The sequence below is a fragment of the Solanum dulcamara genome, chromosome 9 (genome assembly GCF_947179165.1).
Source record: "Solanum dulcamara chromosome 9, daSolDulc1.2, whole genome shotgun sequence".
NCBI lineage: Eukaryota > Viridiplantae > Streptophyta > Magnoliopsida > Solanales > Solanaceae > Solanum > Solanum dulcamara.
The window spans coordinates 6,923,915-6,996,003 of record NC_077245.1 but is presented as its reverse complement, the minus strand read 5'-3'; the positions used below and the strand labels follow the sequence as shown (position 1 = coordinate 6,996,003).

At 33.9% G+C, this 72,089-nt stretch overlaps 1 protein-coding gene across 4 annotated transcripts; it reads left to right on the top strand.

The window, feature by feature from the left end:
• Nucleotides 1–31,038: 31,038 nt before the first annotated feature.
• LOC129904413 (MADS-box transcription factor 23-like) lies at nucleotides 31,039–58,097 on the top strand. Of its 4 annotated transcripts, none has more exons than XM_055979975.1 (9): nucleotides 31,039–31,204; nucleotides 31,300–31,502; nucleotides 44,964–45,036; nucleotides 51,792–51,853; nucleotides 57,087–57,186; nucleotides 57,263–57,304; nucleotides 57,388–57,471; nucleotides 57,610–57,761; nucleotides 57,853–58,097. In XM_055979975.1, the coding sequence occupies exons 2-9, from the start codon at nucleotides 31,321–31,323 to the stop codon at nucleotides 57,866–57,868; spliced, it is 711 nt and encodes a 236-aa protein (XP_055835950.1). In that variant the 5' UTR covers nucleotides 31,039–31,204; nucleotides 31,300–31,320; the 3' UTR covers nucleotides 57,869–58,097. The 4 variants fall into 4 exon arrangements, with proteins under 4 accessions (XP_055835950.1, XP_055835951.1, XP_055835948.1 ...); XM_055979976.1 differs by having other exon boundaries at nucleotides 44,964–45,042; nucleotides 57,388–57,429; XM_055979973.1 differs by having other exon boundaries at nucleotides 44,964–45,042.
• The last annotated feature ends 13,992 nt before the right edge of the window (nucleotides 58,098–72,089 follow it).

Genomic DNA, 72,089 nt, shown 5'->3' with positions numbered 1-72,089 from the left:
ATGCACTTATTACCCTGGATTTCAGGAACACCATAAGCTTAGAGGGGAGACAAGAAAAGTAATCAACTGCTTGAATAAATGAAAATAAAATTACCTTTCCTTGGTGCAACAGGTGGTGCATTTCCAGCAAGCAACATAATAGCTTGAGCCTAATCCAAAAGAAGAGAAACAATTGCTAAGATAGTCAACATAAGATAAATGAATACAAATTTCCAGCAAGCAACATAATAACTGGAAGCACATTCTTCTCCAGTTCTCCTGCATTCAACAAATGAATACAAATCATATTAAATCAAACAATTCTCAAATGTCTACTCCTGCTTCAAATTAGATAACACAATGCTGAAGAATTTCAACAATGTATGTTAACAAAGAGAGTACTCACTATTACAAAGGAGTAGCAAGTAGCAACTAGCAAGTGTATTAGTTCTCACCAATATATATTTATATGTCAACTACAGTAGGGGTAAGGAATTTCCCAGCGCTTGCTAAATCTGAAGAGAAAATTATCATAATGAGTCATGCAATAAGTATAAACCATTTACAACAATAATATACAACAAATATAATAAAAAGTATCATTACCTTGTTCAAGTTGTTCGAGATTATCAAGATCTTCCTCAACGCTAACAGATTGTTTTAATTTTTTACTTCGAAGCCAATCGACACACTAGAGCTTGCACTAAATTAGGAGTCAATGAACTCCTAAATGAATCAACAAGACGTCCTCCCGTACTAAATGCAGATTCAGATGCTACACTTGAAACTGGTACAGCTAATGCATCACGAGTCATTTCAGCAAGAATAGGAAATCTAGCTGAGTTCATTTTCCACCAGTTTAGGATGTTAAATTCTTTACTATCATCCTCAGTTTCTTCACCAAAATATTTATCTAACTCCGTTCTAGCATCCACACCTCCATTCGCTGTTTTATAGTTCTTTAGATCTTTCATGAATGATTGTAAAAGTCTTGTACTTTGGGTACTTACTTGACTGCTAGAAATCCCGGAAGTAGAAGTGTCCAGTGAAGAGCAAGGTGAAGATTGAGCAAGCACACTGCCTTTTGAGTTGGATTTTACATACTCGCTAAATAATGAAGTCATGTACTTCTTTATTTCTGCTTGTATAGATGGCCCTTTTTCCCCAAACATCTTTACAAGTGTATAGCTAACTGATTCAAGCTTGTAACGAGGATCCAAAATACACGAAATGAAAATTATCTTGTTCATTTTTGCTGGATCTCCCCAATACTTATTAAATTTTTCTTTCATCTTTTTTGCCATATCGCTTAAATCAGTGTCTTCGCTTGCCATCAATTGATTCAAATAAACAGCAACCGCACAAATTTCAAGAAAATGAATATTTGACGTAACATAACGTGATCCAGATATTTTCAAAGTAAGAAGATAAAATATCTCAAGAAATCTCGTAATTTTTTTCACATGGACCCAATCACTACTCAAAAGTTCACCGGCAGTGATTCCAATTCCAACATAAGAATTTTCAAGATAATGTCTCAGACCAATTTCACGAGAAGCATAATTTGAAAATGCATTCTCAAATTCAACAACCCTACTCAACATCAGATAGGTGGAATTCCACCTAGTTGGAACGTCTAAGCATAAAGATTTTTTTGCAACTGAGTTGTTCATCATCACAACTTTCTTGAAATTTTTTCAACCTCGCAGGAGACTGCCTAACATATCTAACTGCATGTCTAACACGTTCTATAGACAAAGAACATTCTTTTAAACCATCCTGGACAACAAGATTCATGATATGGGCCATACACCTCACGTGAAGGTGATTACCGTTCATCAAATTAGTTCCCATTTTTGTTAATTGCTTAGATAATTCTTTCACTGTCACATCATTTGAGCTTGCATTATCAACTGTGACAGTAAAGATCTTATTTATCCCCCACTCACGTAAGCACCTACTAATACCATTTGCCATATCTTCACCTTTATGGCTAATAATAGGACAAAAATTAAGTATTTTTTGCGCATGTTCCAATCGGTATCGATCCAATGGGCAGTGATACACATGTAATTGATCCTTTGTATAGAAATCCATGTGTCAGTGGTAATACAAATTCTCTGTTTTGTTTCTATAAAATACCTCCTCAACTTTTGTTTTTCTTCATTAAACAGATTAAAACAGTCCCTAATTACAGTACTACGGGAAGGGATCCAAAAATGAGGTTGAGCCATTTTCATAAATTCTTTAAAACCTTCTTTTTCGACGAAGCTAAAAGGAAGCTCATCAACTATTACCATACGACATAAAGCCTTCCTACACTCTTCTTGGTCAAATTTCCAAGAGACAACAACTACATCACCTTGACTACCCCCCATAATAGATTTAAAACCTATGGTTGATTGTTTTTTATCAACAAGAGGAGTAGGAAGTTTAGGACATGTCGACAAATGACCAAGAAGAGTCGATGTACCATCTCTTGACTTAAAATAGTACAACTTATAGCAATGGCTACATTTTTCTTTCGTACCTTCGGAAGTTTCAACTTCTGTAAAATGATCCCAAGCAGCAGACTTTTTTCTCCTTTTTTTAGCACTAGCTGACAGAGTTATCTCAGCATGACTTGCTGCATTTGAAGCCTCACTTTCATATATCACCTTATCACTTTGTTCAGCCATGCTAGAAGATTAAGAGTTTAACACTTTGCGTCCCTGTAATTCAATCAACAACCCAAAAATAAGCTACAATATGGATAATCAATTTTATACCGTAGAACACAGTTATCTTTTTTTCACAGGATTTCTGCAGACAGTTATGTACAGAGGAACTATGTAAAGGCAAACAACTGATTTTTCAGGGTACATTAAGCTTCCAGTTGAGAGGAGATTGACGTACATGAACTTTTCCTAAATTTTTTCTAATTAAATTTTTTATTTACCTATTAATAACTTCTACTGTAGCACTAACTAATCTTCTTTGACTGTTTTGCTATTCATTAGTTATGACTTATATTAGTAGAAAAATAAATAAATCTTGAATTCAAAAGTAGCTCAACTCTTGTTATTGACTTAGATGACTTTTTATTTTATTTAGTGCAGGAATTTCATACCTTCCAAAGTTTTATCGTCCTGTCATTTGTTGTAAGAAGAAATAATGATCTGCTGAGTTTCGTACACCATCTGATTTTATTAATCTTCTCTTCAATTTCCACACTCTTCAAATAATCAAACTGAAGAACTCGCAGTGGAGGAGAAGACAAGGTGACACAAGTCGCAACTGCGCAAGAGAGAATGAGAGATGAGGGTTTGAGAGAGAGACTGAGACAGAGGCGGAACCGTGGAAGATGAAAGTAGTTTAGCTAAACCTAAAGAGCAAAGAGTAAAGACAGAGGCGGAACAGTGAACACAATAGTTCTATAGAAGAGTAGAACTGTAGAAGTAGGGTTTCTAGTTTCTACTTTAAATGGGCTTCCTTATTTAATTAAATTGGTTTGGCCTCTTTAATTAAATGGGCTTGACCTTTATTTTAGATTTATAAATTATAATTATCAGTATTATATATAGTTTATATGTTTAGGAATAAAATATATTAAAATATAATAAATTCTTAACGGATTAACGGTTTACCCAATAACAAAATTGAGTAATCCGTCCCCCACACCGATAAGCCGTTAATTATAAAATTCAAATCCATTCCCCACCCGTTAATCCGATAACCCAATACCAATAAACCAATAAGCCAATTTTGCGGTTGGGTTATCGGTAGCGGACGGTTTTGAACAGCCTAGTGGAAAAGGGAGAAAAATAAAGGAAAAAAATAGAGAAAAATAAATGAATAAAGAAATAAATAAATGAGAAAAATGTAAATTAAAAAGAATAAAAGGAGTGTATAAAATATATTTTTTATTAATTTTGACTTTAACAAATTAGTTAGTGATTTTAGTATTTTTTTTAATTACTTCTTGTTGTAGTCTAATTATTTACTTTTTCTGCATGTTTATTAGTCTAAAAAAGGTTAGCTACTATATTTATTTTTGAATTTTATTGTATTTTTTATAAAAAAAAAATAAAATAAAAGGCAAAAAGGAAGAAAACACCTTTCACATGAAAAGAAAGACAGAATCTTTCTCAAAATAAAACCAAAAAAAGTAAAATTAAAAAAAGGTGTTGACGTCAGCCAAGGAGAGTGAAAAATGATATTTGGATAATTATCAAAGGACATCAAAGTAAAGGGATAGCCATTTATAAATAGTTTTCATTTTCTGGTATAACTTTTCTTTTCCCTTTTTGAAATATTTGTGGTCCAAGTATAGGGGAGTGAGCTCTTATTAGGGAATTACACCTTAGAAATGGGTGGTTCTAAATTTTGACCCCCCGTTTGCTGGCATAACCTTTAAGGTTAAAAGTTTAAATTTGTTAAACTTAAAGTTTTACCTATGAAATAAGCAAAATTAATAGAAGGTTAAGATCATCTACCTACAAAATCGTTCTAATAAATCACTCAGATCTTGTTCCTAGGGTTTGCATGTCGAGGCATAAGAAGGTGCTTTTAATTGCGCGAATTTGTTTTGTTTTTTGGAAGTCATGTTTTTGTATGATTTCCTCAGCTTGAAGAAAAAAAATTGTAGTTGAGTGCATTTGGTTTTCCAATTTCAATATTGATTACATTAAAAATGAGAAAATAACCTCGTTAATGAAAAATAGAAAAAATAAATTCCTTAAATGACTTGTCACTCCTCACTATTCTTAACACACATCACTTTAACCCTATCCAGCTACCTCAAAATATTTATTTAAATTATATATATAAATATTTTGAAGATAACATTTCTTATTTACTTACCAACACTAAAAAATAAGTTTAGAAAACTACTTAGAGCCCGTTTGGATTGGCTTTAAGTTGGTCAAAACCAACTTAAAGCACCTTTTTAGCTTTTGGACGTGTTTGTCTAATGCTGACTTTAAGCCATAAAGTTCTTAAAGTCAGTCAAAAATAAAAAGTTAGAATTCCTAACTTTTTTTCCCAAAGTGCTTAAAGTCATTTTCTTTGATCATGTAAATTACTTTTATATCCCTTATATTATAACTAAATTCCCAAACTACCTTTTTTTATTCTTTTAACCCTAAAATTCACATCATAAACACTTTTATCCAAACACTCAACTGCTTATTTATAAAAATAACTTTCAGCACTTCAAAGTTCTAAAAGCACTTCATACATAAAAGTTACTTTTTTTAAGTCCATCCAAACGGGCTCTTATTTTCTAGGTAAAAGTAAAAACATTATATGTGGAAAGCATTTTCCTTCCTACTAAACATAAGTAAGTTTTGTCTACATACGATATATTAACAAGACATCCAGCAAGACTTCTCCAAATTACTTTTCTCGTTCAGCACCAATTTCATTGTTCCATTGACATGACACAATTCAAAAATAGATGAAATAGAACGACCAACATAATAGAATACATATTGGTAAATCCAAACCTAAACTAATAATCATGGCTCTTAATTCTTGTCAATTCTCCTAGAAACTATCATGGCTCCTAGCTCTATATTCTACAAGTACTAAATTATTATTTTTCAATTTTCTGTTTGGTGTACGATAACCATTTTGGAGGCCTATCAAGAAATTTTATTTTGAAGGTAATTAAAATGCTCTCAACCAAAGACGATTCCATACTCACTTATACTAAATTCGTTAATCGTGCAACTTGCATTATAAATTTACAGTACTGGCCTACTCCAACTTGCTGGTCATATTTTTCTTTTAAAAAGTTTCGGATTTCTGGTCAATTAATATAGGGGGAGAAAATCAAAAGGGAGAACATAACATGCGTTAGCTATTAAGAAATTGAGTACGTATTTTATTTTGCATTAAGATAAACAAATACGACAAAAGAGTAATTTATATATATAGGGCACGCCATGATTATATTTCTTTCTATTTTCAATTAAAATACAGCACATATATATATTGATGATTAATTAGTGGAAATGGGTTTAATCGTAACAATAATAGTAACCTTAAATTGGATATAATAAGACTTTGTTGGGTTTAGTTGATAGTTTGAATGGGAAATTGAGGGAAAAAGAAATGGAGAGAAAAAATGATTTGTTCTCTCTTGCTTTATTAAATAAGCTTTGGTCCCACTAGGTGGTGGAAATGAAAAGTCTCCTTCTTAAAAGAAGAAGCACTCATTCATGTTGCTAAAGGGTCAAGAAGAGGGTCTCCCCTCGCGCCGTCGTCGTCGTCGCTCGCTCGGCTCGGCTTCGGCTTCGGCTTCGGCTTCGGACTACACGTTTAGAAATCACCTAAGTCTGACGGAAAATGACTAGATAGTGTGTCTATAGGACTACACATTTAGAAATCACCTATGTGAATGTGAAGTATAAGCCGATTCAATGGGGAATGACGGTAAAGGCCCATTCTCTATGCATTCACGAAATCAGGCGGTGTTCATGGCTGAAACGAACACAACCGTGAGAACCATAGATGGTTGATGATTAATTGTGTGACTTATGTTGTCTAGTTATACAAAAAAAGTTCGACGGTTCAAAGATATCACATCTACCGATTGATCGAGTATTTCCTATATAAGTTCACTATGGAAAGTTCAAAGGGAAACCTACTTATCCAGATGCAATTAATCTTCGCTTGTATATCACACACTTATTCGTGCATTCCTTTATCTTGTAGACATTCTCCATTCATGTGGGGGATTGTTGGGTTTAATTGATATTTTAAATGGGAAATTGAGGGAAAAAGAAATGGAGAGAAAAAAATGATTTGTTCTCTCTTGCTTTATTAAATAAGCTTTGGTCCCACATAGGTGGTGGAAATGAAAAGTCTCCTTCTTAAAAGAAGAAGCACTCATTCATGTTGCTAAAGGGTCAAGAAGAGGGTCTTCCCTCGCGCCGTCGTCATCGTCGCTCGGCTCGGCTCGGCTTCGGCTTCGGCATCGGCATGATTGATTGATAATCTTTTTGGACCAAATTTTCTTTAAATTTTAATTAATTAATATTATTTATTTATTTAATTAATTAAGTGAAAAAATCCTGACCCGCGACCCGTTTCTTTCCCGGATTAATTTAAAATATTTCCCTCCGTTTTCCAACAGATTTTTGAAAGGTTGCAACCTTGTCCGAAAAGTTGCAAACCTTTTCTCAACAGACAAATCTTTTCCCAACAGATGCCTTTTCTTAAAAGGTGCAAACAGTCTATATATGTCTCTTAATCCTCAGAATGTAAGAAACGAATTTTTCCTGAAACAACATCTTCTTATTCTTCTTTCTGCACTTCCTAAAACTCGTATGATATACAACCATCAAGTAGTTCGCAGTCACCATAATTTGTTGTACCGCTATTCTGGTGAGTAAATCGTTCTATCCTGGGAGGAAAGATTTCAAAAAAAAAACCTTTGGTACATTGAGGGGAATAATTTCCTTAAGGACACACTGTGCATTCAGTGGGCTCGGTTTCTTGTTCATATATAATTTTACCAAACACTGTTCTTATTGTCTGTTTTGATTCTATCTTTTATTTCAGATTCTTTCTTTATTACTTTCAGAAGTTTTTTGTTACTGTTTAATATTTGAAATACTGTTTTCTAACAGATTTCACGTATTGATAATTGATCAATTGCTTAATGTATATCAATAGGGCATGCCATGTTGTTCAGCCTCCATACTGTTCTTTTTTGCCTATGCCTTCTTTTTGTCCTGCTTTAAACTCAATTAATCTGAAGTTAAGCAAAATAGCCACATTTTGAGGGACGTTTCATATTTAAAGCAATTAATTCTTATGATTCGAATTCAATTTTTTTTAATTAAGAATGAATAAATTACTAACTATTCTATATTTTTTAATGGTCTATTTTGTGGTAATTGATATTGAATGAATATGTTGTGACATCATATTAATACGCTAGCACTTTATAACCACAGTAGATTTCGATGGAACAGTGACTTCATAAGCAAAACAAAATATGAGCAGCTCCAATTAATCTTGAATTTAAGGTATTGAAGGTACTTATATCAAAGGAAGAGGAAAATCACTTTCTTAGTCTTAATATCAGTGCCCGTATAATTTGGCTGATGATTGACACTTGTCTATCCTTTTTAGTTGGAAGTGAAAGAAAGCTCCCATAATTTTTGCTAAAGACCTTCATTGGATGATTCAAATGTAAGAAGTATCTTTGATTGGTCCAAGAAATCTTGTTCACGTGGGAGTCAACCAACTAGACATTACTAATTCCTAAAACAAGTGAATCATAATTAACCCACCCCCCACCCGCCCCCTCCTTGCTCCTACTAATACAGTTCATAATTCTAACTCATCTAATAAGAAAAAGGTAAAGCAAAAAAATAATGAAACAATGCTTGATATTTGACAAATTGTGAATATTATATTATGATGATTTGACTATGAAAATGATAGCATTTCACGTGAAGTCAGATGTCTAAACCTTATTAATCAAGTCTATTATTATAACTTTATAGTTATCGTGTCATACTGATATACTTAGATAAATTTTCAAATAAAATAACGTTCATGATATTGTTATGTCATACACTTAAATTTTTAAATAATTTGCAAGGTCCTTATCGCTGACGAATATCTTTTTTTATCATTTAGGACATTGTTGGACGGATTCTTTAATTTTAAGAGACTTATTAACATAACACGTTTTGTGCGAGTATTTTATCTGTTCACCACTTTTTTGGAGTGATATTTTCTGTTCTTGCCTCTTTAGTTCTCTCTTAATTTTTCTTCTTTATTCCCACTATGTGTTGGAGATAGATAAATTAGATAAACATGAGGAGACAAACAAAAGACATTTGCAATGGAAATTAGGAGTTTTATTTCCATATTTGGTAACCTTTCTTAATCCAAATACAGACCACAAGTTGGACAATTGACAAGTGGGATCTCACTTAAATAATCTTCTTAAATCCCTGGATTGTTATTCCCTAAAATATCATGTTTGCTTAGATATTCCGTTTAATTAATGAATAAGCACATATAGATATACAAAAAAGGAAAGCAGAAGAAAACGGTTATAATGATATATAAAATCCTAACTTTAAGCCATAAAGTTCTTAAAGTCAGTAAAAATGAAAAGTTAGAATTTCTAACTTTTTTTTTCTAAGTGCTTAAAGTCATTTTGTTTGACCATGAAAATTATTTTTATATCCCTTATATTTTAACTAAATTCTCAATCTACCATTTTTATTCTTTTAACGCGAAAATTCAAACACTTATTTTCAACATAAGCACTTTTATCCAAACACTCAACTGCTTATTTATAAAAATAACTTTCAGCACTTCAAAGTTCTAAAAGCACTTCATACATAAAAATTACTTTTTTTAAGCTCATCCAAACGAGCTGTTATTATCCTTTGTTCAAAGCAACAAATCAGAAAGTAGAAAAAACATAAATTTATTTTGAGTTCACAATTTGTTTGTGTATTCTAAGAAGTTTAAGCCCCTTATTGTTGTCCAAGATATATGTATTAATTATTCGTCCTAGGATGTATAGAACAGAAAATTATTCTATAAAAGCGGCACTTCGATTTACAAAACTCCATAAGAGCTCAAATGACGGAGCAAATCATACACTGGACACTAATATTTTTTTTTTTTGAAAATGATGCAAAATGCATAAGAGAGGGGAGAGTTTTCGATAATTAGTTTCTATGATGAAAAACTAAGACAAAGCCTCAAAATTTATAGCCATGAGTTTGGGAATCAACAGTTGCAGAAATACATATTCAAGAAATACCGTGTCTGTGCAGGGACATACTCAAACGGTCAAATTTACCATTTGGAAATTACCGGGAAATTTTAAATATAACCGAGTGCGATTAAAAATTGGAAAAAGAAATAACGAAAATGAAAAACAAGAAAACTGAATAATTATGAATAAAGACGAATTCATTATTTAAAGTTTTGCTAGTAAGATGATCACAACTTATTATGTATATATATTTAATGGATTTCTCTATTTATACAAAATCTCAACTAAAATTATTAAGTTCTATCACACCCGATTCGATGATGAATTGAACACGTAAGATTAAATTTCACCTTGTTAATTAATCAAATTTGACGCGTGAAACATTTGTTGACGTGACAAATGCGCGTTTTAAGGTTTGATCACCCTACGTTTTTTTTTTAAAAAAATTGGAGAATAGAGAAAAAGGGATATGGAAAAGGACTTAGTGAAAAATCGAACTCTCATCAATTAAGTGAAAGTTTAGATAACTAACCAACTGAGCTACCCTCACCCTTCGTTATTAGCCGCTCCAAAGGAATAAAAATTAGAAAGTCACCCAAATCTAGAAAGGGCAAACCCGTCATTAAGCTTGCTCGACTCAGAAAGGAGAAATTCCTAAAACGGGAAAAATTCTTTTCAAATTCCACGATAACTACAAAAACCGCTGCCCAATTAAAGCGGTTTTGACAATTTATTTAAATTTATGGACATACTTTCCACTTATAGGCTATTGATTAATCATAAGACTGACTGAAAAAATAATAATCAGAAAACTGACCCAATATGACGATGACCAAGCCTCATTGTATTTAAATTATATATATATATTGATCATAATTTAAGATTTTTATAATATTAATATAATTGAATACTCATCTCACAATTTATGCGACCCTTTTTGTTTCCTAACTTGACTAATATTTGAAGCTCAATTGAACACAATCAACTTAATATTTTAAAATTAAATTTTAGATATTAAAAACTATATAAAAATAATATAAATTACAATTTTGCTCATGTTAATATATGATGAAGAATATTTATATATTAAAAGATTGATCAAAATTTACTTAATTTGAATCTCGAAAAGCAAAAAACATCACATAACTTGGGGCAGAAAGTATTTGGTAACAAGAAGCATGTTAATTAGTTACCTTTTTATCAAATTATCGATTAATATTTAATATTATATATAAAAAAATTATCGGATGTCATCGAAGGAACTAATATTATAAAAAAATTACTTATAGTAAAAATCTTATAAGTGACATGCAGATTATGAAATTTTTATTGTATATATTTACGATGCAAGAAACTTAAACTGGATATCTCTTTCTAGAGTACTAGCTCAATTCTCCAAAATACCAATTCGGATAAATTAATCAAGTTGCATTATTTATATCATGTGCATACACCTCCACTTGTATCATGAAAATTAGTATTATTATTCATAATTAATATAGTTATTAACAATCAAAAGAATAGTACTTTATAAGATGCCCATGATTAACTTTCTTAATTTAGAGATGTAACATGATTCATGATTATGACTACTAGCTATTAACTTTATTTATTGTTATACTTCTAATTTACAATTCCCCAATTGGACAAGCTGTAGAGTGTGGATGACTGCCTGTTACTCTATGTATATTAGCAGATATCTAAAACATGGACCTAAGGTTAACGGATTAAAAGTAGCAGAATTAAAGTATCAAATATACATTAGTCTTCTTCCATCATCCTTCCCTCCCTCCCACTCCCCTGCATGCCCGAGACTGTCCGGTCCCGAGGCGTGGACAATCTATTTGGGGTTTCAACATCGAAAGTCTGGCTTTGATACCATGTTAAATGAATCTTGCGCCTAACTCAAACCCAAAGCTAACTCAAGAGGAGAGAATTGTCCAGGCCATATTAAGAAAGTCAGGACCCCATCCATCACCGATGCCAGTGAAGTCTTCTTTCATCACATGTCCATTCAATACGTGTTTCATATGATGTTGGACCCGCACAACTCCAGTTGATAGATTTGGACATACGTGGTGTTGAATTGTTTCCCATCGATAGGTTAAAGCAATGTCTTTCTTATATGATTTTATATCATCCTCCACTATTTTTAAGCTAGCTTGTAAGGCCAAGTTAAATCTAATATCATTTTCTTATCATGCTTTTTCTTAATTGATTCAATGACAAATTCAAAAGAGAAATAAAGCACGTCTTAGTTAAAAGATAAACCAGATAGCTTATATAAAGTAAGTCAAATCAGAGCTTACATAAAAGATAAATATATTATTCGGTGCCTAACAATTTCAAGTGGCTCCATAGGTTAGCTTCATCTAGTCTTCACCTACTTAAAGATTATTTTTTTAAAAAAAAATGATCAAGATGACCACTAATTATATTTTTGCTAGTCTTTAGGCTACATAAATTAATCCAAGGGAAGCACCTAAAGATATGTCATAATAGTGAATGAAATAGGATGAGAACTGCTTTCATGTTCAAAATTCAATCAAGACTAGGTATTTTCGTTTCACCTGTTCTAATTTTGTTGGACAGCTCTGCAAAAGTTGATTTAAACATCATAATTATAAAAAGATAATAAATTAATCTGGGAGACCTAAATAATTCTACTTTTAAATTAAAGTATTTTTGATGATCTAGTCTTAATCTGTTTTAATTAAAGGACATTATATGATGCACTATATATCTTTTCCTGATTAAAGACACCAATGGGGTACATCAGAACTTCACTAATTCAATTCCAATTATTTATATTTTTGTAGTATGAAGTACCTTTAATTTGCATACTAATATATTAATTGGGGGATCTAATGTGAAAGCTTCCTATATAATTAGTGAGAATATTAATTAGTGGTTTTGTTATCTGCATGCTAAATCTCTTAGTATTTGTACCATATATTGCCGGCCACAAACATGGATCCTCTGTCTTTATCTATGATCACATGTTTTGATTAATTTTGATTTACTGAGTTTTCCATTTTAAATTGATTCTTTGTTGTTTATGCTCCTCATTTAAAATAAAAGAACTCATTGAATTCCAAAAAATATACTTTTATTGATGAAATATTCACGAGTATATAAAGTATCCTTAGCACTCGTTAAACTTTGAAGAATTTCTACGATTTTCCAAATCGTAAATATGTATATGTACAAAGTTAAAATAAAATTTTCCTCTTGTGAAAAGTACGGAATACATGATTTAATTTGGTTAAAGTACTTTACGTTTCGTAAACCAAAAAGGAGATATAACAAGAATTATTTTTTGTTGATGTATATGTTGTATAGGTCTTATGAAAGTGTATAAATTACTGTACGTTACAATTTTAGATTTTCTAGAAGGTCAGGTCTATGCTCCCCTTTTTTACATTTATTTTGGATTGAATGAATGGGTAAGACATGGGTCAATCCAGATCCCAAATACAAAAGTGACAAATCTTTGATGATGGCAATTACATAAATTGAAAAAAAAAAAAGCATAAACAAAAAGGAGACTGGAAAGCAACATATCATGGGCAGCATAACACTGCTACCTATGAAAGAAAAACCACATTCTACAAGAAAGATTATTAGTATTCTTTTTTAATAGTATCAATTAGGGTATTAAAATACCCTCTTTGATTCATATCAAATATTATTTTTATTTATTTTACATGTGTTTATAAAATAAGATATTCATTGTTTTCTTTCAAAATTTTCACTATTTGGATAAGTAATTTTTTATGTAACCAAACAACTATTCTCTTCGATTCGTTCATTTTTACTTGTTCACTTTTCACTTTCTTTAAATTAAGAAAAAGTGATAGTTTACCATAGTATCCATATATATTAATTGTTGTATAGTCTTAATCGATTGAGAACAAAATTTGATGAATAAGTAATTGATGTTAAAAGTAAAATAAAAAAAAAGAAATTATCTTTCTCGTGATATGCTAAATTGGACAAGTGAAAATGAAATTCATTTGTAATATTGTGGATAATTAAAAATGAATAGAGAGAATATATTAAATAGATACTATTTAATTAAGTACAAATTAATTTTAAAAAATTCTTACTTCTTAGAAGTGAATAAATTTCTTAATAGCTAGTCTTTAGTTAACCATAAAGAACATTTTTGCTTTGACTGTGTTTTCTTTGAATGAATTATAAGTGAGAATTCAAATTAGTGACAAAAAAACAAAAAAGAAAAAAAGAAAAATCATTATGAACAATTTTCAGTGAGACAATCAGACAATGACTGATAAACCAAAAAACAAAAAAAAACACTTTTAGGTAAGGTGTTGGAAGGTACATTAAGAAAACTGTTCACTTTTCGTGGTTCCTATGTATGATGAGGCTGATGACTGACACGTGTTCATTTTTACTTAATATTTTAATTTTTGTGTTTTAGGTGGAAAGAACCTTAATTAATCAGTACTATAATTAGCGGCCGTTGATTTTGGCTTAACGCTTGGATGGTTCAAGTGGTAAGAAGAAATCTTATTGGTCTATGAAACCTTGCCCACGTGGGATCGCCAACTAAAAATAGTTCCTCGAGCACTTAAAAAAGACAAAAGTGTAACTTCCTTAATTAACAAAATTTTTTAAAAACTTTTAATGGCCAAAGCTTTCAAAGATAAACTTTTAAATAAAATGGGGCACACCTTCTTTTGATGACTATTAATATGATGAGTTTTGAGCTATAAAAAGATAAAATTAACATAAATAAACCACATTTTATATAAGAGATACATGATAATTCAAAATATCACATTTCTCTCAATCCGATATTTTCATGAACGTGAATCTGACATTTTATATATGTCACATGAATCCGAATTATCATGTATCTTTTATATGACACATAAAACGTGAAAAATATCTCTTACATATGATCATGAATTATAAAATTGACACATATTATCACTTATAGTTATTTGTCAACAAATTTTTCAAAAGATTGAATTTCTTATATTCAAAGGTTAATATAATAAAATATTTATCCTATTTAAAGTATTTTTAAGAGGTGTGAAGTAGTACTTAATTTTCACTTAAGGCCTCGATGGTTTTAGTGGCAAGAAGGAGCCTTATTGGTCCACGACATCTCGCCCACGTGGGATCAGCCAATAAAAAATTATACTAGTTCCTTGTAAGCTACTTAATTAACAATGATGCTTTAATAGCCAAAGCTTTCAAAGATAATTTTTTTAAATGAAATGGGGGGCACACCTTCTTTTGGAGTATTTTTATTATGTTTCGTCATTTTTTTCAAAAATATTAGTTTAATTTTTTTTTGTTTTTCGATAAAATAGTATTTTATGTTTGTCTAGCTAATTCATTTGAAATATATTTTTGATAATAATAAAATGAATATTTGTGCTTGATTAAGATTTCAAAAATATTTTTTGAAAAGAAAAAGAGAAACTACTGTTTTCGGCTATTATACACTTATATTTTTCTTGAAAAATTGATCAAACATTCTAATTGCTAAAATAAATGATTTATTTTTAAAAATGTTTTTCTTTCTTTTACTTTTCAGAAGTTTGGCCTAGCGTATGTATCATTAAATAAAAAGAACAATAAAACTACACTTCGTGATCAATATGCTTTTGTTTAATGGTGAAAGCAATTGCAAAAACAATTTTTTAAGTAATAAACATGATCAAGATCAGATTGCTAAGGACACAGAATATATATTTTTTGGAATCAAGATAAGAGAATTATCAAAAGTTGACAAAGTCACATGTATCAAAATTGCAGGTCCATATGGTGGGTGAACCAATTCCCGTGTATATTGAGAGTGAAACAATGAAATAAACTTATAACCAAGTTCAGCTGTGTGAACAATATGAAAATGAAATGTAAAGAAATAGTATCTTGCGCTGATTAATTGGGTTATTTTGGAGTGCGGTGCTTCCAATATGTTTTTTCCCATTTTTATGGACTCGAACTCGAAATATTTGACTAAAAATAAAGGTATTCCAATCATTTCACCACAACTTATATTGGTGGGTTGGACCTCAGACATTATTCTTTATTTGGCTTCAATTTATACTTGTCATTTTAAAAAATCAAGACATAATTGAATATATTCTTTCAATTTTATCCTTAGAAGTAATTATTTTTGGAAGTAAACATCGACTAATTTAGCATATGAAATGTTGATTTAGTCTTCCAATCTCTTTTTTTTTTATGGCAGTTTAGATACTTTCATTAGCACACTTTTTATTTATTGAAGTGAGACCACACTTTTCATTAATTGAAAAGAAATAAAAGAGATCATGATTACAGAAAATAAATAAGAATATGATGGAAAAGATACATATTTTTTTTACAGAATGATTGGATCATGCGAATAAAAATGTAACAAGTATTTGAAAATCGAAAAACTAGCAATTAAAAAATAAAATCTTCAATTTATTTTTTAACATTTCTCGATTTTTGTGTGTCATCCTTGTCATACTAATCTTTTTCTACATCATTTCAATTTTATTCGATGTCCCAGAGGGACAATCTTTCCTTAGTACTGAGATTATAACTCTAATAACTTTTGTGGTACTAAGAAAATTATGATACCTATTTAAGTTGTTACTCTAATTCCTGTTCATGTGATTAATAATTAATTTACTCACATTAATAAGGTCATGCATATGTGGAAGGTTAAAGAATTTTTATTTTTATTTTATTTTCATCTTAGTATTTCAGCATGTGGAAGTTATTATTAGGAAATTTTATTTGCACTTTGGACAATTAATGCTAAAAGTAGATATTTACATAAACGTTTATTCGAAAATTAAATGAATTCGCTCATTAATTTGTTAATTATATGAAAACTAAGCTTGTTATATTTGTTATTAACGTTTTTAGAGCCCCCCTTAATTTAATTTGGCCTCTTTTGCTCCATGTTTTAGAAAATATTTTCCATAAAAAATAAATAAAATAAATATATATATATATATATATGGTAAGTGCTTGGTAGATCATAGGTGGGTAGAAATTTATTATTTTTCAACCATTTGAACTTTTCTTGGCTTTCTTTTCTGTGAATGTGTCCCTAACCCAATAAAGTCAAAAAGCAAATCCACTTGGATAGTAAGTTAGCAAATCAGCAATGGAGAAAATGACTCTTTGTTGAATCAATCAACATCAAGAATTATGCAGCTTTGGTGATGAAATACAACCAATTATATATTGGAACTTGTTCTAGATATAATAATTACTTCATACTTCTAATCAGTTTCTTAATTAAGAAGACGAAAAGGGCATGAAAAATGATTTCAAAATTAAAGACGAACATATACTTATTCCTCAGCCTGTATAAGGGTTTTAGAAGTCCAATTTAATTGTATATATATATGTTTTATTTTGAAGAATTGATCGAAAAAAGAGGTCATTTCCAATAATTGGACAATGGAAAGGATGACTTTCACGTGAAACCTGATCTCTAGACCTTGTTACTCACGTTAAATTTAAATCTTTAACTTTGTATATTATTTTACATTGTGAATTAATATAATAAAATAACATATTATAATGATATTAGTGCCAATTTTATGCTTTCATAACTTACAGAACAACATCTGCAAGCTGGACATTATTTTTATCAAAATTCAACATCGTATAAAAGGAGATTATTTCTGATGGGATATTCTTTATTTTTCACATAACACATTTCTATGTTGGTTGTATGAAATAATCTAATATTATATGTATCCACTACTTGTTAGTTTGGACTGATTTCTAGTTCTAGTTTTTATTAAAAAATAATATTTCTACTCCATAAAAATAGAGGATAAAATCAGCAAACTTTCTATTCTTCTCGAGTCTCACTTATGAGAGTACAGCCGGAGGAGGCAGACAAAATAAAGAACATTTACCATTGAAATTAGAAGTTGCAGGGGCAGGGAGCAAAGACTTCCTTATTTGGTAAGTTGAAATCTAAAAACAGAAGGCATTGTAAGGACAGTACAATTAATATGGAGAGAACAAATTGGACAGTTGACACGTGAGATCCCACTAGCTTTCTTGTCCGACGGGCCCTTTAATGGCACATTTCGGTTAAAGGAACAAACGGGTAATACTCTGATTCCTATTTATATGTCATACTTATTAAAAAAGATAATTTTTAATAATTATCATTTCATAAAATTAATACATAAGTAGTGTTATTTTTTTTATTTTATCATTGTGGGTTATTAGCCTTGAAAATATATATTTGACCAACATAAAAAACTAAGTAAATAATTCATGTCCAATGGTCAAATTAATTAATCAAAATAAATTAATTCATGTTCAATGATTGAAAATTTGACTTCGAAAAATCATTAAAGATAGAATAGTAGCAAACTTACTTAGTTTCTTAATGCACGCAAAATTTGAAATGGTGACATATAAATAGGAACAAAAAGAGTAATAATTGTGTTTCTTTATATATCCCATTCCTCATATTGTAGTACTTTTTTTTTGATTAAATCGCTAGATAAATTATGAGTTTTTATTATCATTAAAGTTAGAATTGATTAAAGAAAACCCAAGAAAATGGAAAGCACGGCAAAAATCTGATAAAAGGAAAACAAAATCTCATCGAAAAGGACGAGTACACCCTTCACCTTTTTTAATTGGATCAAAGACTCCAAATAAATGATCAAAATAAGCAAATTATAATTGTCAAAACCTTTTTCTTTTGTTTTCACTATACTCTGTTTATCCCTTAATCATCTAGATGAGCCTAAGATTGTCACAATCTAAGCTCATGTCATGTCACATTTATTTTGATCCAAGTAATTTTATGAATTTAATTCTTGATTTATGACTTTATGCTCGTCATCAAGTTCAAAAGTGTGTATTATGTGGTGCACTATCTAGTCTTTTATCTTTGGGCGTCCTCATCAGCCCACCCTATATTATGAACCTTACATACATCCCTAGGCAAAGAGGGATCGAGGATTTAAAGTTAACGAATTTTATAGTAATTTTAAATTAATTTATAATATTATTTGAATTCAAAATTAAATATTTATAATTGTTTAGTAAATTTTTAGTACATAAGCAAAGTACGAGAATAGCTTTTTAAGTTTCGGTGAACGCACAAGTTAACTTTTGGATTCGTTTTTACCCTTAAGGACTCAACGTCGTTCTTACTAAGGTTTTTCCTATCATCAAACTATGGGAGTCCAACTTAACATCCTCAAAAAAAAAAGTAGTACGTATGAACCTTCTACGCAATTCCCAAATCAGAAAAAGAGAAAAATGTCAAGTGTTATATGAAATAGAGCATAAGTTCATATGGTATCCGCCCTTTTGAGCTTAAAAATAGAATAGCCTAAGAGACAAATTAATGATGTTTGTAAAGCCAAATACAATACTTTACATTAGCTTTTTTAACGTACCATATGAACTTATGCTCTTTTATCTATAATACTTGACTTTTTCCCAATCTTCCTGATTGAGATTTTGCCTTAGTATATATGCACTTTTTTTTCGTAATGGATTTTTTATTTTAGTTTGACCCGTTATCACTAGCCCGTAGTCTGTTAGATGCCTCACATTATAGCATAGTGTGGTAGAACATGTGAAACAGAAGCAAGCATAGGATCAATTAATTTACATGTAAACTGGATAAAATATTAAATGTGATTGCGAACATATTAACCTCTTGAAGTTTTTGCACAACTCGTCCACAACACAATTATCCAGGTCTGCAATCTTCTGCTATTTACTAATTAATTTTCGAAGGGAGAATACTGTTGGATTTTAAAGATGTGAATGGAAAATGAAAGGTTGTGACATTTACGAAAGGTTGTGTCTTTTTTAAAGGGTTGTGACCGTTCCAAAAGGTTGTGACTTTTCGAAAGGTTTTGACTTTTCCAAAAAAAAAATTGTGACTTTTTTAAAGAGTTGCGACTTTTCTGAAAGGTTGTGACATTTACGAAGAGTTGAGATTTTTCTGATAAGCCATAATAAACACTTGTTCACACTACCCTTTGTTGTCTATAAATAGAAGATATTTCTCTCATTTTTAAACATCAAATTTCTTCCTTTTCTGCATATTATTTCTTACAAACAAAGTTGAGTCTTTATGTTATTTTGTTGCTAGCTTTTGAGTTCGCTGAAATTATTGAAGTTTGAGGTACCGCTACTTCTTTAATAGTTTATCCATTTTATCTTGGGAGGAAATAATCCATAACTTCGGGTACAACGAGAGGATTAAATTATTTAAGGACACACAACAAATTATGCAGACTCGAATATTATTTTTTTAATTTTAATTTTTATAATTTCTAATTTACTAATCATAATACAGGAAGAATAACAAAAATACTCGCGTGAGCAATTATTCTTTTCAAGTTCATTAATTAAATATGCATAACAGGGAGCACAAACTTTACTAGTGAGGCTTTCAATTGCGGTATTAATTTGCAAAATAAATGAATTAATCTTACCAAATAAATTATAGATTATTTCACTAAAAAATTGCAATTACATTCATCAATTAAAAATCGAAATCTTTCATTTAATCTTATTTAACCCTCATATTAAAATTACAGATATCAATCAATTAAATTTCAAAAAATTTAGTTCATTAACCAATTTAATCCTTTCCACTCACATAACGAATACTAAATCCACCTAGAGGGTTTTAATTTCACACGAAAACCTATAAGCATAATAAAAGTCGAAATATGAATTTTGTCAATAAATTATTATTTCATAAATATTATTTGTCATCTATCATTCAATCTACCTGACGTTAATTGACTCACAATAGACAATAAGTCAATATAATAAACAAATCTCATTGATTATAATAATTATATCAAGATTTAAAATTTAAGTATATTTAATGATATAAAAAAATATTTTATAAATATTAAGAACATAAAACAATCTTATCTAATGTGTCATTTAATACATACGAAGTGTACTGTAATGACCCGTTTGGTCATTTTGAGAATGAGTTGTCTCTCTTTCATAAAATACTCTCCCTGTAAATTTAAATTAAATTTTTTTGACTTTTCGATAACTTTGATTAATTAATTGACGGGCAATTTTAAATAATTAATCTAATTGATGGGTTAAAGTGTTAACTTATTTAATACCACTTTATATATATATATATATATATATATATATATATATATATTTAATAAAAAAAATATATATTAGTAGGATTGTCACTTTTAGTACCTAATTATTTATTTAGAAAAGAAAGGAGAGACAGAAACTTACCTGGCGACGATAACACGAAAGCACGGTGCATTCAGGTAAGAGCTTCAAATTTTAATCCTCTGAAGGTGTATTAGATTATTGGGTTTGTGAATTGAGTGGTCAACTATTTCATTTAGCATGTGGTTACTGAAATTTGGTTGGTCAATGATTGACACATTAGGGTATATAGTGGATGATTAATAATCTGAAAATGTTGTTTTCTCGATGTTACGGCATTACCATTTAGGTTCCGATAATATTAGTATATATATATATATATATAGATAGATAGATAGATAGATGTAAATACCATTTGAGTTATGTTAATTTAAGGAACTGAGACCTAACCCTAGAATTGGTATTTAAGACTTGATTATAGATTTGAGTGAATTTTTGGGCCTATGCTAGATATATAGTATATGGGTAATGTTAATTTTGAATTCATGTTGTGATTATTTATTTGATTAGATTACACTGATTTGGAGGCCCAACGAAAAGGGAAGACTCAAGTCTCGGAGTGATTGCTTGAGTAATTAAGGCAAGTGAATTTCTAAACCTCAGTTTAAGCTTATAGATGCTTGTATTTCCGTGTCATATATACTAGAGAGTAATGAGAATTGGACTGGGTTATTGAATGTATGATTGACCTTAAAAATGGAGACGAGGGGTATAAAATAGTGATCTAATGGCATGTGTTGGTGGAATTGATATGTTGTGATTTTGGACATGTGAAATGACTATATTGATGTGAGATATGAAAAATTATTATGGTTGTCATGTTATTATCGTGAATTATATGAACATGAATTGATTGCACTGGTTTTGACATATTGTGTTGATACTGAAAATGATATGAAACAAAAGGGGTTGGGCCACACGCTCCGTGGCAGGTAATATGAACAAAGGGGTCAGGCCACACTCTCCGTGACAGGTATTATGAAATAAAGGGGTCGGATCACACGCTCCGTGGCAAGATATATATATATATTAAGGGGACGGGCCACACGTTCCGTGGCAGGTTACATGGACAGAAATGTCCCCCATGGGTTCCGAACTGTGATTCAGCGGATGTGTATCGATAGGACAAACATGCATCATTTCCTTGCATTGCATTACACCTTTCTGATATTTGTGAATTTGTGTTTATCCCTACATTGATATGTATATGTTGACTTGACTTGATATGATTCATTGATGAGATTATTGATGAGTATTCGTGGACTGTATTATTGTTGTTATTGTACAAGTGTAGAGTTAGACTGATTTTATGCAGGTTGTAGTTAAGGAGGTTCGGTTGGGAGGACAAGAGTATTTGTATCTATTAAGCTTTGCTTAGTTTTAGTTATCCACTTGCTGAGTACCGTATTGTTTGGTACTCACCCCTTGCTTCCACACTTGTGTAGGTAGTGAGCCCGGACCTGCTTGAGCTCCTACTATTTTCTACTACATCCGAGGTTATCAATTCTGAGTGTTGAGGTAGCTGTTACATCCATCTAGCGGACATCTCTTACTCTTTTATAATGTTTTAGTCCTACTCTAGAGACAAAGACATTGTGACTGTATTTTCTTTCGTACTTCGATAATTTATTAGTGACTTGTATACGTGACAATCAGTCTTGGGGGATTTTGGAGATTATTTATTTATTTTTGACTAAGTTAAACCTTGTTTTATCTCAATTACTTCCGCATTTACTTTCCGTTGAGTTTTAGGCTGACTTGTCTCGGTGGGTTTAGATGAGTGTCATCACACCCGAATTTGGGTAGTGACAAAGATGGTATCAGAGCCCCAGGTTCATAGGTCTCACGTGTATACAAGCCAAGTTTAAGTAGAGTCTTACGGATCGGTATGGAGATGTCTGTACTTATCTTCGAGAGACTATGAGGACTTTTAGGAAATTTTCCCTTTGTTCTTTCACTTTGTATCGTGCGTGTTGTGTTGGTACTGAATTTTTGCGTGTCCTTTCTGACAGATGGCCAGGACCAGAATTACGGCTAGAGGTAGAGGAAGGGAGGACTTTCTGAGGTTGATGTTGGAACCCCAACTAGGGGTAGGGATAGAGGCCGAACTAGAGGCCGTGGTCGGGGTGTGGCGGCAGGCAGAGGTCATGCCCGAGGGGCGGCGCCAGCTAGAGGTCATGCTAGAGAGGCTTCTCTTGAGCCACAGATTGATGGTAGAGAGGAACATGTCCCTCAAGAGTCTGCTACTGCACCATTGCTTCAGGCCACTTTGATACAAGTATTGGATGCGCTCGAAGGATTTAATTAGAGTGTGAGGGTGAATGGTACACTTGAGGGTTCTCAGACTAGAGCAGGAGCTCAGACCCCACGGCAGCATCCGATTCCAATTGTTCAGGGTCCGGTGGACCAGCCACCTGCGGGCCCTAGAGCGGATAAGGATGGAGTATAGGTAGGAGGAGCCCAGGTTGCACCTATGCTTATGCTGACTGACGACGAGCAACACCGATAGGAGAGGTTCTGAAAAATGGACCCCCCACAGTTTCAGAGTGGAAAGACTGAGGATGCACACGAGTTCTTGACCATGTGCTGAGAGTTGTTGGAAGCGATAGGGTTAGCTGAGACTCATGGAGTTCGTTATACTACACTACAGTTACGTGGACCAACTAGAGAGTGGTGGAGAATGTATACGAGTTCCAGGCCAATTGGGTCACCCATATGACTTGGGATGAGTTTGCTAGTGCCTTTTATGACCGTTTTGTCCCCTAGAGTGTGAAGGAAGAGAGCCGATTATAGTTTGAGAATTTGAGGCAGGAGGGACTTACAGTTGCTGAATATGAGACTCGTTTCTACCAGCTGTCCAGACATGCTATGGCTGTCCTTCCTGATGAGACAGATCGGATTCGTAGGTTTGTTCGAGGACTGAATTATACCATTCGTACAACAGTTTTTTGACCCGCCTGTGAGGGCGCTTCATTCCAGTCCATTGTGGGTGCTGCCAAGGAGGCGGAGTTGATGGAGAGAGAAGAGTTTGTGGATCCCAAGAGGGCCCGTGCTTCAGGTCACTTTTCAGGTACCTCATTTGGAGGTAGAGGGTCCTATAGAGGAGGTGGTTCCTTCCAGCATAGAGGACCAGTTCATGCATCTATGCCTGTTTTTGAGGATGGTCAGACACCTCGTGGGTCCTATAGTACAGGTCAGAGTTACCAGGGGTCACAGCAAAGGTCAGTTAGCCGGCGTGGTTATACAAGTTCTTCAGGTTCATCGTAGAGGTTCTCACATGGGAGAGCATGTTATACTTGTGGTGATCCGGATCATCTTTCTTGGCAGTGTCCATCTCAGGGTCGAGGAGGAACCCAACCTAGTTCTTCAGTTTCAGTAAGAGGGCCAGCGCCGCCAGTCAGAGGTAGAGGTAGAGCCTAGACTAGTAGGGGTGATCTCACTTCTGGTAGGAGTGCTAGTGGTGGTATAGTCCCTCAGGGAGGAGGTAGAGGTGCTGGGCAGGTCGGAGGTGGTAGGGGAGCTCAGTGTTATGCTTTTCTAGGGAGACCCGAGGCTGAGGCTTCCGACGCCTTTATCACAGGTATTGTCCTAGTTTGCCATTGACCTGCATCTATATTATTTGATCTAGGGTCTACATTTTCCTATGTGTCTGCCTATTTTGCATCTGACTTTGATTTGACATGTGATCGTATGTCTATGCCCGTTCATGTTTCTACACTCGTGGGTGAACCCTTAGTGGTGAATCGAGTATATCGATCATGTTTTGTTTCCTTGGCCGGATATGATACTTGGGTAGATATGATTATTCTGGGGATGGTAGATTTTGATGTGATATTGGGTATGAATTGGCTTTCTCTCCATCGTGCTATTCTCGATTGCTATGCTAAAACTATTACCTTAGCGATACTTGGTGCCCCGAGGATTGAGTGGAAGGGTACTAGTGGCTCCTATCCCGGTAAGGTTATCTCATATATTCGTGCTCAAATGTTGATTGATAGAGGGTGTATGTCTTATTTGGCCTTTATTCGGGATACCAGTATTGAGTCACCTCCTATAGATACTGTTCCAGTGGTTAAGGAGTTTTCTGATGTATTTCCTACTGATCTTCCTGGTATTCCTCCGGATAAGGATATTGATTTTGCTATTGACTTAGAGCCTGACACTAAACCCATTTCTATTCCTCCATATCGCATGGCTCCAGTTGAATTGAAGGAGTTGAAGGATCAGTTACAAGACTTGTTGAGTAAGAGGTTTATTCGCCCTAGTGTATCTTCTTGGGGTGCACCAGTTCTATTTGTAAAGAAGAAAGATGGGACTATGAGGATGTGTATTGAGTACAGACAGTTGAATAAGGTAACTGTTAAAAATAAGTATCCTCTTCCCCGTATTGATGATTTATTTGATCAGCTACAGGGAGCAGCATTGTTTTCCAAAATAGACTTGAGGTCCGGTTATCATCAGTTGAAGATTAGGGCATCAGATATCCCTAAGACAGCTTTTCGGACTCGTTATGGTCACTACGAGTTTTTGGTGATGTCATTTGGGTTGATGAATGCCCCCGCAATATTCATGGAGTTGATGAATAGAGTGTTTCGCCCATACTTAGATTCTTTTGTGATAGTATTCATTGATGACATCTTGGTGTATTCCAAGACCGAGGCAGATCATGTCCGCCATTTGAGGTTGGTACTTCAAAAGTTGAGAGAAGAAAAGTTGTATGCAAAGATCTCCAAGTGTGAATTTTGGCTTGATTCTGTTACATTCTTAGGACATGTGGTGTGTCCAGAGAGGGGATTAGAGTGGATCCAGCTAAGATTGAGGAAGTTAGAGGTTGGACAAGGCCTACTTCTCCTATTGAGATTCGTAGTTTTGTGGGGTTAGCCGGTTATTATAGACGGTTCGTGCAGGGCTTCTCCACTATTGCAGCTCCATTGACTAGATTAACTCAAAAGAGTGTGGATTTTCATTGGTCCGACGAGTGTGAAACGAGCTTTCAAAAGCTCAAGACTTTATTGACTTCGACTCCTGTTTTGACGCTACCCGAGGAAGGTGTAGTATTTACTATATATTGTGATGTTTCCGGTGTTGATTTAGATGGAGTGTTGATGCAAAAGGGGAAAGTAGTTGCTTATGCCTCGAGACAGTTGAAGGCCCATGAGAAAAACTATCCTACTCATGATTTAGAGTTAGCGGTTGTGGTTTTCGTGCTTAAGTTATGGCGTCATTACCTATACGGTGTGCATTGCGAGGTCTTCACCGATCATATGAGTCTTCAGTATATATTCAGTCAGAGGGATCTGAACTTAAGGCAACGTAGATGGCTTGAGTTGCTGAAGGACTACGAGATGGCTATCTTGTATCACCCAGGAAAAGCTAATGTGGTGGCGGATGCCTTAAGTAAGAAGTCCTCTAGTATGGGGAGTCTTGCCGCGATCCGAGTTGAGGAGCGACCATTGGCTAAAGATGTTCAGAGGCTGGCTAATAGCCTTGTCCGGTTACAGATTTCAGAGGATGGTGGTATTCTTGCCTTTATGGAGGCACGTTCTTCCTTGGTTGACCAGATTCGGGAGAGACAATTTGAGGACGAGAAGTTATGTATCATTCGAGACAAGGTATTAGGAGGTGAAGCTAAGGAAGAGATACTTGATTCGGAAGACGTATTGAGGATTGACGGCAGAATTTGTGTACCTAAGGTGGGTAACCTGACTAGACTTATTTTGGAAGAGGCTCATTGTTCGAGGTATTCCATTCATCCAGGAGAGGCCAAGATGTATCATGATCTGTGACAGCACTATTGGTGGTGTGGGATGAAGAAGGACATCGCATAGTTCGTATCCAAGTGTTTGACTTGTCAGCAGGTAAAGTGTAAGCACCAGCGGCCTAGGGGTGTGAGTCAGAGGATGCCTATTCCCACTTGGAAGTGGGAAATAATCACCATGGACTTCATTGTGGGTTTACCTCCCACCGTTGGTGGCTACGACTCTATATGGGTGGTGGTTGACAGACTAACCAAGTCCGCCCATTTTATTCTAGTTAAGGTAAGGTACACAGCGGATAAACTAACCCAATTGTATATTTGTCAGATCGTTCGGCTTCATGGTGTCCTAGTATCCATTGTTTCGGATCGAGGTTCAGTATTTACTTCTCACTTTTGGCAGGCATTACAACATGGTTTGGGCACTAGACTTGATATGAGTACATCTTTCCACCCACAGACCGATGGTCAGTCTGAGCGGACGATCCAGGTGTTGGAGGACATGCTTCGAGCTTGTGTTATTAATTTTGGTGCTAGATGGGATCAACACTTGCCCCTAGCGGAGTTTGCCTACAACAATAGCTATCATTCCAGTATCCAGATGGCTCTATTTGAGGCTTTGTATGGTAGGCGGTGTCGATCCCCTATTGGATGGTTTGACTTAGCTGAGATGGAATCCTTAGACACAGACTTGCTTAGAGATGCTATGGAGCAGGTTCGTAGGATTCAGGTAGACTCTTGGCAGCCCAGAGTAGGCAGAAGAGTTATGCAGATCGGAGAGTACGACCATTGGAGTTCATGGTGGGTAATCACGTTTGGCTTCGAGTATCTCCCATGAAGGGCGTGATGCGGTTCGGGAGGAAGGGCAAGCTCAGCCCTCGATTCATTGGCCCATTTGAGATTTTGGCGCGAGTTGGAGAGGTGGCTTATAGATTGGCCTTACCACCTAGCTTATCGGGTGTGCATAACGTGTTCCATGTTTCCATGCTCCGGAAGTATGTTCCGGATGAGTCTCATGTATTATCACTCGATTCAGTGGAGTTAGGTCCAGACCTGACATTTGAGGAGGAGCCTATAGCCATTCTAGATAGGCAAGTTCGCAAGCTTAGAACCAAGGAGATAGATTCAGTGAAGGTAGAATGAAAGCACCGTTCAGTCGGAGAGGCGACTTGGGAGACAGAGGCTGACATGCGTGCCAGATTTCCCCATCTCTTTGAATCTTAAAGTATATTCCTTTACTTTATGTTCGAGGACGAACATGATTTTTAGTGGTGGATAATGTAATGACCCGTTTGGTCATTTTGAAAATGAGTCGTCTCTCTTTCATAAAATACTCTCCCCGTAAATTTAAATTAATTTTTTTGACTTTTCGATAACTTTGATTAATTAATTGACGGGTAATTTTAAATAATTAATCTAATTGATGGGTTAAAGTGTTAACTTATTTAATACCACATTATATATATATATATATATATATATAATAAAAACATATATATTAGTAGGGTTGTCACTTTTAGTACCTAATTATTTATTTAGAAAAGAAAGGAGAGGCAAAAACTTACCTGGCGACGATAACACAAAAGCACGGTGCATTCAGGTAAGAGCTTCAAATTTTAATCCTCTGAAGGTGTATTAGATTATTGGGTTTGTGAATTGAGTGGTCAACTATTTCATTTAGCATATGGTTACTGAAAGTTATTGAATGCTACGGCTAAGGTCATTGAAATTTGGTGCAAGAAAAATATGACCAAGGTTGGTCAATGATTGACACATTAGGGTATATAGTGGATGATTAATAATCTAAAAATGTTATTTTCTCGATGTTACGGCATTACCATTTAGGTTCCGATAATATTAGTATATATATATATATATATATAGATAGATAGATAGATGTAAATAACATTTGAGTTATGTTAATTTAAGGAACTGAGACCTAACCCTAGAATTGGTATTTAAGACTTGATTATAGATTTGGGTGAATTTTTGGGCCTATGCCAGATATATAGTATATGGGTAATGTTAATTTTGAATTCATGTTGTGATTATTTATTTGATTAGATTACACTGATTTGGAGGCCCAACGAAAAGGGAAGACTCAAGTCTCGGAGTGATTGCTTGAGTAATTAAGGCACGTGAATTTCTAAACCTCAGTTTAAGCTTATAGATGCTTGTATTTCCGTGTCATATATACTAGAAAGTAATGAGAATTGAACTGGGTTATTGAATGTATGATTGACCTTAAAAATGGAGACGAGGGGTATAAAATAGTGATCTAATGGCATGTGTTGGTGGAATTGATATGTTGTGATTTTGGACATATGAAATGACTATGTTGATGTGAGATATGAAAAATTATTGTGGTTGTCATGTTATTATCGTGAATTATATGAACATGAATTGATTGCACTGGTTTTGACAAATTGTGTTGATACTGAAAATGATATGAAACAAAAGGGGTTGGGCCACACGCTCCGTGGCAGGTAATATGAACAAAGGGGTCAGGCCACACTCTCCGTGACAGGTATTATGAAATAAAGAGGTCGGATCACACGCTCCGTGGCAAGATATATATATATATTAAGGGGATGGGCCACACGTTCCGTGGCAGGTTACATGGACAGAAATGTCCCCCATGGGTTTCGAACTGTGATTCAGCGGATGTGTATCGATAGGACAAACATGCATCATTTTCTTGCATTGCATTGCACCTTTCTGATATTTGTGAATTTGTGTTTATCCCTACATTGATATGTATATGTTGACTTGACTTGATATGATTCATTGATGAGATTATTGATGAGTATTCGTGGACTGTATTATTGTTGTTATTGTACAAGTGTAGAGTTGGACTGATTTTATGCAGATTGTAGTTAAGGAAGTTCGGTTGGGAGGACAAGAGTATTTGTATCTATTAAGCTTTGCTTAGTTTTAGTTATCCACTTGCTGAGTACCGTATTGTTTGGTACTCACCCCTTGCTTCCACACTTGTGTAGGTAGTGAGCCCGGACCTGCTTGAGCTCCTACTATTTTCTACTACATCCGAGGTTATCAATTTTGAGTGTTGAGGTAGCTGTTACATCCATCTAGCGGACACCTCTTACTCTTTTATTATGTTTTAGTGCTACTCTAGAGACAAAGACATTGTGACTGTATTTTCTTTCGTACTTCGATAATTTATTAGTGGCTTGTATACGTGACAATCAGTCTTGGGGGATTTTGGAGATTATTTATTTATTTTTGACTAAGTTAAACCTTGTTTTATCTCAATTACTTCCGCATTTACTTTCCGTTGAGTTTTAGGCTGACTTGTCTCGGTGGATTGAGATGAGTGCAATCACACCCGAATTTGGGTCGTGACATGTACGTACTAGTATAAAAAGTTGAGAATTCGAGGGACCCATATTAACCCATCTAGATCTATAGTACTACATTCGCACGTTTAAAATAGAAATTAGCTATTTCTTTTGTTTCATTTTATTTGGTCCCAGTATCAAACTAAATATTTTATTTTACTCATCTATTTTAATAAATTAAAAAAGTTTTATAACTTTTTTCACATATATTATTGTTAGTATTAAATAGTTATATTAATAATTAAATTTAGAGTTTGAAAAAACATTATTAATAAGATTAATTTAGTAGATAGTAGAGTGTTAACCTATTTGGCTTAATTTATTTTAAAAAGCTGATAATCGATTATAAGCTAAAAATATAAGTTGGAATAGATCTATTTTTTTTAGCTTATATGTCATTTTCAGCTTAAAAGCTATTTTACATAAACTAAATCAAACAGATAAAATTATTTTATTGAATTTATTTTAAATATAAAATAATTTTAAATTAATTAATTAAATACTCAAAAATTAAAAACACCTTATAAATACTCATCCGGTCAACATAAGCAACCTATTATGAAATGGAGGGAATATAATAAGTACCGGCAATTAATGGAGTGGTCATTCTATTATTAGCTTACCTCCAAAGGGGTAAATTAGTCACCCAAATCCAGAAAGGGCAAATCCGTCAGTATGCAACCTTCAGTTCGGAAAAAGTTATTTCCTAATGTGGGAAGTTCATATTAAATCAAGAGACAGCCACGCGTCAGCAATCTATACGAATGACGAAACTTTTCGTACGACTCTGACCTTTTATTAAACCTCCTGACAAATAAAATTCCTCCACGTGTCATAAGGCACACAAAACCACTATCGGTTTTTATAAACCCGAGGAACAATAGCGGTTTTTTTGGAGACGCCCTAATACCCCACCCCCTTTAACCCCCGCACCCCACCCCCAACGCGTTTCGCCTTTTTCATAAATAGCCACACTTTCCTTATATAGGCAAATTCAATCAGAAGAAAACTTAACCCAAAACGACGATTGCGAAGTCTCCTTTTGTCTTCTCCATCAACCGAAAGTTTTTTTCCTTTCGGATAATTTTCTCTTCCATTTTTCTTGAAAAGTTCCCTCTGTTTTCTCACTGATTAGTTGTTCTTCTTATTCTTCTCGCGAATTCAATTTCTCTGGTAAGTGTAAACATACATTTTTTTTTAGGTTTTTTGTTTTCGCATATATGAGAATTTGAATTTGTAGCACGCATCAAGTGTGTAATCTTATCTAGCTGGAGAGTGTGAGATCGGCGATGGGGAGAGGAAAGATAGTGATAAGAAGGATCGATAATTCGACGAGCAGGCAAGTAACGTTCTCGAAGAGGAGAAATGGATTGTTGAAGAAGGCGAAGGAGCTAGCGATCCTGTGCGATGCCGAGGCCGGAGTCATTATCTTCTCCAGCACTGGAAAGCTCTATGAATATTCAAACACCAGGTGCTATTCGCTATTTACTTATTATATTATTATATTTTTTTGTATTATAGATTAATATATATATATATATATATATATATATATATATATATATATATATATATATATATATATATATATATTAATTTATGAATTTTTCAGAAGTTTTAGTTTCGTGTTTTATTTATGTGGATTAACGAGATCTGTGTGCTAAATAGTTTTTCATCTACCAATTTCGCATATTATTTGTGAGCTTGACTTGGATAATGTGGTATTATAGATGCTACTATAGTGTAAAATAAATTCTTCTAGCTAAGCGAAGTTCAAATCTACATAGTAGGATGAGCTCATAATTCTGAGAGCTTATGGTTCGAAATGCTTTGTTTTCTCTCTCTCTCGAAACGATGCTTCATTTTATTGCACGCTTTCTGTTTGTTATAATGCCGCACAGTTTGTCTTGTATGAGATCACTGGGTGAGAAAATGTGTGCATAGTGAGTTGCGCTTAAGCTAAGTGAATGTAAGGCTAGCTGGTGTTAGTTATGTCAGTATTGCTTTTAGAGAGTACTGTTGAGGCTAGCTGGTGTTAGTTATGTCAGTGTTGCTTTTAGAGAGTACTGTTGCTATTGAACTTTCTTATTGATTTTTATGGACTAATTGCTTGGGGTTCTGTTGACAACTTCGATGTTAGATTTGAGGTTAGCTGGACTTGGTGAAACTTCGATTTAGTGTTAATACATTGAGCACATAGTTGTATTCACATCCACTAAAATGATCAATGCTACAAAACTTTTTCATGAAATAACGAACAGATCAAAGACAGCATTTCATTGTTAATCTAGTAGACAAGTAGCTATGCATAGAAGCACATTGGTAAGGCTAGCAGTAGCTCATGTAGAAGAGATGCATACTCATAATACAATGTTCGTATATAATTATTTGGCTTCTTTTTCATTCACATCCTCAAACTATTCCTAATGGGCGGACAGTTATTTACACAGCAAGAGTTTTTAATTTGGTTATCAGAAGTTAATGAGATGCATGTTGGAATGTATCATGGGCCCTTGATAATATTATTATAAGGCACATAGAGGATGAGCTCATTTCAATACCATTGAAACTCCATTCTTATAGTGCATGTCTGGGTAGATTTGTCACTCTCCCATCCCAAAATTGAAACCATTCAGTTTGTGCACTACTAAAAAACTGCCAAAAAGCGACGCAAAAAGCGACGGACTGTGTCGCTTTTTTTGTCAAAATCGACGGAAAAGCGACGCAGTCACTGCCGTCGCTTTTTTGCTCGACGTTTTTGAAGGAGCGACGGATAGGGTCGTAAAAAGCGACGGACTGCGTCGCTCCTAATTTTTTTAATTAAAAACAATATATAAAAAAATACGACGGACTTCGTCTTTTTATTTTTTTTAAAAAAGAAATTATTTAATCTAAAGCGACGGACATTTAGTCTCCGTCCGCCGCTTTGTTTGTCTGAAATTTTTCCAGAAAAGCGACGGACAGGGTCCTTTTGTCTGTCGCTTTTCTGAAAAAAATAATAAAAAAAAACAAAAAAGCGACGGACTAAAGGACCTTGTCCGTCGCTTTTTTGGAAAATATTTTTAAAAAAATAACCAGAAAATCGACGGACTAAAGGACCCTGTCCGTCGCTTTTTCTGCAACAATTTTGACAGCAGAAACCTGCAGTTTCTGCTGCCCACCTGCAATCAAAATTCAATTCAATTGTATTCAATTCAGCCAATTCAAACACAAATAACAACAAACAAAATTCACAAAATACATAATAATAAACATAATTAAACATTTAAAATAAATAAAATCATAATTTAGAACGATTTAAAGTGTTTCAAAGTTAATAAAAAATATTCAAAATGTTCATAAACAAACATAGGGAACCCTAAGGATTATTTGTTATATATTCATAACTATCGTCGGAATCATCCGGAGTGGATGCTCTTGAATAACGGGGCAGAGGCTGACGGGCGAGGTTGAGTACTTGTTCTTTAATTTGCTCAACTTGTTCATTCATACTTTTTTGATCCTCGATCCTTCTTTTCTCTGATTCTGCCAATGCGCGTGTAAGTTCTGCAATTTGCTGAGACATTGCAGCTATCTGAACCCCGTCAATGGCCTCGGCTTGACGCGACGATCCAATACCTTCTAAACCTGATTGGAGTCGTCGTACATTATTCCTAGAGCCCATTCCATATATTCGGCCCTTGTGGCTGCCTCCAACCACTTTTTCTGTCCAAATTTGAGTAGACTGTTCAGGCGTTAGCTGAACCGAATCTCCCATCTCACGTACGTTCCGCTCATAATCTTGCTGCATATTAGAAAATAAAAGTTATAATCAAACTATATATATATTAAAAATAAAACTTAGAAACAAAAAACATTATAATATATCTTGAATAATTTTCATAGGCTCGTTTGGACCTTTCTTCCACCCACTCATCCGGATCCGACTCATTAGTCTTTTTCTTCACATGAGTCTTTTTAAAGACTTCATGGCGATAGGGAGTGCGTCCCAATTCTTTTTCCTATAAATAAAAATACAATTAATAAAATAATATTTTGTGAAATAATTTATTTAGGCTATTGAGAAACTTTCTCCCAAATTTGATGTCCTGTTAGTGATGGAGGTGGAGGGTCATTTTCAACCCTGTTTTTTTTGAATGCATGTTTCATCTTTCTAAACTCATGGTTCATTGGCAAGAACTGACGATGACAATCAAACCATGAATTCTTTCTTCCATACTTTAAGGTGAATGCCTTACTATGTTCCATGCAATGAGGACAAGCAAGCTTTCCAGCAGTCATCCAACCAGACAACATTCCGTATGCAGGAAAATTATTAATAGTCCACATTAAAACAGCACACATAACAAAATTTTGCTTAGTTGATATATCGTAAGTCACTACTCCTTCAAACCACAATTGTGTAAGTTCATCTATCATTGGTTGTAGATAGACATCAATCAAACTTTTAGGATTGCGAGGACCTGGAATAACACAACTTAGAAAGATGTACGGACTTGTCATGCACATTTCAGGAGGAAGGTTGTACGGGGTAAGAAATACAGGCCAGCAAGAATAAGGTGAGGCAGCATTAGAGAATGGTGTGAAACCATCTGGACACAACCCCAATCGTACATTTCATGATTCACTAGCAAAATTAGGATACATGTTATCAAAATGTTTCCATGCTTCTCCGTCAGATGGATGTGACAAGACATCCGGCGACCTTCTATATTCACGGTGCCATCTCATATGTGGGGCAGACCTCGTCGATGCATACAACCTCGTTAATCTGGGAATAAGAGGTAAATAATGCATCACCTTAATTGGGATCATATTTCCAGCAGGAGTCCTCTTATAACGAGCTTGTCCACAAAACTTACAATTTTCTAATTCACTATCAGTCTTGTAGAACAACATGCAGCCATTAACACAACAATGAATTCTATCATACGACAATCCTAACTTGGAAACCAATCTCTTTGCCTGATAGAAGTTCTTAGGTATGTTAAACTCAGGATTAACCAGTTCGCCCAAAAGATCAACCATTGAGTCCATAGCCGCATGAGGAACACTCCAATCTGATTTAATATTCATTAACCTGACTGCAACTGACAAAGCAGAATGCAGACTCCCTTCACATAGTAGACGACTAGCCTCTTCTAAATGTTGATAAAAGCGTCTTGCTTCTTCATTAGGAGTTTCATCAAAATATTGTTCGGGTTCCATCCCACCTTGAACCCCGAACGCATCATTAACCATTTCATGAACTCTATCATGTTGAAATGTATAATGTTGAACTCTATCATGTAGAACCCTATCATGTTCAACACTAATTTGACCATGTGGTGCAAACATATTATATTCATCCACGGACAGCAGATTATAAAATATATTATTCAATAATCCATCTATTTCTCCATGATCAACCCATACAAAATATCTAGGCTTAAATCCATTACCATACAAATGAATTATAACTATATCTGGATTAAAAAATTTCAAGCACCTACATTCACGACAAGGACACCTAACCAATCCATTTCGCTTAAAAACATCAAGTGTCATGGCATGATCGATAAAACTTCTTACACCGTTAATAAATTCAGGTTTCAAACCACCACCAACTTCATAATGCATGTTATACATCCACAAACGATGATCCATCTACAAAATTACATATATTCAAGCGTAATTAGTTCATAAGGACTACAATTCATCGAGACTACAACTAACATTAATTCAAGTTATAATTAATTAATTCATATAATAATTCAGTTCAAGTTATAATTAATTTAAGTTATAATTAATTAATTCATGTAATAATTAAGTTCAAGCTCTACTTAATTCAAGTTATAATTAATTAATTCATATAATAATTAATTCAATTTATAATTAGGTTCAAGTTCTAATTAATTCAAGTTATAATTAAGTTCAAGTCCGAATTAATTCAAGTTATAATTAAGTTCAAGTTCTAATTAATTCAAGTTATAAATAAGTTCAAAATCAATAATTCAAGCAAGCAAATCCCAGCTATAGATTACCATTTAGCAGAATTCCAGTCAAAAGTACCTTCAATCCAACAAATCCCATATAAAAAAAAACAAGACGCTAAAACATAAAGGGAAATGAAGAATTCCAAAAATTCACAACTAAAGATTCCAATTTTGAGGGATTTCTACCATGAATAACTTCAATCGAGCAAAGCCCGTATCAAAAACTACAAGCTAAAACATCAAGGTAAATCAAGAATCTCAAAAAAGCACAGCTAAAGATTTCAAATTTGAGGAATTCCAACCAATAATCAAGCAAAACCCATATCCAAAACTACAAGCCAAACCATAAAAGGAAATAAAAAATCTCAAAAACTTAAAGCTAAAGATTCCAACTTTAAGGAATTCCAACCAATAATATCTTCAATCAAACAAAACTCATATCATAAACAACAAGCTAAACCATAAAAGTAAATCAAAAATCTCAAAAAATCACAGGAAAAGATTCCAACTTTAAGGAATGCAACCAATTATAACTTCAATCCAACAAAACCTATATAAAAAAACTACAAGCTAAACCATAAAAGGAAATGAACTACAACAAACTAAATGTAATCACCTAATTAACTAATCACAAATAAAAAAAATTAAAATTTAGTTTTAGGTTTAAGCCCTAACCTCTTTAAAATGAATAATAGTCCAAAAGCTCCACAAGACGGCGGCGGCGGCGGTTGACTGACGGAGGACTGAGAGACGGTGGCGGGACGGTGACGGGACGGCGGTGGGATGGACGGATTTAGAGAGAAGGCAGAGAGAAATAGAGAGTTTAGAGAGAGAGAGAAAACTGAAAAAAATACGTTCCGTGTTGAACATATTTAACAAAAAGCGACGGACAGAGTCTCTAAGTCCGTCGCTTTTTAAAAAATATTTGACCGCCATTTTGACCAAAGAGCGACGGACAAAGCGACACCGTTCGTCGCTATTTTAAATATGTTTACCAAATATTTTGACCAGTAGTGACGGACTTAGCGACCCAGTCCGTCGCTACGTTAAAAAAAAAAACAAGCGACGGACGGCGTCTTAATATTTAATTTATAAATAATTATTTTTTAATAAAATATATAAAATATTTATATAAAAATAATATTTAATTTTAGCGGAAAAATCTGCCAAAATAAGCGACGGACTAGGCTTCACTGTCCGTCGCTCCTATTAAATTTTTTTTTTTTTTAAAAAAAATGACGGACAGCGTTGTTTTATCCGTCGCATTTTATTTGCGACGCAGTCCGTCGCTTTGTGTTCTGTCGTTTTTTGGCAGTTTTTTAGTAGTGGTGTAATGTGACCAATAAGATTATTTCAAAGATTTTATCTATCAAAATGACTCCCATTTTATGCAAGCTCATCTCTGAGAATCATGTTGGGTTTGTAAGGGGAAGACTGATAATTAGAAATGTCTTATTAACCCAAGAAATCATAAATGGAAAGGAACAAAATAAAGGAGGTGTCATTGTCACAGGCTCTTCTGGACCTTCCTTATAGCAGTCATGAGACAACTTGGAATTTTTAAGAAATGGTTGTTGATTTTTTATCTACAAATTTCTGTCAAACAATTGGTATTTAGTCATCATAAATGGTACAACAGATGACTTCTTTGACTTCTCTAGACTAGGGAAGTAAAACAAGGGAACTCTTTGTCTACTGCTTTCTTTATCATAGCTGCAGAATCTCTTACTAGAGCCCTCAATCAACTTAATAACAAGAAGAGTTATAATGGCTGGCTTTACTATAAGCAGTAAGGGACCAAAGAAAATGATTGATAGTGATTGATTATGTAAGTCAAGTTGAGTGGAACAAATAAGAATCGTTGCCTCACTTGTGTTAAAGAAAGAATTGGAGTGACTGAGAGTGTTTCTCCGCCCAATTTTTCAACATTTGGTATTATATCCACTTGTCTTGAGGGACATGAGGAGAATTCGAGTTTTCAAAAAATTTGAAAGAATGAGTCATTAGAACAAAATGGACGTGAGCAAGATTAGCTATTATAGCTATGAGAATGTTGGGCGAGGGAAACACCATAATATTGATGATATTAATTTTGGTAGGCAGAACTATTAAGATATCAAAAATTAAAAGCTTTTGAAAGAATTTTCTTAGGGAAGATCCCAACAAGGGTGTCAACACTAGCGAAACAATTGCTTATGGAGTTGCTGCACAACGACGGTTATAGGTAGCGGATGATATTGCTGCCATGAAAAAAGATTGAATGAGAGAATTCACACTCATATCTATCAAAGAATTGATGAAAAAATACCGGAGAAAGGTTTTATTTTTGAAATCCGAGAAAAAATGATGATGATGAGTTATAAACTGGGATGACATGTCCTTGCAAAATCAATTATACGATTATTGAATTCATGATTTAATTATGTGGTTGTTGAAGAATACAAGGATTTTTACATCATGACCATAAATGAATTTAGTGGATCTTTGCAAGTCAAGGAAAAAATATATAAGAAGTCAAAACAAGAATTGGTTGAACAAGCTTTGCAACCAAACCTTTCTTTGAAGGAGAAAGATGAAAGACGTGGCTCATATTAAAGAGGTCGTCAACATGGACAAGGTAGAGGAGGATCTAAGAAAGAAGTTGAGCTCGAGTTTGAAGTCATAAGACCGACTTGTGATATCTTCACCCAAGAAGTCTTTCGGACTATTTCTTGGAGTGATGAATCTAGTTAAAGGGGAGTGTTGAAAAAGTAAACTAGATTCTTTACAAGTACATGAATTTACTTAGTTCATATATTAGGAAATCAATGCTAAGATGCATGTATGCTTATATTCATTAATTAGGAGATAGGAAAATCTTAGATTTAAATTATAATACATATACTTGAATAGATATATATTAGAAGAATTTTTATAAATACCTAGTTACAATAAGCCAAATGTAAGCTAAGTTGTTGGAAGAAAGTATTTTCAAGTTATTTTCAAAGAGAATGATTGATTATGTAAGTCAAGTTGAGTCGAACAAAGAAAAATTGTTGCCTCACTTGTATTAAAGAAAAAAATTGAGTAATTGAGAGTGTTTTTCCTCTTGATTTTTCAATATTTGGTATTAGAGCCACTTATCCTGAGGGACTTGCGGAAAATCTTTTTACATATTAGATGAATGTAGGTGGAGCACAATATTTCCGTTATACAATAACAAGTGTGATATTTAAAATTGCAATAATTATAGGGGTATTAAACTACTAATTTACACTATGAAAATTTGTGAGAGGATGGTAGAGATGAGAAGATAGGGAATGTATCTATTTTTGAGAATCAATCTTGATTCATACTGCACGATCAAGATTAAAATTACTCATGCAGCCTGTACATTAAAATTCTAATATTACCCTTGGCATGAAGCAAACACGTGGATAAAGAGGTGCCATTTTCTAACCTCTTATTAGTATCGATATTGATTATTATTATTATTATTCTATTGGTTATCTTACTATTTTTCTTGTTAATAAAGCTTTTTTTACTCAATGACGAATTTATAATCCAAAAATGGGGCACTTGAACTTGCGGCCTCTCCGTAAAATTAGATATTATATATAATATTTAAATTTGATATGCTATTAAAAGGCTAATGGTGCATTTTTTTTCCTGTGCTCCATGCTCTAGAAATCCTAGATTTGCTTCTTCTTTCACTCTTGTATTTCTGAAACCTATTTTAAAGCTTTTCTTGAGCGGAGGGTCTATCGAAAACATCCTATATACCTCACACAAGATATGAATAAACTGTGTATACTCTAGCCTACTCACTTATGAAACCACACTTGGTACGTTGTAATCATTGAAGCTTCTCACATGCGACAATATGTGACAAGCAAAGTCGAATTGAATCCTTGAATCGAAAAGTGTAGCTGTGTTAAGGTAAATACTTACCGTGCTTGATGGTTATATCAAAACAATTCAAATTACCGAGTCATGTTGGGATGGATTAATCTTGATATTTTGTCCCCCCATAAGAAACTTCTTATAAAAATTACCTCTAAAATGTGTCTTGATTTTTTAGCCGCTTAACATTTTTTTTAAATAGCCTCTGCTTCAAAAAATTCTAACATTTGCCCATAAGGCATCACGTAAGGATATTCTAGACATTTAATCTGATCAGTTGATCAGAATTTCTGTCATATAGGCAAAAGTTAGTACTTAGGTATGTGGCCCATCAGACATAAGTTCTATCTTTTGCCCATAAGAGGATCAGGACATTATAAGTTAGTGAACTTACTCAATTGACCAGAAATTCTACCTTATAAGCAAAAGTTAGAAATTAGGTATATTGCCCATCAACATAAGATCTAACTTTTGTCCATAAAGCAAATGTTTAGGGTATTTCAAGACAGTGAATTCAAAGAGATAGATCTTCATAGAAAAAGGAGAGTTTATGCAAGTCAATGTTTCCTAACATAAACCCGTGCCTGTTCAATGGACCATAAGTTCTGCTTTATAGGCAAATGTTAGAACTTATGCCTGATGAACAACATAAATTCTTTCCAATGATTTATTTCAAGTTAAGGTCATTTTCTAAAAAAATTATGAAGCGGGAATAATGATTCAAAACCAGACACTTTTCGGGACACTAGGCATAATTTTCAAAAATACGGCTTTCTGCATGAAGTTAAACTGAACTAAACTATACAACAACAGTCAATGTTTCCTAACATAAACCCGTGCTTGTTCAATTGACCATAAGTTCTGCTTTATAGGCAAACGTTAGAACTTATGCCTGATGAACATTAATTTTTTCCAACGATTTATTTCAAGTTAGGGTTATCTTCTAAAAAAATTATGAAGCGGAAATAAATATTCAAAACCAGACACTTTTTGGGACACTAAGCATAATTTCCACAAATACAGCTTCCTGATGAAGTTAAACTGAACTAAACTATACAATAACAAGATGGAACATAACAAAAAGCTAAACAACATACAATTTAGATGAAAGGAAAAAAATTCATAACAAAACAAAGTTTGCTAATGCCTGAATCCATCAACCCTTCTGGACTTGTGGTTCACTGTTATATAACATATTAAACTTTAATTTGATGGCGTTGGGATTTTTCATTCGTTAAAGTGCAAAAGGACCAAACTAATTTGTCAAAAGGACCAAACTAATTTGTCATTGATGGTTTTCGTGGGAGCGAATTGTATTATTTTGAAGTCATTACTTGATCCAAAAAATTATACTTTATTCCTCCTGTTTTATTTTATATAACAATATTTCCTTACATATCGTTATAAAAAGGTCTCATTTCTACAAATAGAATAATCTAATTAAAACTTGCATGTATCACATAACTCTTATGGCATGTTTAATACCACAAGTATCGTAAAGTTTTTTGTGCCTGTAAAAAAGGTGTACAGAGAGAGAGAGAGAGAGAGTGATTTAGATTCATTTACAAACCGTAGTGCTGCTATAGTAAGTAATTCCTAGCTTCTCTTCCTTCAAAGCTAAAGACAAATAAAGGAGAAAAGTAAAATGTATCATATTATCATGCATCCTATATCTATATTTTGCAAGTTGATCAGCCACCTCATTTTGTTTCTTGTAGTTGCCTTCAGTCAGTCAAAGGTTCTCTTAGTTGGTTCAGCAATGACCTACAACCATGAACAATGTAAGTTATTTTCACGGAGGAACAATGTAAGAGATATACTTGGGAGCATAGAGATGATAGGGCAACAAAAACCTTTTGCTTATTTGATTGTATGTTTGCACTAGCGAAGGTACGAAATGTTATAAACTAAAGTACCAAGTTAGTGCTGGGTGCCATATTTACAATTCACCCCCAAAAAAGAAAGTGTATCCTCATTCTTCCTACAAAGATTCTAAAACTTTTAAATAGAGTTTGAATTATTTGTAAAAATTTTACACCGAAACGGAAAAATAAATTATCATTCATCTTGATTTTCTTCCACTCCCCACTTCAATGAAGGTCGTAGACCTATGATTGTTCTCCATACACATAAGCATTCCATTCTCATACCTCGCATTGATGGCCCTCATTCATAGAGTTTGTTCTCCTAGATCATACCTATGTAATCTACACAAGTAAACTTGAATTATGTTTGCTTTAATTTACTAATGCACAAGCACCCTTCGATTTTATGGATAGTAAGTGTGTTCCATTTCACTAGATTAAAGCACTGACAACGTTGATACAAACTCACATCAATCTAAGCCATTTCCTGCTAAATCCCATATCTTCAAGACTTTGAGAAGGTACCCCCAATTCACATGATCATATGCCTTCTCTATATCAAGTTTTCCCCAATTGTTTTCCTTTGATTCTTGAACACACATTCCATTATTAGTCCCTAGACTTGTTTACCCCAGTCTAGACAAGTTAACAAATACAATGCAAGATGAAGTCCCAAGATGTATGTTATTTGTTGATGATATTGTGTTAATTGACAAAACTAGCAAGGGTGTTAACCAAAACCTTGAACTATGGAGAAGAACTTCATAGGGTAGGGGTTATAGGATAAGTAGAAGTAAGATTAAATTTGTGTATTGTAGGTTTAGTCAATTTGAGAAGAGAGAAGTTGAGATGAGCTAGACAGGGTTGCTATGCTAAAATGCAAACAATTAAGCTATCTAGACTGGGTTTTTTCAAGAGTAAGAAATTATAAAAGATGTTACTCGTATTGAAATCAAATGGTTGAAATGAAAAAGTGTCATGTGATAAAAGGTTGCCTACCAAAGTGACAATTAAGTTTATAGAACAACTAAAAGACTAACAACGTTATATGGTAGAGAATGTTAGGTCGCTAAAGATAAAATGAAAGGTCACTTGAGATGGTCTGAACATGTTTTACAACAAATGCACTAATTCGTAGGCGTGAAACAATAGTAAGTGAAAGTGTTAAAAAGAGATGTGCAAACCTAAAAGCCCATGAAAAGTAAGTTTGGAAAGACCTACTACTTGGTGTCAATGCAAACTTAGCTAAAGATTGGGCATATAGAAGAAAAAGAATCCATATAGGTGATGAGCTACTAGTTTAGAATAGGTCTTTAGATGTATTAGATACCTTCTAATATTATTATTGTTATTATGTATACATAAAGGAGTAGGTTAGCATTGTACCCACTTTTAGGTTTCCTAAATATCCTTACAAGCTAGGGGTGTTCAAAATCGAACCATAAAGATAATTCAAACAGAAAAGATTATTGGTATCGAGTTATCGAATTAATGGCTTGAGAGTTATTTTGGAATTTTATAAATAACAGGTTATTGATTCGAGAACAGATTGTCTAATTTTTATATCGAATAAATCCCCCAATAATACTACTACACTCTAAATCCTTTATTTTTTTCTGAGATGTATACGCAACTATGCCCCTACCTTGTGAAGGCAAAAATGTTATTTCCGATAAAGCATATCAAAAACAAGTATGGAAAATAATTACAGTATTAAAGAAGTCATGCTAAAAGTAAAAGAGAAAGAGCAACAACAAATAATACAATAACCGAAGCAAAGGTAACAACATGCAATAATAAAATCGAATAATAAGATAGCAGGAGAGTAATAATAACAATAATGATAAGGTAAACTATATGACGCTCGACTGCCTAGTAATCTTCTACCCTACAAGTGTGCCTGTCTAATCACCTCTCCCCAACATTTCACACCTCCTCACTGGGCATCTTTGCATCTCCTCTTCACGTGCCAAAACTCTCAGCCTCGCTTCCCTCATCTTGTCCACCATAAAGGCCACTCCGTCCTGAATATATTCATTCTTAATCCTATCTCTCATAGTATGCCTACACATCCATCTCAACATCCTTATTTTCTCAAATGTTCTTTTAGTATAACCCAATACAGTCCTCCGCTGTACAGAAAGAAGTCTGAAATAGCAAATTGCCTAAGAAATTTGCTGCTCCAACTGTTTCATGCAGCTATCTCTATTGCTAGCATATCCATTCTAGTCTAAACATATCTGATCTATCATCATCTCATGAAGCATTTCTCATTTAGTCATTGCCTACTGGTGGCTAACAAATTACTATTGTTGATGTGTCATTGTTGTTAGTATTATTTTATTTACTACCATTCTACGACTAAACAATGTTTCCAATTTTATGGGAGAAGAGAGAGCAAGAAAAGTTTGACCCAAGAGACTGGATGCCTCTCTTTTTATCATGTTCAATAATAGGATCCCCAATACTTACCTTGTTTCACCCAACCACCTACAGTGTGTTCCTTGACTACAATCTCAGTTATCCTTATGCATAGTTTCACTTGCATGCGTTTATGTTACTAGTCACGTTTTAAGAAATTCTCTTATTTTTCAGTTTTTTCTTTTTTGAGTGTGTGGAGTGGGGTTGAAGGTATTCCAAGGAATCTTATATTGAAAACTAAGTCGGGTTAACAGAATGGAGTTTGGATAAACAATACAATTTAATATCCCCATGTTTTTCTTTGTCTGAAGTCAGGTTGTATGTTTAGACAATTATGTATCACTGGATCAACATTCAATAACTAGTATAGAATTTAAAAGCAACACAGACAATGCCTACAGAAATAGCATGTGCTCAAGATAACACACTTAAATATACTCATTAGTGCACGTTCACCATTTTCTCCCTTGTTTTGCTTTAATATTAAGCATGAAGGCAACAGCCACAACAAATGAGTCAATTCATACGCTGGTGATTGGTACATGAAAGAATAGTAAAAGAAGCAAAACAAACTTTGGAGACCTACCTTAAAGACAATACCATTCACTTTGTAAAGGTTTTGCTCGCTATCACTCCCAAGTCCATTCAACTGACAAACACCGAAAAAGAAATCAAATACCAGAATTGCAGCCATCAGGTTAATAAGAGGCTGCAAAAGATATTACTTGACTGCTTCTATTTGAGTCCTTTCTATAATAAAGACAATTCTGAATATATTTACTTTGACAGCATGAAGTCGGTGATTGAAAGATACAACAAAACAAAGGAGGAGAATCATCAATTGGCAACTCCAACTTCTGAGGTTAGGGTAAGTTTCACTGGTTAATTTGCAGTTAACTAGTCAAAGAAAAATATGCATAACTAAGGTTTCTATCATAAACACTTCATGTAATTGGACATAATCTAGGAAATACCAAGGTAATTGTTGAGTAGTAGAGGCATAGAAGTAACAACCTAACATCTCAGGTTCAAGGCCTTCTATTACACACAATAGGCACCTATCTACTCTACATGGTGAGCTGATTTCTGGACATCTGGAAGGTCGGCTGCAGCAAGATTTTCGGTTGGATAGTCAACGTGCGAGCAAATTGATCCGGACACCAGTACAATAAATATAAATTCTGTTCAAAGTTAACAGAATAATTAAATAGTAGAGAATATTTTTAGTGATTATATTATAGATGAAAGTTAGAGGCTCATTAAGAGTAATATGGAAAATATTCTTAGTGATTATAAGATAAATAATCGGAGACCATATAAACATAAAACATTCCTTATACAAGAAGCCCTCCTGATATTATCAACCAGTGGCAACAAGATTTTTTTTTTTTTTTCCTCATCTTCTCTCCTCCTACTTTTTTGGGTGTATTAGACTTCTAGGAAATTTGTAGAAACCTAGGTTTGTATCTCTTTGGTGATTTTATTACTCGTCTCTTTCTGATGATCATTCTAGGCAGTACCATTCTTACACTGTACCTTTTCAGGAGCCACATTTCTTTCCAGAAAACATTTGAGGCACCACACTAATCTCTTTCAGGCAACCATCTCTTCTAGTCACTTATCTCTGGATTTTCCAGCAATTTACTGAGAATTATTCTCAAGGATTATACTATTGTCAAGAGAACTATTAATTACTATGTCAAATTGAGAACCCCAATGATTATGGTTCTCTAGACCATAAAACTCCTAACAAAGAATCCTTTATACGTTAATTTGAAAAATTCAATAGGAGCCGAGTGCTTTTCTCACAAGAAAAAGTTCAGTAAGAGTTCCTCTACTCTTCCTCTTTCTACGGCATGCATGATTATGATGTACTGTTGTTTACACCACTTAGTGAAAAGGATTTAAAAGACAATAGCACCGTTGATTAAGGGGGAATGGAATGCCCATAGAGTAGAGAATCTTATAATACGAGGGCTAATGACTTGTCAAGTCAAAAACTTAGTTTGATCAACATGGCTGCAAGTGGACTGGTTATAGGGTAGCCGAATGGTCAGAAAATATAAACTAAAAAGGAAAACAACAAAACTCTAGAAAGAGTCAAATCAATATGATATCTATCTGTGAATTTATAATATTCCAATTTAATTAATTCTATTTCGATACCATATGAGTCTTCCAGTCTAACCACTTCTAAGTTTCTATGTCGTTTGGTTAGATTGCATGAGCCTGGTCCTAAGTTTGTAGTATCCTACCTCTCAGATTGTATTTTGACAGTTTAGGAAGGGAATAAAATGCACACTTATTAAAGTAGATCATTTCTTAGATTCTGTTGAATTGTATTGTTGCTTTTGTTCTCACCAGAAAAGTGAAAAGAGGAAAATGAATTCTCATCCCATGATAAATCAAATACCTTATCCAGCTTCACTTTCCTTGGCTTGGATTGGTACAATCGATTCCTCATTGCCCTCCTTTTCTGCCATACTCTACACTTGTCTATCCAAATGGTCGGTCTAGCCATCAAGTTGGGTCGTAACTGAAAATAGAGCAGGGTAAAAGGGGCAAAAGTGAAAAAAGATAAAACAGAATTCTGCAAGAAGCAAAAAGATTCTCACAGTTAACAGTTAGCTGTACAGTTGAAGATGTTGGAATAGAGGCTTTAGTTTGAAAACCAATTAGTTAAGATGGAAGGAAGATGCTTTATGAAAAAATAGAAAGATTCATTCACGACAATCCAATACATTGACAGAGAACAGGAACAAGCATTCCATTATTACTGATCCGGCATGAAATGCTAAACGTTCCAAAACTTCAATTATTCAGGATTTAACTGGAGAGAGCTCACATCAAAGAATAGATCAGGGACTATGACTTTAATTTGTCTAGCAATCACAGCATAGTGGATATATGAAAGTTGTTTAGCTGAAGATTCTATATGGACACAGCCTGATTTCCTGCAAGAGCCTGATTGCTCTTGCAGGAAATCAGGCTGTGTCACAATTATTTCGAAGCATTTTGCTTCATATCAGCAAGAACATCTTCAGCTAAACAACGTTCATATAACCACCACAGTCTGCATATTAGTGCGAAAAAAGATTCTATATGGACACAGCCTGATTTCATGCTCTGAAGAGGGGTAAACAGGCCACATGATCGGAAAAAAGGCTACCCTTCCACTGACGATCACCATTATCAACTTCAAGGATTTAGTAGTCTGTCTAATCCTGCTGTACATGAAAATTCGACAATCTTTTAAATTACATTTACAGTGTAAAGGTTCTATTATTGTGGGCAAAGTTCTAGTAAGACGGACTTCAACGACTGCTTATCCCTCAGCCCCCTTCTAACCAGTGTCAAAATCTTAAACAAAATCTTCTGAATCATAATCATTTGAGTCATGCCAACTCAACAAGGAGATTCAAATTATGATATAGGTAGTAATGATTTCTTTCCGGTGAAGCCCATTACTTGAAAATTTTCAGCTAGGGCACACCCATCTCTTGTCAAATTTCTACCAAGATTATAGCTGGTGTTAACCTACACCTTATCTTCTTACTTCTACACAGTCCCTCTTGTTGTTACTAAGCAGATAATGACATTCATGAATAGCGCTAGGTTCTAGACACTACTTCACACGAGGTATCCAACTTTCTAACCTGTCTTTTTCATGTCATCTGTTCAGTATTTGGGGATCACTCTCTAATCCTTCTTTGCAATTGCAGAAGGGATTACAGAAGTCTGACGCATGTTTCTTGTTTTCAAGACACTGCAAAGGAATAAAATTCCCATTAGAAAATAGTTTGTTCTTCACAGATCAATTTTTCATGAATTATGTGGTCCAGGCACACATAGGAAAACAAAATGTGATGGGAAGTGAAACAGGAGAAACTTTGGGCTTTCCTGTGTTCAGAAATTACATACCCTGATATTAATGTGAAACTTAAGCAGTATAGATTAGTCTATGATATAATGGGACAAAAGCTCCCTGCATAAACCCAGATCATTCTTATGTTCACATATAAGTTCAGGTGTAGTTGGATATGGTATTGGAAGTTAATTCCTGGTAAGAATGCTCATGGAAGCAGCACTTGACTGCTTTTAATAACAAGACTGCATAGACCACCCTCATTTAAGACGTAACTAACAATTGTACTCGGGGGTTACACTGCCATCATGACATATTGCACTCATGGCACACACTTCCAATAGTACACAAATCCAGGAAAAGAAGATCTCATCTAGAGCTGATTTATAATCTTCAAGTGGGGTAACTATGATGCAACTGTAATTACTCATTTACAAAACTTCAAAATTGATTCCTCCATAATGTACCACACATCAAAGTTTATGACCATCAACTTCAAGGCCTCCAAATCAAACAAAAGCTTATAGTTTTATCCCTGATAGCATATTGTTGAATATAATGTTTAATGGTAGGAAGCAACAAATATAAAAATGACACCTTGTGGCAATCTGTTTTACTTCCGAACTTTGATCCAAATTGAAAAATTAGCCAACACACTGGTTTGAAGCATTCCTCGCAAGTTTCCAGGGGTTGCAACAAAATATCAAGATGAGCTAAATTTTGCAATATCTTCCACAAATATGACTAAAATTGAACTCAACCTGGATTGGATTCAGGTCAACACATTTATGTGTCCAAATCATGCTAGACTCAAATCCTATTCAATTCCCAAATGTTGACCTTTGTACCAAAAGTAGAACTCCAATACCCCCCCCCCCCCAAGTCCTAATGGAGAACACACTGAAATTTTATGATAGCAACACCAATTTTCCATCGGAAAAGAGGAGATAGGGAAGAAAATGGTCAAAGAGTCACCCAAGAAAGTAAATGATTCACGAGCACCCAAGAGCGTGGCCTAGTGATCAATGAAGTGGGTTGAGAACCATGACGTCTTAGGTTCAATTCCTAGTGGAGACAAACATTTGGTGATATCTTCTTATATGTACAACCATTGGTGGGAGGTAGTTAGAATTAGTTGACGTGCATGCAAACTGACTCGGACACCAAGGTTATAAAAAAACAGATGATTCACAACACACCAACAACGTTCTCTTTGTCAGAGAATATTTATCCCTCTTATGTTATCTACTCTTATTCAAAACTTGAATCCCCTTCCATTAATGTGGAACTTTCAGCCTGAATCGGAGAATATCCAATATCCTAGTATAAACAAGCAGCCGAGTTCCATGTTTTATTTGTCAAAAACAATAGTACCGTTTCTTATCAATGTAAGAAGACATCAAAGAGGCAACCAGAAACAAGCATTGACAAAACCCCTACAAGGCTACAAAGTTTCTTTTAAGATATAATAATTGTCTCTAAGCCAAAGTAGATCAATAACGTTTGATATGCTATGTCCTCAAATCGCATTCGATGCATATTCTTTTCTTTTCTTTTTTGCATTTGTCTAATTAATCTCATGTCCTTTTGGAAATATTACTTCTTAAAACAAATTAACCAACAAGAAGTAACAATTTAAGTCCTACCCAAAAACTGCAAACCATACTACAATGGAAAAGGAGACAGCAAACATTGCACTTAGACTGATTCAAGCAGGGCATTTAAGGATTCTTAACCAGATCTCTAATCCTTGAACAATATAAAGGAAATAAGAGTCTTAGTGCACATGTGGTTTTTTGTTTCTTGGGTGCTAAATGGGTTATGCCTGGTTCAACATTGGAACTCTTAGGAGCTGGAAGAGTGTGGGGAAAGAAGTAGTGATGAAGATTGATGGCAGGCCATCCCTGCTTGTATATGGTGGGTGGTTTGGAATGAGAAGACTTCAAGGCAGTCTGAAGATACTAGCAGTTCTATCCTAAAAATTAGGATGAATTATCTTAGTTTATTCTATTTTTTGGTGTAAACAAAATATGTAGGGGGATATAGGAGACTTAAGCCTCATTTGTTTTCATGAAAGATTAAGACATCTGAATCTGAATGCACATCTAAATATTAAGATGTGCATTATTAATATTTAGAGGTCTAATACTAAATTGATCTAATATTATGTCGATAAAAATATTTTAAAATTTCTATATGGCAATTGGTAGTGGTGATGACTAACGATGGTGATTATGAGTCGATTTGGGATGGTTTTGACTGATGATGGTAGTTGTGGTATAGTGGTTGACAGTAGTGATTAACCATGGTTGTTGAATGGTGATAGCGGCTGATAATTAGTAGTGAAATGATACTGATACTATCGTCTCTATATTGATTAGGGCGAATATGAGTACGAGCTGAGCCAAGTTGAAAGTCTTGAATCCTATTTTATCTCCCTTAATGTCCTTTATAGATTTTGAGTCGGGAATAGAGTTGTGGCTCATTCGGCGCTATATCACAATTCATTCTCGGGCATAGTTGTTCGCCCATCTCTTAAAGCTACGACATTCCACCGATTCCTGAATCGACTCTACTAGTTGGCTGGTTCCAAACCTTTCTTCAACATAGGTGACAACAAGCCGGGCAGAGATGGAAGAGATCAAACACGGGAATAAGAAGCATGCGCTATGGGTTCACCAGGGTTGGGAGAGTCCGGGGCCGATTGGTTGAGACCTAGCTAATGGAAGTGGTGAATGATGATGGCGATTAGCGCTATCAAATATTGACTAATGGTGGTAATTATCAATAGTGATTAGTGGATGCAGTAATGATTGGTGATAATAATTGCAAATGATCCGATTGATTTTGATGATTGGCAATAGTGGTGATTATGGTTGGGCAAAGGATGGTGGTTGTAGATAGTAGGTGATAGTGATTGATGGTGGTTGTAGATAGTAGGTGGTAGTGATTGATGGTGGTGGTAATTATGACTGAAATGGTGGTTGTGGGCGGTGAATGAAAGTAGATCACAGTGTAGTGGTGAACTGTTATCTTTGTAGAAATTCTTAAATAGACATCTAAATAATATCAAGACTTTGTTATAGATCTTAATCATTCAGATCTATTCAGACTCATTAAATGGTTGTGAAATAAGAAAAGCAAACGCAATTAATGATTAAGCACTTAAAGATTAAGATTCAAACCTTGAAAACAGACGAATTAAGACCTTCACTAAGTGCAAAATAAGGCCTTAGAAGATTTAATTGGCAATGCATAGGTTTTCAGTTATTTCAATATGGGTTTTTCTGTTCCGCTGTTATGGTTTGTAAAGTTCTTAACTTAGCATAATTTTAGGAGCTAAGTTATGATTTAATTAAATCGGTAACCTTTATCTCAAAAATAAAGGAAATATATTTTTATTTATGTTAGCTAGTGAAATAGATGGGAGCGCAACCTGAAGATGGTGTATTTCATTTTTCCTTCTTTTTTCGTCATTGACTGGGTGCAACCTCAAGGAAGTAACTCTAAATTAAAGATACAAAATCTTCAGAGTACATATGGATCTAATTCTTTTGAGAATGAATATATGTATCTAATTCCCAGACCACAAGGAGGGGAATGACTCTTTATTAATTAAGTAAAAACCCATTACAACTCGGCTTGGTTTCATTGATTTCACAACTAGTTTTGTCAAAGCATGCAGAAATACCCATTAGTTTCTCTTATGATAATCCAAAACCATGTTTTAAAATATGTTTTCTTGTAAGCAGTTTTGGCAAAGGGAAGCCGCAATGCTGAGGCAACAACTACAGAACTTGCAACAGAATCACCGGTAAACTCTCTTGTCCTATATTAGATATATTTCTTACTTCCACAAATAACTTATTCGATGACCTATAACACAAACACAGGGATTCTTTTGCATGCTAAGAAGTTCGTAAAATTTCTTAAACTGAGTTCATGTACTAACTAGGTAGTCTCCACTATAGTTTCCAAGACAAGTAAAAATTATTCCCTCCATTCACTTTTACTTGTCATATTTGGACTTGCACCTCCAATAAGAAAACAATAATTAACATGATTATTTTACCACACTACCCCTATTAATTGATATTTAGTATTAGGTCTTGAAAAATGATTTGGAAATAATTAATTAATGCTAAGGGTAAGACATGGAAAAAAATAATTGTCTTTTCTTGATATGTTGAAAATGACAAGAAAAGTGAAAATCTATTTTCAGAATAATTGACAAGTAAAAGTGAACAGGCAGTATATTATATGAAAGAACCCAATAATATTCATTGAATTCCTACACCAAAAGAGTCAATTGTTCCACTCGTTGAAGTTTCCATGCTGAGAAGTGTTTGATCAATCTGCTTAATTTCACTCGTTGAAGTTTTCATGCTGAGAAGTGTTTGATCAATCAGCTGCTTAAGATATTCTTTATCTACTAGTTGAGTTATATAAGGAGCTTATATAGTGAATGAGCTAGAACGAAAGAGTAGAGAGACACAAGCACTGTGTATAGGACTGGAAAAGGCAGATGGCAATGTAAACAGGTGCTTTCTGTCTCCAACATTGCAAGTTAACGTTGAGATTTAAAAGGAGGCTAAAAAGGCTGTTAGAAGTAATACTTATTAAAAAGGGAGAGACACTGATCAAAGAGTAATTTTTCCAATCTACCAATTTACCATGTATCCATGTGGCCTGTCCAAGGGATCATGGCAAAAGGTTAAACAGCTGTGAAGATAGGTGGAACAGTAATACTTGATTAATTGGGAAATGGTGTTATCTACTTTAAGGTTGAGGAACTAGGAATTAGAGATTTTAGAATGTTCATACAACTGCACTAGGAAAGTTGGTTTGGGGGTTTCACATGGAACTCAACCGTTGTGGGCACCGACAAGTATGTTATTAAATGGGATAATGAGGACCAATCATATCGAGCAACTCTGTGGAGGACGCTGGGAAAATGTGGAGAGATACTAAGTGACAATTTCTTTTTAAAAAAAATTACCCATCAAAGCAACAAATTTAAAAGGGGAGAGGGTTTGTGTTGTGTGTGAGAAGGACAGCTGGAAACAAGAAAGGCCAGAAAGATAACTTATTCAAGTGAAATCATCATTTTATAATAGACTGCTAAGAATCAAAATAGGAACTTCCCTCACTCTTCAATATGGATCCCGATAGCATTTGGGAAGCATGTTTTTTTTACATGGATAGTAACATAAGAAGCCATCCTCCTAGCAGCAAAGAGTTTGAGATAAATGCACAATTTGTGTCACTTTGTGCTTCATGTGCAAGAAAGCTGTATTTACAAAAGGGATGTAGGGTTTTTTGGAGCATGTACGGAAAAATCAACCAGTGTTAATGAGTGAATGCTCTTTGCGGGGTAATGGTGTAAGATTCTCTATTTGCACACTTTTTTGTGAAGATTCTTTATATTCTTTCTGTTGTACGTTGCATGTAGTTTTTTGTTCCCATTTCACATTATTTCGTTGTTTTTACTGCTCCTTTCTATATTCTCTTTTTTCAAACTACTTGGAAATGCTTTGTTTTAAGCCGAGGGTCTATCGAAAACAGCCTCTCTAGCTCTACGAGGTAGAAGTAAGGTCTGTCTACACTCTACCCTCCCCAAACCTCACTTGTGGAATTATATTGGATATGTTGTTGTTGTTTCCTTATATAGGATTTTCTCATAACATTAGTATATTGTTGGGCATTTGGCCATGAAATGTTTACACTTTTTTCCGGAATTCAACTCTGGAAAGCTTTTTGGCCATAAAATTCTGTTTTCACTTTTTTCAAGAATTTTCAGAAATTCCCAAAACAACAAAAGTTGTTCGCTTTCTTATTCCAAATTACTCACAAAAATTCAAAAACAACTCTAATTTTTTTCATGGTCAAACACAACTGGACCAATTTCCAAATAAATTTTTTTTGAAAACAAAAACTATTTTTTTTTCTATTTTCACAAGGAAACATGGCCAAACGCCATGATTTAATCAACAAAGTTACCAGGCAAATTAAAATATTTCCTGTATTGCACTACTTAAAATATTTAACTGTTGTGATCTTTTGGATTGAGGGTGTTACTTTTTTTTTCTGGGGATAAAGGTAATATTTGAGGCTGTTACTTCTCTGTCTTTAAATTGATGGAGTAAGAAAATAGAGAAAGAGTGAGTATTAATTGACACTAATTCCCTTGATAGCTATTTTGTTCATAATTCTGAGCTTTCTTTTGACACTACAGAAGTTCCATTAAAGCATGTCCTATTTTCCTTTGTTTCACCCACTTTTTGACAGAACATTTTATTAACAAACTTAACTCTCCTTTCTCTAATTCTCCTTTCCTATTCCTCAAAACCCTTCAAGAACAAAAAAATTGAATGTACCTCCTCTTCTCTCCTCTCATTTCTATCTGTCTTTCAATTCTAAAGCTCTATCAGTACCCAATACCCACACCCATTGTTCTTTTTCTATGTTCTGTGAAAGGGGGAAAATCGAGCATAGGTGAGTTGGTGTGTGATAGGGGGACTGGCAAGAAATGAAGAAATAAACAAAGTACAGTGCACTGATGAGACGGGTGAGGGAAGAGATAAGGAACGAAAGAGAACAAGCAACGAAGGGATATTGTGGTAGCAAACTCTATTGAAGGTCTAATTTGAAATATACAAAGAGAAAGAAATAAAAGAGTATCTGATTTCTAGACAGCTTTCAATGAAGGTCAAGGTTTCTCTTTTTGTTCTTCTATACTTTTGGTGCAAAATGTAAGTATGGTTAGACTCTATGAAGGCTTAAGGTATATGTTAATATAGAAAACATTGATTTAATCACACCCTCACTTGATGTAAATAAGTTTTGGCACCAACTTGGTGTGATATCTAAGAACTGACACCTAATTTACCTGAAAATCAATAAGACTGTTAAATAGTTGCGGATATAGCATGTAATTACCGGGTTCAACTGATCCTGGCATTTTCGATATGAAGTAGAGATCTATATGTGAAAAATCACTAAGGTATTAAAGTTTGAACCCATAATTTCAGAAGTGCTACGAAACAACAACATACTCACCGTAGTCGCAAAAGTGTATGTGTATCATAAAAAAACTACATATTAAATTAAACCCATCAAATTTAAATTCTAGATCCACCTGTCTTTCAAGTAAATGAATCTTTTCTTTTGAACTTAAAATGGTAATGTACCTTAGTTGTTGATGTTATACATTACATAGTTCTTTTGAAATACTAATTGGAAAAGAAGTTGCACAAGGATGTTGAATCCAAATGTCTAATTTGTAATATACATTACTAGTACTATTATTATTGTTGTTGGGATGATCCTCGTAGCTACTGGTACCATCAAATATTGAACCCATTTTTGTTCTCAAACTATCATTCTACTGTTTGGCATTTTGGAAATCTTTTTTCCCAAAAGTGTTCTTGTTATTGTGCATCCAAACTCTAAGAACCCTTTTCCAACCTCAATTTCATGGCAAAATTTCACCACACTTCTGCGATTTCCACCCCAATTTCTCTGAGAACGAATGCATCTTGTTTTTCTTTGGGAATATTTGGGGTGGGTTTATTTTGCAACCTGGGTTGGTTTTAATGGTGGGTCGGGTTAAGATAATTTAAATTGGAAGAAATAAAAATCCACATGGGCGTCACGTAGGAAATAAAGGTGGGAACAAAGGGAATTAACAGTTGAGGGTACATGTGTGTTCAAAGTTGGATTGTAAGGGCAACTATATCAAAAAGTATATTGAAAGGTAACTATAATTCATTTTGAAGAGTATAAGGGCAACTCTGACCCTTTTCCAAATTTAGAATTAAAAAGTAGTCAAAAAGGAAAGAGGCATTCTTTTTTAAACAGACTAAAAAGGAAAGTAACACAAACAAACTAAAACGGAGGGAGTAATGTTATAATAACGGAGGGAGTAATGTTATAATTTCTGTGATAGTATGATGTAAAGGGGAAAAAGACAGCTCTAGTAGTGATGCAGAAGGTGTCTCATCAAGGATGCCGTTTGGAACATTCCTTCAATATCTTCAACTGTATTGGGATCGTAGGCCAACCACAAATTTTGCTAAGTAGTAGTTCTTATGCATGAAACTAACTCAACTATCACCACCTTGCTGGAAAAAGTCTAAGTGCCACTAGATAGCTTGTAGCATCAGTTCACAAAATAGAAGATGACAGAGATATCTGCTCGAATTTCTTCTTAAAAAGGTTATATCTGTAAGTACTGACAGAAAGGATATTCAGATTACTTCAAGCTACTGGTTTTACAATCAAAAGGATGAGGCACTCAGGACCATGGTCGTAATCCTTCAGAACAGGATTTTAAAGGATCAAACATCATTCAGTCTCTCTTATGAATTAAAGTATTAGCATGGACTTCTTTTGGTCCAGAGGAAAACATTCTCTAGGAAAACGACTGGTTTCTTATTTTCTTGTGTTCGGTATGCAAGTAAAAAATATTATCCTAAAAGTATGTGTATATATATATCTAAGACAAACTATGACTCTATGAGGATGGGGTGGGGTGGGGGGCTTTGGGGGGGGGGGGTTGTGAGGGTGGGGAGGTGCAACTTGTTTTCCTTACTTTCATTAAGTTAGTCATTTTTCATATTTTCAAGGAGCTTGTTTTCCTAAAGAAAATATTTTTCAAAATTTTTGGCCAACCCAACACAAGAAAATAGGAAAACATTTTCCTGAAAATATTTTCCTCCATACTGAACACACCCCTAAGGCATACCACATTTCCCTAAATATACTGCAGTGAATCATACAATTCACTGGAGGATTCCGTAAAGATGTCTTCACTATATAATCCCAGAAAGAAACTCAATGTTGGGGAGTGACAATCCAGTAATAACCGCACCTCAAATGGTGTTATAGATTTCTTCCAAAGCCCCGTTAAACTGTTTAACATAAAAAACCCTCAAGAAACGAGAAGTCACAGTTGTTTAAAACAGGATGTATAAGTCACATACAGTCAAATGTCAGTTTTTCTGTTGGAATTGCATGTTTCTTAACAGTTTATTTATGCAAGATAGACAAATGATGGGTGAAGAGCTTTCTGGTCTGAGCGTCAAAGATTTGCAGAACTTGGAGAATCAGCTGGAAATGAGTCTCCGTGGTGTTCGTGTTAGAAAGGTATGAAATTTCCAGATCCATCAAATGTTCACTACATTAATTGAATTAAAACTAACTCTACCCCGCATGTCTACAGGACGAAATTCTGATTGATGAGATACAAGAACTAAACCGAAAGGTCAATCAACACATAAGACTCTTATCAATTTATTCTAAAAAGGACAACTTCTCAAGATACTAAATTAATTTTTTTCCTTGCAGGGAAACCTCATCCATCAGGAAAACATGGACCTATATAAGAAGGTAAACCTAATTCGTCAAGAAAATATGGAATTGTATAAGAAGGTATCAATGTACATCACTAAAAGTTTTCACTATGCTTCAAGATCAATTATTTCCTTTTGTATTCTTATACCAAGTGAAAGAGGGAACCATTCTGCTTAGAACTCTAGCAAATTGTTTCTTCATTGTGTTGAACTACAGGTTTATGGAAATAGAGATGCAAATGGAGTGAGCAGAAATCCCCTTGTTCCAAACAGTTTAAGAATCAATGAGGACCCTCATGCTCCTGTTCATCTCCAGCTTAGCCAGCCACAGCAACAGAACTACGAGACATCGGGAACTACAGAATTGGGGTAATTTCTTATTCATATGCTTCATCTGGAAAGCACAATGGTAATTCACTGACCTGATCATTGACTATCGTCTTACTGGAAAATGCTGCAGGCTACAACTGCATTAGCGGTGAAAACCAGACTCGTAAGAGTTTTTAGTTCTCATGTTGAAAAAGCAGCCTGTGCTTACAGAGCTATGTTTTAATTTTTAATGGTAGTAATGATATAGAACCCAGAGATATCAGGAAAAAATCTTCAGTTCATATGATGACATCAAGTTTTACAAGTGTGAGGTAATCCTTAGCACAGCTACTTGAAGCAAGATAACCACAAATAAAGGAATACATTGGGACAGTATCTCTACAGTTCTTTATCTTTTTTGGCACTTCATGCTTATGATGTGTATGCCTATATACTAGGATTGTACTTGATGATGTTTTCAAATAGCTAAAAATAGTCGACTACTTAAAACAGGGGTGGGAGCAAAGAAATGTAAGCAGAAAAAGGTTGTACATAACAGTAACTCCTCATAGAAATTCCTTGAGAAACAGACCATAAGCAAACAATACAGAGCAGAGCTAAGCAACTTAATAAAGTAAGACATACCTCATAGTAGCATCAAATATGCTTTGTGTGCAATAATCTTTAGCAAGGGACAGACTAAGTTCATTTCACACCAGTGTCGAACTTCAGAATTCAAGTGCTAAAGAAAAAAGATACAACAAGAATATATATTAGTAATGCTCTTCCCAGAAATTTCAAAATGGATGATCAGATAATATGCGAAGCAACAACAACATATGGAGCAAGCTCCATAAACATTCTTTGCTGCCGAAGACAGTAAGTGCTTCTTAAACAAGCAATTTCTGGATCACAAGGATTCCAATGCTAAACCTACATGAATGAAATGCACAATCAACAACCAAATTTTCTGTACTACATAAGACAGAGTCTCATCAAATGACCTATTTGTACAGTTATGGATTGCATACTTAAATTAACAAGGAATAAGCATGTTTAGGTCATGACGTGTGTGAGCATTAAGTTCATCTTAGACAAAACTTTGTATTACTTTGGAGAATACACATAAGCAGAACATAGTCATCTAAAAGGAGTAGAGTCTTCAGCACGAAAGATTATTCATCTGCTATCAGGATATGGTTTACAAGAACGTAAATGAAGGAATAACTGCTACAATCGTCAAAAAAAAAGTGAATAAGAACTATTAGGTAGTGAATAGGACTAAGACATTATGAAGGAAAAAACCCCACGGAAGTTATCAAACTTTAGTGCGTCAGGTACTATGTAATGACAAGGTAATGGAATTAAAACTAGAAATTTGAATTTCTGATTGAACAGAAAAACTACAAGCATGCAATGTTACCACAAAGGAATATGATCCCATTAATTTGGGAAATTCTGGAGAACTGTAAAAGAGAAGATTCGTTTTAGATTTTAGTGGAATAATTAGCACGATAGAGCATCTTTTACAATGCCAATACCTAAATCGGTTTGAACATTAATTACAACTAAAGCTCAATAATGGCAGCAGCAGCAAATTTAAACAGTGACAATACAAGACATAATTTAACAATCTCCTTTGGTCAAGATTCTCAGTTCAAGACAAATAGACACAAAAGAGGGGGAGATTACGTTACATTTGGACTAGCACATGGATAACAACGAAGATGATTCTCACATCTATAAGTGGTGCAGTAAGGTTCTTAAAGTTGCATAATCGAACAAATTCTGAGGGAACGAGCCTGACTCGAGAGGAAAAAAATGGGTCATCTATAGTTACTGCAGTAGTATGTCAGCTGAATAACAATTTTCATCAATGTAGTAACAAGATAAAAAAAGTTCCAAACAAGCCGGACAAGGATAGCCTCTTCCACACTGCAAAGATCTATAACACCATATTTGAGTGTGACGACATGGTACTCTCTCAAACACAAATATTGAGGTTCTTCCAAATTGTCTTTTAGCAACATAATATGTGCAATCTTATTTAGAGAAACTAAGTAAATAAAACTACAGAGAGGTAAATATACTAGTAGGCACTGTTACAATCATAGCATTAATAAGTTACCCTATTGACGGGACAGGCATTGAAGTAGTGTACTTAACTTATCTCTAAACATCATTTGTACTGCCTAAGGTTCCAGTTTGAGGTGTCCTTGCAATATAGTATGAGGTGATTCCAAGCTTTCTTTCCCCATTTTTTTAAACTTTCACAAACTTTTTTTAACTTAAAATATGGTTTAACCCACTACAACCATTCCAAAAATGTGAGATCGCTTAAGGTAGGTGAACCATAAACCTTTACACGCCTACAATACCCCAAATCTTGATGACTCTTGAAGTGTTCCAGATCACACACCTCTTTGTTCAACAGTTTATGGAAGTATGTCTGACATCTACACCTAATAAGAGTCTCGTCCGCCAAAACCGTGTCATCCTCATCTTTGATGCACTTCACTTGCTCCAAGTCACAAGTCTTCCACTCTCACCTTGGCTATCCGTTTGGGCTATCTTGTACAACTTCTTGCCCCCGCCTATGTCCGCAAGTTCTTCATATAGATGTCCAGGCGCTGCAGTCTTCGCTGCCGTAACTGCTAATTCGCCTCCTTCCTCACCTTCTTATACCCCTCCTTGTTCGTCCTCTTCTCCTCGTCGTCTTTTCTCTCTACTAGCTTCACATATGCTGCTTTCTTGGCATCCACTTTTCCTTGGACCTCTTCATTCCACCATCAATCCTCTTTTTGTGTCCACTGGAGTAACCCTTCAAGACCTCTAGCACCGCTCCAGCTGCTCCCATAATGCAAGTCACAGTCATGGACCACATGCTACTGGTGTCCCCACTGCTCCTCCAGGCCCCCATTGCTATAAACTTCTCAACAACTCCTGAGTTTTATCCTTAGTAAAGGCACCCCACTTGATCTGCCTTGATCTTTGGTTGACCATACATGACCCTTTTTCTCCTTTTCCTCATTATTATGAACTTGTTATTTTGATGTCTAGCATAACCATTTTATTTTGCTTATAAGTCCATATATTCACAGTTAAGTCATGTGAATCTATTGTATAAACAATATCAAATCAACTCTACTGCATTAATAACACTAACTGTCAGTAACGGAAGTATCAAATTTGTTTCTTTTATCCTTCTAAACCTAATACTTCTTCTGACACATTTACAAAAGGGCCCTCTAAACCTAATACTTACTCCGTCACATTGACAAAAGGGGATACTATTACTTTTGGGGGAGCCAGAGGTTTTTCTTTGAAGACAAGCCTTTTTAAAAATCTATTAAATATTTTGAACTATTAACTTTTGTGACCAACAATACTTGTTTTGCAGTTTTCAAATATGTAAATTTTATTTCAAATTATCTCTGTCTAAATCCGTACTGAAAGTTAGGTATTTTGGCCTTCATACTATGAAGCAGAGGAAGTATTATGCAACATATAAGATCACTTGGAACTTCTATGATGCACTTTACAAGGATGTGATTAAATGAATACACTAAAGCTTTCCATCACATCCAGAACTATCTGTGGAATGGAATCAGGACTAGCTCAAATAGGACCAACTGATCCTTCATTTACCAAAATGCTAACACAACCCACTAGCCACCAAATCTATGAGGTAGAAATCCATTTTAAAATGACACTAGGACAATAGGAAAATATGGCACTTCAACATCATTAAGAACAGAAAGAAATGTCCAAAGAAAAAAGAGAAAACAGCACATCAACATAAAGCTTGAATCCTGAAGGAAATGCAAAAAGAATATCATTCAATAATCAGCTAGCTTTACAGTTTACACCATGGAAAGATTATAAGAACTAAAAAACAAGTTGCATTTAGTCCAAGGTAATTTCACAGATGGGGAACCAACCATACAATAAGGATCTCACTGAGTCATTCTATGTTTTTCTTTTGATCAAGGTAAGTTGTTCTATGTTATTTTCCTTGCCCACGAGACTAATTTCACACTTCATGTTTATCTTCAAACTTAAAGCTACCTAGAATCCAACACTACCTCCAACAATTGTTAGGTCCTTATTTTGCTAAAATTTACAAATCAGTATATGGCTCAATATTAGCAGAGAAGAAGCAATTTGGACAAACGTTAGTAACACCGCCTCCCTAAATTCCAGTTTTGACCCTCACTTGCCGACCCTTTAAGCTCATTCGACTGAACTCTCCACACTTTCAAAAATTACAACTATTGAGGAATGTCTTCCTCACATCGAAGCATACCATTTCACTTCTCATTCATCTGTTACTTTTCACACACTTTTGATAACTAAATCTGGTATTTCTTTCATTTTATTTTCTTTCAAGCACACTAGTCATACATTTCACTCCTTTAACCTCATCTTGGCAATGACCCTTTTATTCTAGGTATTCACTCCACTCACCCCACTCTAGTTATCTCTTCCTTCTCCTATATGCCGCTCCCTATTTACCCCGTATGGAACATAGTTTCTATTTGATTAGCATATAAAACTTAATACTTTGTTGGGTCATAGCTGAAATAGCATTCAAAAAAGCTTGTACTCTTTAAACTTTTTTGTCTTCACCATCCTCAATTCTCTCATATGCTCCTCACTACTCGCTTCTGTTATCATTGTCCAATATCAAATAAGAGTTTATTCTTATCTCCTTGAATGTAAGAAACCAATCCTAAGAAACTGCAAGACTCTTCCTTGCCAACTTGGTAATTGGCTTTCTTCAACCCATCCCCAAGATTTGTTTTTGCCCTCTTCAAATCCCACAACTCTCCAAATTCCCTCTTTTCGATTAATCCCACCTCCATAATGATACTTATTGAACTACAAGTTCCAGGTAACCATATCCGATCTATTTATCTCATCAATAATACCACATGTAAAAGACTTGGCCTTATCGTCATTTCTGCCACTATGATTGTAAACATAAGATCCTACCGTTGAAAATATGCCTTTCCCTCATGTAAATCAAAGTTTTATCAAACATTCTAAAGAGGCCAGCCTTTCCTGGAGAATAGTGGCTAAAGCCCTTGGCAATCATCACCAGTCATAAACTTTCTAAAATCTCCCTTCTTTTATCTCAACTTCTTCATAATCTTTACTAGTCTCTCCCTAGTCTAAGACCATCAAAACACATGATATTAAAGAGTTATGGACAATTGATGTTTGCACAGTTGTATTAGAAAGTAAACAGATGTTGAATGAAGTAGATAATATGCGATGTTTGTTATGAATTTGTATAGGGCCTTCTAATATATGTTTATGGAAATTTATATATAATTAACTATACTATGTCTTGAACCCCTTATTACTTCTTTCACTTATCAAAAAAAAATAAAAATTGATACCTCTTTTCTAGTAAAATTTACTTGCCCATCAGAAAACCTATTGGGCATATTAGTTTCACCACTGTCTACATAAGTTGACATTAGTTATCAACTTACATTGTTATATAGTTTTTTGAGTTACATCCCGAATCCTTCCCTTGCTTATCAAAAGTGACACTTGTTTTTCGTTGTAACAAATAATTGTTTATATATACCTCATACAACCGTCAAAATATAATTTCTACAACGTCAATGGTAAAATATGGTCTATATGAGAATCAGTAATCACTTTCTCTTATACTAGAATGCTTGATAGGAAAATAATTAATGTCCCTATTCTTAAAAAATATTAGGAAAATGAACTAGCTTTTATGGTAAAACTTGATTTCAAGTTTGGTACAAAATATACATAATGTTAGTTATAGTGGAGCAAGATATTCTGAATTGGAACACACTTGCAAAGTTAATTTGAGAAGTAGACCATTAATTATTGCTGAAATTGTGTTAAATGTGGGAAGAACAAAATTATGGTTTAAACATGAATTGTCTAACAAAATTTAACACAATTTTGTTCTTCCCACATTTAACAGGTTTAAACATGAATTGTCTAACAAAATTTTAGTACACTAAATTCATTACACTTCATATTTGTCATTTATTCGACTTTTTAGATCTTTCTACTCAAAAATTATTCAAACAAACCCATTAAGCAGTTAAAGAAAATAGTGATATCAATAATTTTGTATAGAAACAAGTTCAGAGTTAAGAGGGGAAAAGGAACTAAATGAAAAGAAAGAGCATGGATAAATTTGCAATACTAGTTGGTGAAATATCTTTTCTTCCCAAGCAATATATAAGATCCAATACAGCGTACAACGATCATCCTTTCAATCCTACAACTCTTTATTCTACCTCTCAATATGGACATTTCCCTAAACTTCAATCTTAAAAGCATATGACTAAACTAAATGAATCATTTACACAAGATGAATCTTCAATTCTCTAGAAAAAAATCCTCAATTTATGTTAGCCAATCCATTTCACACAGTAAATTGCTTGGAATATGACCTCAAAACAAGTTTAGAGGCAAAGCTAGTTAACGATAATATATTCCAGAGCAATGTGTAAAAGCTAACAATGATGTTAAAAGATTTCAATTAGGTCGCCAAGTGGTATTTCAGTTCAACTTCTCATGTAGGCCATTACACTGGTAAAACAGTCATTTTCTTGTTGATCATTTGTCTGGCTATCTGTGTTTTACATGATGTTGCATAGATACACTTTAGATCAAAAACGCAAAATTATGACAACAGTAACAGGAGGTAATCCGGACCATAACGCAGTTCCCAGGAGAAGCCATAAGACATACAGCATCACTAAGGGGTCGTTTGGTTTGGATACAAGTTATGCTTGGAGTAGTTTTTATTGCTTGTTTGGTTTGTAATATTCAAAAGTATATTCATTGCATAATTTATAAGAATAAGGTGTTTGCTTACAAAAATACCCTGCACCTTATTTAGTTTTTTTTTGTTTTTTTTTTACATTTTCTTTGCAAGCTTAAGTTATTCATTCTTAAAAATAAAATTTCCATCATATTTTTGTGTATGCATTTCCATGAGTGTGCGGTGTGTTTTAAAATTAAACTTTCATCTTATTTAACTTAAAAATAAAACTTTTATCTTATTTAGCTTTAAATAAAATTTTCATCCTATTTAACTTAAAAATAGAACTTTCATTTTATTTAGCTTAAAAATAAAACTTTCATCTTATTTAGTTTAAAAATAAAACTTCCATTTTAAGTTTATTAAAGTAAAAATGATTTTATTATTAAAATTATCTACATTTTAAAGTTGTCTACATATTAATTGACATACAAAATATAATTTTGAGTGAGTAATACACTATTTAATCAAAAACATGTAATTTAGTAGTGGAGTGAACATTTTAAGAGAAATCAAAATATAAATAAATATAAGAATTAGACAAATAAATTTAATTTATAATATATTCAAAAATAGAAATTGTATTTATAAAATGTAATTTTTTAAAAGAATAATATATTATCATAAAAACAACGATTAATTAAGATTGTGAATGTTATTATAAATATTGTTAAAAATTATATTAATATAAATGAATATAGAAGTGGTGCATAAAAGAGAGTTTAACGGGGGTATTTTTGTAATTTTACATATTTTACCCTAGGATAAGTTATCCTGAAATTACTATTCCACCCCAAGAAGGGATAACTTATCCCAATACCAAGGGGTCGTTTGGTTGGGAATAAGTTATCCTAGGATTAATTATCCCGATATAAGTTATCCTTGAATAAGTTATTCCACCATATATATGAGATAACTTATCTCATCAGTAAGGTATAAATAGTGAGAGAAATAATCTCAGGACTGCCTAATACTTCCAACCAAACGTAGGAAAAAATAGTGCTGCATTTTATCTTTTGAATTATTATATCTTATACCTCACACTAAACGACTCCTAATTGTTAATTTTGGGATAAATTATCCCAGCCTTTGCTCAAAAATTATCTCAGGATTAACTCTCCTTATCCATCACACCAAAAGACACCCCTAAGATTATACCACATAGGTAGGAAGCATATTTGACCTCTAATATACACACTAACATAGAGTAAATATTGTGAGCCTGTTTGGATGGGCTTAAAAAAAGTAACTTTTACGTATAAAGTGTTTTCAGAACTTTGAATTGCCGAAAGTTATTTTTATAAATAAGCAGTTGAGTTTTTGGATAAAAATGTTTATGATGTGAATTTTAGGGTTAAAAGAATAAAAAAAGGTAGTTTGGAAATTTAGTTAAAATACAAAACATATAAAAGTAATTTTCATGGTCAAAGAAAATGACTTTAAAAGCACTTTGGAAAAAAAAGGTTAGGAATCCTAACTTTTCATTTTTGACTGACTTTAAGAACTTTATGGCTTAAAGTCAGCATTAGGCAAACACGTCCAAAAGCTAAAAAGGGGCTTTAAGTTGGTCCCAATCCAAACGGGCTCTATATGTATTTCGTCATGCTATTCTTTGACTATGATGAACTAGTGCTGAAAAAGAAAAATGCAAAAGGAAAACAAACAGAAGAAAAGTGTACATGCAATAACAAATCTGGAGCCAACGCAGATTTGACCGAGAAACATTAAAGTGATTTTTTGAACTGGAATACAGAAGCAAAATAAATTGCCAACAGTACTTAAGCGTGTAACATCAAGACCAAGACAATATGCTTCCGGGCCTCGTAAAGAAAAGAAACTCCAATAACTCGCAAGGAAAGCTTTGTGAACCAGAAAAAAATGCAAAAATAAGAAAATACGAAACTAATTGAAACGTATATTTAATTTAAGTATGAAGAGAACAGCATTACGCACCTGAAAAACGAAGCAACAGCATTTCCACAATGCTGGGAGTGTGGTTGCACACCATATCTTTTATAAACTTGTGATCTGAAAAAAGTTCCGCAAGGAAATTGAAAAGGCAAAACGAAAAATGATTCCGATCAGCAAGTTGCGATAAATTATTGGATGAAAAGAAAAAAAAAAGAAAGTTGTCGGAAATCGCAGTCAGTTAAGAAGCAAAGGTGAAAATTGAGTTAGCTTTCAACAAAGATAAGCATGTGATATTAAAATATTTTTTCTTCTTTCTCAGGAAAGAAATAGAAAAACGGTGAATTGAACCATCATTAAAGGAAAGTATAAAAATTGCGATTTCATCATGGAGTGATCGATCGAAAAGTTAATCGGACAATTCGAGGAGAAGATGAAGGAAGTTGCGGTAAGAATTGAAAGAAAAGAATTCGATTAGCGTTCACAGCAGAAAGAGAAACGGGGAAAATTTATAGAGTAGCAAACCAGTAAAAGAGTAGGTTTCATGGAGACGAGAGAGGGAATGAGCAGAGAGAGGGGAATAACAATATATGCGTGAAGGATAAAAAGAACGGAAAATTGGGTGAGAAACCCGGAGCAGAGTGGGGCAGGGGTTGAGAAATTGGGGTGCCCCATGAGATATATTTTGGGGTTTCTTTGATTCTCTGGGGACTGCTGCTTCCCGGTGGCGCCCGACTGGTGATTGTTTTATGGCGTTCTTATGCTTTTCTGGGGACTTGCTGTTGTTTTATTGTGAAAATCAGGTTAGTAATTTTGAGCATTCTCTACATGCAATCCCTTATGTTCTTACTTTTTTTCTTTTTTATTACATATGGGAGGGGAGAGGAAAGGTAAGAGAATATAAGATGGGAAATTCATCTTTATCAACAAAGTGAAAGTATATCTAGTCAATGCTAAGTTTAGTTAGAATTTTTATTAATTAATTTAATTAAAATATTATTTTCTTTGTTAATTTTTACTTGTCACATTTCACTTGTAGAGAATTAAATTGAAGTTTTAATTAGAATTTGATATGTATTTATTCATCACATTTATAAGAGAAGAGCTGCAATTTGTAATATTTTCGTATAATTTGCGAATATTTTAATTTAAAAATTAAAATATAGAATTATTCTAATTTATTTAGCTACATTAACTCTATTAAAACGAAACATTATAAGTAAAAAGTATATGGAGAAAGTATTTATTTGAAAATTATATATGGCTTTTTTTACTATTAACTACAAATTTGTAATTAAGTAATGTCATATATCAATAATATACCTTCAATGTAATTCTGCAAATAAAACCTCAAAAGAGTGGTGTATATGAAGAATTACCCCTTTCTTGTGAAGTGGAAATATAATTGATAGATCGTTGGCTAAGAACATATCATACATGGCATGCTATGCATAAATTCCGACCTATAACTGGAGGGAAGGGGACCTATTTGTCCAGAGGATTATGTATATTATATAGATGACCCCAAATTGACAATATGATGTCGATTAGCTACCGAAAGAGACTGTCAGTGCTAGTATTTGGTTGGATATGTCATGCATTTGCATCAATATATATATATATATATATATATACATGGCATGCTATGCATAAATTCCGACCTATAACTGGAGGGAAGGGGACCTATTTGTCCAGAGGATTATGTATATTATATAGATGACCCCAAATTGACAATATGATGTCGATTAGCTACCGAAAGAGACTGTCAGTGCTAGTATTTGGTTGGATATGTCATGCATTTGCATCAATATATATATATATATATATATATATATATATATATATATATATATTCTTGACATACGATTACACGAGCATACCATGCATATTTGATTACTACAAGGTCAGATGTCAATCATGGAGACTATCATTGTTTTAGTGTCAGGTGGTATCTTTATTACCCTTTCATCATAACTATTGATGAATTCATTTTTTGCACTACATACCAGTATATTTTCATTTGTACTGGCGTACCATTGCTTGGGGTTGCTGCATTTTGTGTTATAGATTCAGACAGAGGTCTTGATCGGCCTTTGCACTAAGGGTGTTGTCTCAGTTGAGGATTAAACTCCATTCTTCTTGGAGTTGTTGGTTGTCTGTAAGTTTTGCATACTTGAGTTTTGCATATAGTTGTTGGTATCGTTAGGGGCTTTTTTCCAACCAGTTGAGTTGTAATATTCGTAGAGACTTGTGGACATACTTTGTTGGGTCTTATCAGTTTCCATTTATAGTCATGTCGGCTTATTGTATATATGATGTCAGTTGCAGCCTTGTCGGCTTGCTAGTTCTTTATCAGTTAAGTTGGCCTTGTCGGTCCTTTCATTATATCATTGATATTGCTGTGATCTCCCCGATCTAGTTATCTTGTTTCAGCAGTTGATTTTGATGGCCTTGTCGGCCTTCAAAATTTCTTTTTCATTATGTTTCAATGGTTAGCTTGGTTAACTAGGGTATCGATTGCCCGTTGCGCCTCCCTAGTTTGGGGCGTGATAATTTTATAGTAAGACGTGTTCGAATAAGAAAAAAAATTAGAAATTACTTCTAAAAAATATCTGCATTGATCCTTTGTTGGGTCTGAAGAACTACTGAAAGAAAAAAAATGGATCAAAATATCTTAACAATGAGGTCTTTTCGCACTACTAGTTATATTCAAATTCAAGTTGAAAATTTTCTTCTTATTTTTTCTAACATTCCGTACTATTTTAATTTAGATAAATTTCGACAAAACAAAAAATGACTGTCAGTGGTCTATGACCCTCTCTATGGCTTGTAGAGTCTTCTACAAGTCGTAGAAAGGGTACGTAGGACCCCTTGACACTTAGTCAAATCTTTAGAGTTTAGATTAGTTTTTACGAGTCCCCTTACAACCCGTCAAGTCTTCTACGATCTGTAAGATCCATCGTAGAATAGAGTGTCACATTCCAGTAGCTACTGGAATGTGCACCACGACCTTACGACTTGGTTGACGATCTGTACAAAGTTCTAAAACCATAGTCTCCAAGACCCAATTCATCAGTAGAGTTCTACGATGAGTTTCTATGGGTTGTCATCTACGATCCGTAAAATGGGTTTGTAGACCCAATGAACCTTGAACCAATGAAGCCCTATTTTGGCACTAGCGTTCTATGACCAGTCTTCTACGGTCTGTAAAAAGACCCATAGATGACCCTAGTTTGTTTTAATGAGGGGTAGACTTGTCTTTTTCGCACATTTCCCAAACTTAACCCAAATCGTGACTAAAATTAGTCCCTTATCAGTGCCCAATGGAGTTTTTCTCTTATTAATATTTAGAATCTTTTGAGAGCACAAATTGGAGAGAAGGAGAACAGCTAGGATTCAAGCATTTCAAGCGATTTCTTTGAGTTTTGTCTAGATCAATAATCTTTCAGGTATGTAAGGCTCTCCTAACGTTGGACTAAGTTCGTCTTCATGCCCTACATGTTCATATAGTCAAATTAAGTTTTGAGTTTGAGTTGCATTTTCAATAAAGTGATTTCTTGAGTTATCTATGCAAATTCTATTGAGTTCTTGTGTGTATTTAAATATACGTTGATGATTTTCATGAGTTGAATTCTTGAGATTATGGTTGAATGCTTGCATTCACATGAACCCTAGTTGAGATTTGCATTAATTATTTTATGCATAGTTTTGAGTTAAAGAATGATTTATTTCATCGTTTAAATGAGAAGGAAGTTTAAAGCATAAGCTATCACTTGGATTGATACGTCTTTATTTCACTACTTTTAAGCACGATTTTTATCAAGTCTAAATGAGTTAAAGTATTGAGCATAAACAGTATTCTGAGCATGAGATTGAGAAAGAAGTTTGATGAGTAAGAGATAGAGATATAGAGATGGGAATGGGGCGAGACGATGTGGGTTTAGAGCTAGGCAGGGCAGGATGGGTTTAGAACTAGGCGGGGCGGGGCATGTTTAGTTATGCAAGGTGGGGCAATGCGGAGCGGGTTGAAATAATTATTATCAAAATTAATGCGGGCTGGGTCGCAAATTTATGCGGGTTTAAGGTATCAAATAAAAACTCGAAGAAAATTAAATCTTTGTAATTAGTAAAAATCAAAGATAAAAACTTTTTACTTTAATTTTAACTTTTTCTTCTTCTTTTTTAAATTTAAACTAGACAAATGTTAATTAGAATTAATTATCGATTGAGAAACAATTATTGAAATGATAACTAGAAACAATTAATTAGTTGTTGAGATGTTAATTAGCGAGAAATGAAAAAAATATGAATTTTATTTTTCATATTAAACTCAATTAAATATATATATATATATATATATATATCCGCACCCTCCCCGCCCCGCACAATTGCCATCCCTATAGAGATAAGAAAGCTAAAAAAAGTATTTGGAGTTTTACTCACAGTCTAATATGAGTAATACATTACATATTTTGAGATTTGTACTAAGCACCGAGTTGGGCAATAGTCAAATAACTCTAGTCCCATAAACTACATAACCACCGTATGATAGGATCGTATCGAAAGTCGAGCGACTCCTCATTGCATCTGAAAAGGCTCATAAGATGGATCCATAAGTTAAAGTTTGTCACTCTGGCAAGGTATAGGATGACTCTGGCAATATGGGCAAGACATTGTATCATCACGAATCTCATAGTAGTGGTTGTCAATTAGAAAAACTCCCCAAGAAGTAAAATATTATATTTTTATATGCTGGTTGCATTTACTATTTCATATCTTTCAAAGCATTGTTTTAGATATATTGCATGTTGTATTAAGTTGAGCTATTTTCATAATTGAGTAAGTCTTCTTTCAACTATTTTACGTATCAGCATTCCATGTACTGACATCATTCGACGCTGCAGCTTTTATGATGCAGACACAGTTGTTAGAGATCACCAACAAGCGCACCGTTGAGATCATGCTCCATCCAGCTTCCGTTGAGACCTTTTTGCATTCAGAGGCGCTCTAGTGTCTTTACTTCCATCTTTTATTTCAGTATTAACATTATATTTTTGTGGTAGTGGTTGGCCTGTCATGGTATCTATTTCAAAGTCAGAGTTAGAGGCTTCGTTAACTAGTCAGTCAAAGTTTGAGTTTAATTAATTTTATTATTTGAGTTCATGTTTTGAAAAATTTTGAGTTATATTGCATTCAGATTATTTAGAGACTTTGATTCGAGAAGTTGCATTTATATTCATATATATGCCCACCTACGTAATGTCTTTTATGAGTTAAGTCTTCCGCATAGTGAGTTAGCCAGGCCAAGAATTTACTTAGGAACCAGCAATGATTTCTGAGTGTCGATCACGCCTAAAGTGTAGATTCGGGGCATGACATTTTTGTTGTGAAAACGAGGAGAAGTCAGATGTCTATAAAATGACAATTATCAATATTAGTTATTGAAAATTAATAAACTTAAATGTGTAAGTGTCTAGATTCATATAACTATTAGAAAATCTAGATACACTACATGAATTTGATGATTCAATGTGACAATAGCATATTGTGCGTGTGTGGATGCATTTAAGAGTATGAGTCTACAATTATCTATTGACATTTATATAAATCTTTTATGTGATCTCGCAATGTAAGAATGAAAATTTTTTAATGAG

Bases quoted from the DNA above. Each gene is read 5' to 3' on its own strand.
- LOC129904413 (XM_055979973.1), top strand. From the start codon at position 31,321: ATGGGGAGAGGAAAGATAGTGATAAGAAGGATCGATAATTCGACGAGC. The intron at 51,854-57,086 runs GTAAACTCTCTT...TATGCAAGATAG, and splicing joins AACTTGCAACAGAATCACCG to ACAAATGATGGGTGAAGAGC. The intron at 57,472-57,609 runs GTATCAATGTAC...GTTGAACTACAG, and splicing joins ATATGGAATTGTATAAGAAG to GTTTATGGAAATAGAGATGC.